General features: G+C 44.8%; 5 protein-coding genes across 6 annotated transcripts; 3 read left to right on the top strand and 2 right to left on the bottom strand.

The window, feature by feature from the left end:
* The first annotated feature begins 11,917 nt into the window (after positions 1-11,917).
* On the top strand, positions 11,918-18,650 carry LOC123055322 (serine/threonine-protein kinase STY8). Its single transcript, XM_044479319.1, has 16 exons — positions 11,918-12,634; positions 12,761-12,875; positions 12,991-13,076; positions 13,266-13,361; positions 13,855-13,927; positions 14,044-14,154; positions 14,830-14,877; positions 15,089-15,222; positions 15,459-15,566; positions 15,653-15,726; positions 16,876-17,051; positions 17,154-17,249; positions 17,643-17,723; positions 17,813-17,863; positions 17,981-18,121; positions 18,255-18,650. The coding sequence occupies exons 1-16, from the start codon at positions 12,417-12,419 to the stop codon at positions 18,321-18,323; spliced, it is 1,677 nt and encodes a 558-aa protein (XP_044335254.1). The 5' UTR covers positions 11,918-12,416; the 3' UTR covers positions 18,324-18,650.
* Positions 18,651-29,098: 10,448 nt separating this feature from the next.
* On the top strand, positions 29,099-31,383 carry LOC123055321 (uncharacterized). The gene is made up of 3 exons (XM_044479318.1): positions 29,099-29,997; positions 30,148-30,395; positions 30,497-31,383. Exons 1-3 carry the CDS (start codon positions 29,199-29,201, stop codon positions 31,184-31,186), a joined length of 1,737 nt encoding a protein of 578 aa, XP_044335253.1. The 5' UTR covers positions 29,099-29,198; the 3' UTR covers positions 31,187-31,383.
* Positions 31,384-47,628: 16,245 nt separating this feature from the next.
* LOC123055316 (putative pentatricopeptide repeat-containing protein At3g15130) lies at positions 47,629-50,474 on the bottom strand. The gene has a single exon (XM_044479313.1). It carries the CDS (start codon positions 50,284-50,286, stop codon positions 48,172-48,174), a length of 2,115 nt encoding a protein of 704 aa, XP_044335248.1. The 5' UTR covers positions 50,287-50,474; the 3' UTR covers positions 47,629-48,171.
* A 954-nt stretch (positions 50,475-51,428) lies between these two features.
* On the top strand, positions 51,429-58,926 carry LOC123055317 (uncharacterized). 2 transcript variants are annotated; one of them, XM_044479315.1, is made up of 5 exons: positions 51,429-54,970; positions 55,075-55,224; positions 55,675-55,831; positions 56,262-56,472; positions 57,650-58,926. In XM_044479315.1, exon 1 carries the CDS (start codon positions 51,820-51,822, stop codon positions 53,743-53,745), a length of 1,926 nt encoding a protein of 641 aa, XP_044335250.1. In that variant the 5' UTR covers positions 51,429-51,819; the 3' UTR covers positions 53,746-54,970; positions 55,075-55,224; positions 55,675-55,831; positions 56,262-56,472; positions 57,650-58,926. The 2 variants fall into 2 exon arrangements, with proteins under 2 accessions (XP_044335250.1, XP_044335249.1); XM_044479314.1 differs by having other exon boundaries at positions 51,429-55,224.
* A 4,703-nt stretch (positions 58,927-63,629) lies between these two features.
* Positions 63,630-65,679, bottom strand: LOC123055320 (serine/threonine-protein kinase ATG1t). Its single transcript, XM_044479317.1, has 8 exons — positions 65,405-65,679; positions 65,209-65,329; positions 65,032-65,090; positions 64,874-64,938; positions 64,472-64,565; positions 64,312-64,392; positions 64,108-64,219; positions 63,630-64,004 (listed from the first exon to the last, which is right to left on the bottom strand). The coding sequence occupies exons 1-8, from the start codon at positions 65,654-65,656 to the stop codon at positions 63,952-63,954; spliced, it is 837 nt and encodes a 278-aa protein (XP_044335252.1). The 5' UTR covers positions 65,657-65,679; the 3' UTR covers positions 63,630-63,951.
* Positions 65,680-70,790: the final 5,111 nt, after the last annotated feature.

Below are 70,790 nucleotides of genomic sequence, written 5' to 3'. Positions count from 1 at the left end.
AGGGTTGAGGGTGGAGACATATAGTAAGGTTAAACGAAGAAGGGATGGGCGACGAACCTTACGTCTTTTTAAGTGAAGAGAGATGAGAGAAGATAAGTAGGAGAGAATAGGGACCTACCCAAATCAATCACCGACCAATCACCTTCACTGCCATGTTGCAGTGAGCAAGTAGCTTCTACATTCAGATAAAAGGAGGCTCTAGCAAGCAAATCCTATATACTTACATGTGTTGGAAATATGCCCTAGAGGCAATAATAAATGGTTATTATTATATTTCTTTGTTCATGATAATTGTCTATTATTCATGCTATAATTGTATTGTCCGGAAATCGTAATACATGTGTGAATACATAGACCACAACGTGTCCCTAGTAAGCCTCTAGTTGACTAGCTCGTTGATCAACTGATAGTCATGGTTTCCTGACTATGGACATTGGATGTCATTGATAACGGGATCACATCATTAGGAGAATGATGTAATGGACAAGACCCAATCCTAAGCATAGCATAAAAGATCGTGTAGTTTCGTTTGCTAGAGCTTTTCCAATGTCAAGTATCTTTTCCTTAGACCATGAGATCGTGCAACTCCCGGATACCGTAGGAGTGCTTTGGGTGTGCCAAACGTCACAACGTAACTGGGTGACTATAAAGGTGCACTACGGGTATCTCCGAAAGTGTCTGTTGGGTTGGCACGGATCGAGACTGGGATTTGTCACTCCATGTGACGGAGAGGTATCTCTGGGCCCACTCGGTAATGCATCATCATAATGAGCTCAATGTGACTAAGGCGTTAGTCACGGGATCATGCATTACGGTACGAGTAAAGAGACTTGCCGGTAACGAGATTGAACAAGGTATTGGGATACCGACGATCGAATCTCGGGCAAGTAACATACCGTTTGACAAAGGGAATTGCATACGTATTGATTGAATCCTCGACACCGTGGTTCATCCGATGAGATCATCGTGGAACATGTGGGAGCCAACATGGGTATCCAGATCCCGCTGTTGGTTATTGACCGGAGAGGCGTCTCGGTCATGTCTGCATGTCTCCCGAACCCGTAGGGTCTACACACTTAAGGTCCGGTGACGCTAGGGTTGTAGAGATATATGTATGCGGAAACCCGAAAGTTGTTCGGAGTCCCGGATGAGATCCCGGACGTCACGAGAGGTTCCGGAATGGTCCGGAGGTGAAGAATAATATATAGGAAGTCAAGTTTCGGCCACCGGGAAAGTTTCGGGGGTTACCGGTATTGTACCGGGACCACCGGAAGGGTCCCGGGGGTCCACCGGGTGGGGCCACCTATCCCGGAGGGCCCCGTGGGCTGAAAGTGGAAGGGAACCAGCCCTTAGTGGGCTGGGGCGCCCCCCTTGGGCCTCCCCCCATGCGCCTAGGGTTGGGAACCCTAGGGGGGGAGCTTCCCCCTTGCCTTGGGGGGCAAGGCACCCCTTCCCCCCCACTTGGCCGCCGCCCCCCTTGGAGATCTGATCTCCCAAGGGCTGGCGCCCCCCCAAGGGTCCTATAAATAGTGGGGGGGGGAGGGAGGGCAGCAAACTACAGCCTTGGGCGCCTCCCTCCTCCCCTGCAACACCTCTCTCTCTCGCAGAAGCTTTGCGAAGCCCTGCCGGAGACCCGCTACATCCACCACCACGCCGTCGTGCTGCTGGATCTCCATCAAACCTCTCCTTCCCCCTTGCTGGATTAAGAAGGAGGAGACGTCGCTGCACCGTACGTGTGTTGAACGCGGAGGTGCCGTCCGTTCGGCACTCGGTCATCGGTGATTTGGATCACGGCGAGTACGACTCCGTCATCCACGTTCATTGGAACGCTTCCGCTCGCGATCTACAAGGGTATGTAGATGCACTCCCTTCCCCCCGTTGCTAGTAGACTCCATAGATGCATCTTGGTGAGCGTAGGAAAATTTGAAATTATGCTACGATTCCCAACAGTGGCATCATGAGCCAGGTCTATGCGTAGTTACTATGCACGAGTAGAACACAAAGGAGTTGTGGGCGTTGAGTTTGCCAATTCTTCTTGCCGCTACTAGTCTTTTCTTGTTTCGGCGGCATTGTAGGATGAAGCGGCCCGGACCGACCTTACACGTACACTTACGTGAGACAGGTTCCACCGACTGACATGCACAAGTTGCATAAGGTGGCTAGCGGGTGTCTGTCTCTCCTACTTTAGTCGGAACGGATTCGATGAAAAGGGTCCTTATGAAGGGTAAATAGAAATTGGCAATGACGTTGTGGTCATACGTAGGTAAGAAACGTTCTTGCTAGAAACCTACAAACCACGTAAAAACTTGCAACAACAATTAGAGGACGTCTAACTTGTTTTTGCAGCAAGTGCTATGTGATGTGATATGGCCAGAAGATGTGATGAATGATATATGTGATGTATGAGATTGATCATATTCTTGTAATAGGAATCACGACTTGCATGTCGATGAGTATGACAACCGGCAGGAGCCATAGGAGTTGTCTTTATTATTTTGCATGACCTGCGTGTCATTGAATAACGCCATGTAAATTACTTTACTTTGTTGCTAAACGCGTTAGCCATAGAAGTAGAAGTAATCGTTGGCGTGACGACTTCATGAAGACACAATGATGGAGATCATGATGATGGAGATCATGGTGTCATGCCGGTGACGAAGATGATCATGGTGCCCCGAAGATGGAGATCAAAGGAGCATGATGATATTGGCCATATCATGTCACTATTTGATTGCATGTGATGTTTATCATGTTTTTGCATCTTATTTGCTTAGAACGACGGTAGTAAGTAAGATGATCCCTTATAATAATTTCAAGAAAGTGTTCACCCTAACTGTGCACCGTTGCGAAGGTTCGTTGTTTCGAAGCACCACGTGATGATCGGGTGTGATAGATTCTAACGTTCGAATACAACGGGTGTTGACGAGCCTAGCATGTACAGACATGGCCTCGGAACACACGCAATACACTTAGGTTGACTTGACGAGCCTAGCATGTACAGACATGGCCTCGGAACGCGGAGGACCGAAAGGTCGAGCATGAGTCGTATAGAAGATACGATCAACATGGAGATGTTCACCGATCTTGGCTAGTCCGTCTCACGTGATGATCGGACATGGCCTAGTTAAACTCGGATCATGTTTCACTTAGATGACTAGAGGGATGTCTATCTGAGTGGGAGTTCATAATCAGATGAACTTCATTATCATGAACATAGTCAAAAAAAGGTATTTGCAAATTATGTCATAGCTTGCGCTTTAGTTCTACTGGTTAAGATATGCTCCTAGAGAAAATTTAGTTGAAAGTTGGTAGTAGCAATTATGCGGACTGGGTCCGTAAACTGAGGATTGTCCTCATTGCTGCACAGAAGGCTTATGTCCTTAATGCACCGCTCGGTGTGCTGAACCTCAGCGTCGTCTGTAGATGTTACGAAACATCTGACATACACGTTTTGATGACTACGTGATAGTTCAGTGCGGTTTAGAATTGTGGCACCAAAGACGTTTTTGAAACGTCGCAGAACATGTGAGATGTTCCGAAGACTGAAATTGGGATTTCAGACTAGTGCCCACGTCAAGAGGTATGAGACCTCTGACAAGTTTCTTAAGCCTGCAAACTAAGGGAGAAAAGCTCAATCGTTGAGCGTGTGCTCAGATTGTCCGAGTGCCACAATCGCTTGAATCGAGTGGGAGTTAATCTCCCAGATGAGATAGTGATAGTTCTCCATAGTCACTGCCACCAAGCTAGTAGAGCTTCATGATGAACTATAACATATCAAGGATAGTTATGATGATCCTTGAGCTATTCGCGATGTTTGACACCGCGAAAGTAGAAATCAAGAAGGAGCATCAATTGTTGATGGTTAGTAAAACCACTAGTTTCTAGAAGGGCAAGGGCAAAAGGGATACTTCATGAAACAACAAATCGTTTGCTGCTCTAGTGAAGAATCCCAAGGTTGAACCCAAACCCGAGACTAAGTGCTTCTGTAATGAGAGGAACGGTCACTGAATCAGTACTACCCTAGATACTTGGTAGATGAGAAGGCAGGCAAGGTCGACAGAAGTATATTGGATATACGTTATATGAATGTGTACTTTACTAGTACTCCTAGCAGCACCAGGGTATTAGATACCGGTTCGGTTGCTAAGTGTTAGTAACTCGAAATAAAAGCTGCGGAATAAATGGAGACTAGCTAAAGGTGAGATGACGATATGTGTTGGAAGTGTTTCCAAGGTTGATGTGATCAAGCATCGCATGCTCCCTTTACCATCGAGATTTGGTGTTTGCGTTGAACATGATTGGATTATGTTTACCGCAAAACGGTTATTCATTTAAGGAGAATAATGGTTACTCTGTTTACTTGAATAATACCTTCAATGGTCTTGCACCTAAAATGAATCTCGATCGTAGTGATACACATGTTCATGCCAAAAGATATAAGATAGTAATGATAGTACCACATACTTGTGGCACTGCAATTTGAGTCATATTGGTATAGAACGCATGAAGAAGCTCCATGTAGATGGATCTTTGGACTCAGTCGTTTTTTGAAAGATTGAGACATGCGAACCATGTCTATTGGTATATATGCATGAAGAAACTCCATGCAGATGGATCGTTTGGACTCACTTGATTTTGAATCACTTGAGACATGCAAATCATACCACATGGGCAAGATGACTGAAAGGCCTCGTTTTCAGTAAAATGGAACAAGAGAGCAACTTATTGGAAGTAATACATTTTGATGTATGCAGTCCAATGAGTGCTGAGGCATGCAGTGGATATCGTTATGTTCTTACTTCACAGATGATTTGAGTAGATGCTAAGTGTATTTACTTGATGAAACACAAGTCTGAATTATTGAAAGGTTCAAGTAATTTCAGAGTGAAGTTGAAGATCGTCGTGACAAGAGGATAAAATGTCTGTGATATGATCATAGAGATGAGTATCTGAGATACGAGTTTGGCACACAATTGAGACATTGTGGAAAGTGTTTCACAATTAATACCGCCTGGAACACCATAGTGTGATGGTGTGTCCGAACATCATAACTGCACCCTATTGGATATGGTGCATACCATGATGTTTCTTATCAAATTACCACTATCATTTATGGGTTAGGCATTAGAGACAACCGCATTCACTTTAAAAGGGGCACCACGCAATTCTGTTGAGACGACACCGTTTATAGAAACCTAAGTTGTCGTTTCTTAAAAGTTTGGGGCTGCAATGCTTATGCGAAAAAGTTTCAGGCTGATAAGCTCGAACCCAAAGCGGCTAAATGCATCTTCATAGAATACCCAAAAACAGTTGGGTATACCTCCTATTTCAGATCTGGAAGCAAAAGTAATTGCTTCTAGAAACGAGTCCTTTCTCGAGGAAAAGTTTCTCTCGAAAGAATTGAGTGGGAGGATGGTGGAGACTTGATAAGGTTATTGAACCGTCGCTTCAACTAGTATGTAGCAGGGCACAGGAAGTTGTTCCTGTGGCACCTACACCAATTGAAGTGGAAGCTTATGATGGTGATCGTGAAACTTCAGATCAAGTCACTACCAAACCTCGTAGGACGACGAGGATGCGCACTACTTCAGAGTAATGCGTGATCCTGCCTTGGAAGTCATGTTGCTAGACAACTATGAACCTACGAGCTATGGAGAAGCGATGGTGGGCCCATATTCCGACGAATGGCTCGAGGCCATGAAATCCGAGATAGAATCCATGTATCAGAACAAAGCATGGACTTTGGTGAACTTGCCCGATGATCGGCAAGCCATTGAGATAAATGGATCTTTAAGAAGAAGACGGACATGGACGGTAATGTTACCGTCTATGAAGCTCGACTTGTGGCAAAGAGTATTTTCACAAGTTCAAGGAGTTGACTACGATGAGTTTTTTCTCATCCGTAGCGATGCTTAGGTCCGTTGGAATCATGTTAGCATTAGCTACATTTATGAAATCTGGCAGATGGATGTCAAAACAAGTTTCCTTACCAGTTTTCGTAAGGAAAGGTTGTATGTGATACAATCAGAAAGGTTTTGTCGATCCTAAGGATGCTAAAAGGTATGCTAGCTCCAGCGATCCTTCCATGGATTAGAGCAAGCATCTCGGAGTCAGAATATACGCTTTGATGGGGTGATCAAAGTTTTTGGGTTTATACAAAGTTTGTTGGAAACTTGTATTTACAATAAAGTGAGTGGGAGCGCTACAACATTTCTGAAGTATATGTGAATGACATATTGTTGATCCGAAATGATGTAAAATTTCTGGAAAGCATAAAGGGTTGTTTGAAAGGAGTTTTTCAAAGGAAGACCTGGATAAAGCTACTTACATATTGGGCATCAAGATCCATAGAGATAGATCAAGACGCCTGATGATACTTTCAAAAGACAGCACACCTTGACATGATTTTGAAAGAGTTCAAAATAGATCAGCAAAGAAGGAGTTCTTGGCTGTGTTACAAGGTGTGAGTATTGAGTGAGACTCAAGACCTGACCACAGCGGAAGATAGAGAAAGGACGAAGGTCGTCCCCTATGCTTTAGACATAGGCTCTATAGTATGCTATGCTGTGTACCGCACATGTAGTGTGCCTTGCCATGAGTTGGTCAAGAGGGTACAATGGTGATCCGGGAAAGGATCTCATAACAGCGGTCGAACTTATCCTTAGTACCTAGTGGATTAAGGAATTTTCTCGATTATGGAGGTGGAAAGGAGTTCGTCGTAAAGGGTTACGTCGATGCGAACTTTGACACTAATCCGGATGACTCTGAGTAGTAAACCGGATTCGTATAGTAGAGCAATTATTTGAAATGGCTCCAAATAGCGCGTGGTAGCATCCACAAGATGACATAGATATTCGTAAAGCACACGGTTCTGAAAGGTTCAGACCCGTTGACTAATAACCTCTCTCACAAGCATAACATGACCAAACCAGAACACATTGAGTGATAATCACATAGTGATGTGAACTAGATTGATGACTCTAGTAAACTCTTTAGATGTTGGTCACATGGTGATGTGACCAGTGAGTGTTAATCACATGGTGATGTGAACTAGATTATTGACTCTAGTGCAAGTGGGAGACTGTTGGAAATATGCCCTAGAGGCAATAATAAATGGTTATTATTATATTTCTTTGTTCATGATAATTGTCTATTATTCATGCTATAATTGTATTGTCCGGAAATCGTAATACATGTGTGAATACATAGACCACAACGTGTCCCTAGTAAGCCTCTAGTTGACTAGCTCGTTGATCAACTGATAGTCATGGTTTCCTGACTATGGACATTGGATGTCATTGATAACGGGATCACATCATTAGGAGAATGATGTGATGGACAAGACCCAATCCTAAGCATAGCATAAAAGATCGTGTAGTTTCGTTTGCTAGAGCTTTTCCAATGTCAAGTATCTTTTCCTTAGACCATGAGATCGTGCAACTCCCGGATACCGTAGGAGTGCTTTGGGTGTGCCAAACGTCACAACGTAACTGGGTGACTATAAAGGTGCACTACGGGTATCTCCGAAAATGTCTATTGGGTTGGCACGGATCGAGACTAGGATTTGTCACTCCGTGTGACGGAGAGGTATCTCTGGGCCCACTCGGTAATGCATCATCATAATGAGATCAATGTGACTAAGGCGTTAGTCACGGGATCATGCATTACGGTACGAGTAAAGAGACTTGCCGGTAACGATTGAACAAGGTATTGGGATACCGACGATCGAATCTCGGGCAAGTAACATACCGTTTGACAAAGGGAATTGCATACGGATTGATTGAATCCTCGACACCGTGGTTCATCCGATGAGATCATCGTGGAACATGTGGGAGCCAACATGGGTATCCAGATCCCGCTGTTGGTTATTGACCGGAGAGGCGTCTCGGTCATGTCTGCATGTCTCCCGAACCCGTAGGGTCTACACACTTAAGGTCCGGTGACGCTAGGGTTGTAGAGATATATGTATGCGGAAACCCGAAAGTTGTTCGGAGTCCCGGATGAGATCCCGGACGTCACGAGAGGTTCCGGAATGGTCCGGAGGTGAAGAATTATATATAGGAAGTCAAGTTTCGGCCACCGGGAAAGTTTCGGGGGTTACTGGTATTGTACCGGGACCACCGGAAGGGTCCCGGGGGTCCACCGGGTGGGGCCACCTATCCCGGAGGGCCCCGTGGGCTGAAAGTGGAAGGGAACCAGCCCTTAGTGGGCTGGGGCGCCCCCCTTGGGCCTCCCCCCATGCGCCTAGGGTTGGGAACCCTAGGGGGGGAGCTTCCCCCTTGCCTTGGGGGGCAAGGCACCCCTTCCCCCCCACTTGGCCGCCGCCCCCCTTGGAGATCTGATCTCCCAAGGGCTGGCGCCCCCCCCCAAGGGTCCTATAAATAGTGGGGGGGAGGGAGGGCAGCAAACTACAGCCTTGGGCGCCTCCCTCCTCCCCTGCAACACCCCTCTCTCTCTCGCAGAAGCTTGGCGAAGCCCTGCCGGAGACCCGCTACATCCACCACCACGCCGTCGTGCTGCTGGATCTCCATCAAACCTCTCCTTCCCCCTTGCTGGATCAAGAAGGAGGAGACGTCGCTGCACCGTACGTGTGTTGAACGCGGAGGTGCCGTCCGTTCGGCACTCGGTCATCGGTGATTTGGATCACGGCGAGTACGACTCCGTCATCCACGTTCATTGGAACGCTTCCGCTCGCGATCTACAAGGGTATGTAGATGCACTCCCTTCCCCCCGTTGCTAGTAGACTCCATAGATGCATCTTGGTGAGCGTAGGAAAATTTTAAATTATGCTACGATTCCCAACAAAATGGTTCATCCCCACTATCTCTATTATCTTAACATGCACATATGCCATCTCATTGAAGGCCAACCACAACACGCATGAGAAAAAGTTTTTCATTATTGGTTGGTCTCATGCATACATCCCACCTCATCACACATGCCACCTCATCAAAGGTACACTCAACATGCATGGGAATTTTATTCCTTATATATTACGTCACTTATATTCAAAATATACTTTGACTTCACAATACTCAAATACAATATATAATATTAACATTTAGTTTTGTTCATATATTATTAATTAAACTATGCATGTTTCATACAATCAAATCACTGAAATATATTTGCAATTGATTCTCGCAGCAACGCGCAGGGTATTTTCTATTTCACTAAAAGGACAGACAGTGGGAACGAAAAGTTGTTTTTCATCTGATGTCCCCCGCATGCTTGTTATGAACCCTTGTTGCGATGTCAGAAGCTCTTCCCTCCGGAGATGGGGGGGGGCTCTACATGAGGGAGTGGAAGCCTTTTCCTTCAAAGGTGGTAAGAGGAGCTCGTCGTAAATGTTGTTGTCTAGCGGCACTCGTGCATCAGCTATGTGCCCTTGGCAGTGACGCCGAAGCACCAAAGGTGTTGGTGCTGCCATGGTGCTACCGAATGGAGTGTGGTTTGTGAGGCATTGCAATTGTTAGATTCGTCTGGATCTGACCCGTGCAGCTCGGGAACGTGTGGATCCGGTTTTGTGCGGCTGTTGCAGCTGGCAACACATAGAAGGATGTCGGGATGACCCCCTAGGTTAGTTATTGTGGTGGCTCTCCTCGCCGGGGCGGTGAGGAAGGTCACATGCTCGACTGGCTATAGGGAAGTCTGTTGCAACACAAATTGAGCCCAGGCTCCTAGATCTGGATGTGGCTGCTAAAAAGATCGAGATGGACCTACGAGTGAATAGGGGCAACTACAAATTTTGTTTTGATTATTAGCTAGTTTAGGCTATGCTGAATCTGAAGTGTTGACCTAAACAATGCTATAATGAGATATACATATATGATGCTTGCAAGGTCAAGTGACATAAGTAAACCACAAAATGATCTAGGGTTAGGGATAACCAAAGACAATGAAGAGGAAGATGTATCCCAGTGTTCACTTTGTTGGAGGAAAACTAGTCACCGTTAGTGGTGTGGGAGTTACCACGAAGGCACACCCTCTTCTCCTTGAGATATCACCACGAAGGTGATTCCCAACCACTAGCAATAGACCTTGAGGCGGCCTCCAAACCTTTACAAGCCATAAGTTAAATCACAAGTTGATTCCTCTCTGGTGACTCCTACCGCCTAAGAGTCTCCAACTTTCAAGAGTAACAAAATCCTCAATGAACTCAAAGGGGAACCTAAATTACTTTCCTGGAAATATAGGTTGGGGGCTCCTCTATCTTTTCCCTCCAAGGAGTAAAATGATTTGATGGAGGGATGTGGAGGTATTTGTGATTTTAAGCTTTTGAGAAATGTAGCAAAGGAGAGAGAAAGCTCAAGTCAAACAATGGGGAAGGGATAGCCCTTGGGGAAAAAGTGGGACTTATATAAGTCCACTTGAAATATTCTCGTTGGGCTCTTCCTACACCTCCCCGAATGTCTTCCCAGAGTCTCCGGGACAAACTTCTAGTACATCTTGGGTTCTGGCCCAAATCTAGAGTATGTAACCTTCGGCAGACACTAGATGCTTTTCATGTTGTCGGATATAACGTCGAATCTAGGCACATCGGATTTTTTCGAGCAGACTCCGGGATGTCTACATTCCGGGAATGACTTCGGAGTTATATCCGGCTGGGCACCAGAAGCTTCAGATGCCAACCGAAGTTAACTTTGGAGTTCGGGCTGGATTCCAGAGCATCCCAGAATGTTGTTCTGAGTCATGGGAAGGACCTTCCCAGCCATGTACAAACAACACGTCTCGAATGTTCTGCGTCATGTTGAACTCTAATTTCACATCATAGTAATTCAAACCTTTTCATTTTTAATAGATACTTGAAAGGAAATGGAATGCATGCGTTCTACTGCACATAATTCTACAACATTTCTAGTTCATTATTATGATAATTTTATATCAAAAAAAATACAACATAAGCTCTAGATGCACCAAAAAATGTCAAAAGAAAACATGAATAAACACCAAATTAGTGTTCATGTAGCTGCCATCGAACGTTGTCAATCTACATGAAAAGGGAAGAAACAATAGCAGTCTATTTCACCAAATACCACATGGGTGGCGGTGGTGGCGGCCGGTAGGAACAATGCAGCGGCCGACTGGCATCGATCCCTGTAGCATGATGGCCATGGTGATCCGCAGGGATTCCTAGTGACGGCGGGGAAGCGACTATGCTATGAGATGCTCGCCGGAGGCGGCGGTGTATGGCAAGAGGCGAGGCGGCGGGTGGTGGCTTGAACAAGTGAAAGTTTTTACCCTCACAAGGTAGGGGAATTTTAGAAGAATGGGCTAGTAGTCCGTAAATACCGGGGCATGCGTGGAAAAAAACACTATACATATAGGGTGTGGTAGTGAGATGTGTTTAGAGTGGAGTGAAGAGTGAGCTGTGACTCCGGTCTAGTGTTCGTTTCGAAGGGATATATGTGGGGCCGGGTCAGGTGAGCTAGTCCGACGTGGCGGCCGCGTCCAGGCCTTCCCGTACCCGTCTTAGATTTAAGCTGAATTTAAGGGGTGCCGGTCAACATGGACGTCCGCTCAGTTTAGGACGACCGGCTGGTTCGCGGTTACGTGACCGGGCACTGATTGGGCCGTCCATCGGATAAAGTTGGGGAGCCGGGCTGTACCTTTTTTTGATTTCCTTGTGTGAATAGTTGCTTCCCGTCCGTTGGTGTGTGTGTGTGTGTGGAGACTCTGGCACTTGGCAAGAACACAAGAGTAGGTACGGAGGAGAGCGACGTGGTTGGCACGTCGGATCGGAGCAACGTGCACGGAATCTCGGGCGGAATCTCCGTCACCGGTAGTACTACACCGGGAGCTTGAGGCCGAAGCCGGACACACCGGGAGTAGATGAGGTCAAAGGCTTGGAATCTCCCACTCCACTGCCACGGAATCTCGAGTACCAGTATCTCCCATCTCCCCCTGCCCCTCTCCCACTGCCGGCTGGGGCCAGCCAGCGGAGCGGATAGCCCAGTCTCGTCTGCCCTCCTCTACTCCCGGAACAGAGGGTGGGCCCAGGCATTCGAACCGGATAAGGACACGTGGGCCCTGCGCCACGCCGGCGCCGGCGCAGAGGATCCGTCCGGCCGGCCTCCTTTTCCGCCATTCCTCCTGGGCTCGGCTCCTCCTCGCCGGCCGGTGGGCGTCCGTCGTCGCGGAGGGCAAAGTACGGGACTGCCCCTCGGGAGCAACTATAAATACCCGGCCGGCGCCGCCCTCTAGAAGATTCTCGCCGGCCGCAACCGCCAAGAGAGCCGCCCCTCGGATTCCCCCCGCCCGCCACCCCACCCCAGCCCAACCCACTGCCGTACGTCGTCGTCAGTTCGTCACCATCCACCCCGTCTTCCCTCACCCCCTCTCCATCTCCCTCCCTCCCGCTCCCATAAAGGGCGCCGCGATGGCCGCCGCGTAGGCCCCCGCGCGCGGGCAGGCGGATGGCCGACGGCAGCGACGGGGAGGGCGCGGGCGAGAGCTGCTGGCCGGTCCCCGCCGCCGCCGCGTCCGCCCACGGCGGCGGCGGCGGCGGGGTGCAGCTGTCCGACGTCAGGAGGGAGATCTACGACCGCCTGCGGGCCGTCGGCAACCAGGAGGCGCTCTCCGACCCCTTCTTCAACCGCGTGCTCGAGGACCACTACGACCGCCTCCCGGCCAGGTCCGTCAGCCCGCCCGCCCGCCGTCCACATCAAAGATCAAACCTTGCTGCCCACGCCGGCCGCGTTTTCAGTTTCTCTGACCGAGCTCTCTGCCTGTCTGTTTGTGTCCGCCGGGTACGGTGCAGCTACTACATCGACCTGGACGTGAACAAGGCGGAGGACGTGCTGCTGCACCGCCGGATCCTCGCCGAGTGCGCCGACCCCGACAACCGCCCCGTCTTCCACGCACGCTTCCTACGGGTAACCACCCACCCATCCATCCATTCAACACACTGTCAATCACTGTGTGTTTCTGAAAGAAGATGTTTGCAGTCTCACTTACTCTGCTATATACATGCTCTGTCTCCATGGGCAGTACCTTCATGACGACAAACCGTCGGATGCCGAGTCTGCTCCGAATCAAAACGGTAATTGTGGGGGCTCTCTGGCTTCCAATCTGAGGTATAGGTTCACTCCACCCACCCACCCACTCTCCAATGCCCTGCCTTACACTTGCTTGATCATCATTTCAAGTTACAGGAAAAATACGCGATCATCTCTTGTCTTCATTTTGGCACCAGACAAAGTTAGTTGGGCTTAATTTAAACAATCTTGCTTGCTAAGACAAGGTATGCATACGTTGATGAACAGCAACGGCGGATTGAAAGGATTTGACGAGAGGCTCATGGAAGACCTCAGCTTGGGGCGAAGAAAAGGCGTGGACGACTTCGAGGCCATTTCCGCACGGTCTTTCTCGAGCCCCAACTTCTGAAATTCAGTTGAAATCCTTGTTTACCCACTGTCTCCCTGCCTGAAATATATAATCATGCTTTCATTCTGATTTGTAAAACCTGGATGATTTCCCCAAAAGATGCAGTGGTGACTTTTCTGGTAGGTCGTGGTGTCGCAGAATTTTTTAATTCAAAAAGCAACCATGTGGCCCAATGGTTCTCATAACTTGACAGAAAGGTTCTAGCATGTTTTCATTTTCAATCTGGAATGATATATTGAACCATAAGACTATCTAGGAGACTGGTGGTGGGCAGCCTATCTTCGTGCAGTTTGCCATAATAATTCATCCAAATCACTTGCCATGTCTTTTCTCCATGCTTTTGTGCGTACTACTTATATCTATGATATCTCATAATAGTTTGGCAAGTGGTGTATTTTGTGCTTCCTTTTCATAAACCTGCATGAGCAACGAACTTTGATCCTCAGTTGCCAATGAAATTTTTCACAGGAGGGATACAGAAATTCCCCTTCTTCATGAAATTATTTTTTCTTCCAATGACAAGCCAAAGCTCCTTAGTCAGGTAAAGGCTTGGGAGTATCAATCCTTCTGCTATGAGTTTTCTATTTAGACTTCCATATCTGCCATCTCATACTACTTAGACCAACTTTAATGAAAAATCGAATTCTTATTTTGTAGCTATCTACGCTGCTGTCGGATCTTGGATTGAACATTCGTGAAGCTCATGTGTTCTCAACAACAGATGGATTGTGTTTGGATGTGTTTGTTGTTGATGGCTGGGAAACAGAGGTAAAGCTCAGAGCATTGTTATACACTTATACTGGAGCACATCTATATGTGTGACTGATTACTTATGATAGCATTACGATTAATCGCATCAGCTTTACATCATGTCGTTTGTGTGGGGTCAGAGCCAAGGAGGTCTCGATCTACAGAGCTCCTCACAAATTCTTGGTGATAACAGTCATTCCGTTTATATTGCTAGTCTGTTTGTCAACACATATCTGGAACTGCATAACTTGCCCTTGGAAACTTCCGATTCTTGTAGGAGAACATCCTGAAAGACACATAATAATTGTTTACATAACAGTGCCAGTTGGCAAAAAAGAAAACCAGTTTATGTGTTTCCCCAAGTTACTGTCAATGAAATATAAAATACCATGGGCACCATCTTAGTTCATACAAGTATGCAGTAGGTATTTACCTTATAACGGAGTTATAAAACCGAGCGCTGTATTTTTACATTACCCATGAATTTGGAGCGCATGCTTCGTAAGATGAAGTAACCGAAGTCATTTTGACTTTACACACTTGACGACAGATAACCTTAATTGCTACACTTATCAACTTGTTATCAATGTGCCCTGTAGATTCTTGTGAGTAGTGAAGCATCTGTAGGTTATATTACACATTGTTGCTTTCAAATGTTTCCTTGAGTAAAATATTGCCTGACGCTGTATGCAGGAGACAGATGGTTTGCTGCAGCAGCTCAAGGAGACAGCAAAACGTAATGTATGATTTCTCTTCTTTTTTTAGTTACATTACATACGTGAATGCTTCACATTCTTAGGTGTCTGCCTGGTCACTTATACATAGGTGCTGGTAATTCAACTTTTCTAACTATGCAGATGCAGTGCTGTAAATGTATGCAGTCAGCATTGCAAGAATGAACAAGTTGTGTCTAACCTTTTCCTAACAACGTTAACTTCCTTGTGGTACACAGCCCTCGTTATCTAATCTAACAAGTTCAGCCTCGGAGAGAATATCAGAGCTGCAAGAAAAGATTGGAGAATCTGAATTTGACAGGGATCTGTTGCAGATTGAAGAAAAGATTGCGTCCGGATCTTCTGGAGACTTGTAAGAACTACATAACACTTGCTTAGAAAACAGAGGAAAGAGTAATTATTTAGAATGACAGCCACCACTTAACTGCTACTCTGCTAGTGTGGGCAGCATGCCTTTTTCTTACATATTTACAGAATGAAATAGGTTCACAAGGGACACTGCCAAGAAACATAGTGAAAGCAGCTGTATTATGATTTGTGGAATCTTCAGGACAGTTCAATAACCAGTCTTCCTTTTTCATTCTGCAGATATCGAGGAACTTACCTTGATGTGGATGTTGCAATAAAGTTCCTTAGAACTGAACATGTTAACGATAATTCAAAAGTGGAGTTTTTGCAAGAAATAATGATTTTAAGGTATGTTTCTTATTTCCGTGAAACATAATCGACTTCACTGAACCATTTAATTCCAGAAGATGCTAACACAATATAGTGATGTACAGGAGCGTTAATCATGAAAATGTCGTTCGCTTTTACGGGGCATGCACAAAGCAGCGAAAGTATCTCATTGTAACAGGCAAGACACTAATATTGCTTGTTGTAGTATGAATAGCAATCAATATCCTTATTGTTGCAGATTCACATGAAAGTTCTGTTATCCATGGGCACATTTACACTATGATTAACATTGGTGACTAAAAATTGGAGCCTGTGCTTAAATAGCTATTAATAACACATTTGATAAGCTTGATTTAGAAACAAGCGAAAGAAAGAAAAAATGAGCTCGAAAGGCAGGGGATAACTCCTGTCTTCTATGTATTTTGGTAGGGACTTCAAGAGCAGATAAGTCTAGAGGGAAGTTGTGATATTTTGCTTATTACACCCATACATAAAGAGTATGTACATTGTGCTGCAACATAGTACAAGTCGACAGAATACAAGAGATGTCTGATTGGTGGAATCTTGTTGCTCTGTTTCTATCAGATCGACAGGTCTCTGCCCATCCTTCAGGCAGCCTATCATGCCTTTCATTTGGCAGCTACTATTTCATGTATGAGATATTAATATTTGTTTCCATAATTACATAAAGTTGCATTTTGAAATTTAATAGGAAATGCTACACCATTTACATATGGACCTAAATACATTTTGCCGAACCGAGTATAATTCATTATTATAGTCACAATGTCATTTATGTGCTAGTATGGGCCAAATGCCAATTTTCAAGTGCTTCTGGTACTGTGGTGCTCTTGTTTCTATCCCAAAAGCACCTTCACATGCATTGGCCGCTTGTGTGTTTTGATGTTTATTTGTTTTTTTTTGTCAGTTCAAAGTAGTTTAGTCTGTAAATTTTGGTATGTAAAGTGAAGTATTTAGCGCATCGAAAGAGCATCCAGTAGTTTGATACTGTGAAGATGTGCTGCTGGACATGCTCATTACCTGAAGCTTGCTTACAATTTGTTCACTTTCATCTCCGCATTCTTCTACGTCTTCGTCTTGTGCGTGCATGTAGATCACTGTTGGGGATCCCTGCACTGGTCAGCTGCTCACGTTTTATCTGTTTGTTTATACAAACTTCTGCTTCTCAGGTTTCTCATAGTGGAAATCGGAGGCCTCTGTCTCCCACTTAAAAAGAAGTCTGTGTAGAGTTTATTTATTTATCATGAATCAGTTTGTAATTTCCTGTTAACTGATATTTTGCTCTTGTATTGTGTGTTTGTTTCAGAGTACATGGCTGGAGGTAATCTGTATGACTTCCTTCACAAGCATAACAATACCTTGGAGCTTTCCTTGATTCTTAGGATTGCTATTGGCATCTCGAAGGGGATGGATTATTTGCACCAGAATAACATCATCCATAGAGACTTGAAGTCTGCCAATTTATTAATTGGCGATGGTCAAGTATGCGTATTGTTTTTTTAGGGTCAAGTATGCGTATTGTTATAAATTGATGTACTTGTCAATTCAATATTAGTAAAATGATAATTTGTTCTTTTGAAACAGGTCGTGAAGATTGCAGATTTTGGTGTCTCTCGTCAACGATCGCAAGAGGGAGATATGACTGCCGAAACTGGCACCTACAGATGGATGGCACCTGAGGTGTGTTGTCGGTTTGTTCATTTGTCCTTTGGCATCCTTTCCCCTTTCTAGAAAATATCCAATATCCTATATTTGCTCGACCACTCTTTTGCTGTTGCAACACACGTATACCAAGACTAAATGCAGACACTATGTGCTATAACTTCGTAACAAATAGCCTTGTTTTTCCTTGGTTATTTATTTTTAGAGAAAAGGCATGCGCCCGACTTTATAAATAAAGCCAGACCTTCGTTATTTATTACTCATCCACATCTTCCCAGCAAGTTTATGCGGAAATGCATATTTCTGTGTAATATCTCTGCTTGAACTTTAGTCAGAGCTCAGAGGACAGGTTTTTTGCAACTGAGTTATGTGCCTACCCGATGTACTTATTAGAAGTTGTTGTCCTACCAGGTGATAAACCATAAGCCTTATGATCACAAGGCAGATGTCTTCAGCTTCGCTATTGTTCTATGGGAGTTGGTCACTTCAAAGGTAAAACTTGGTGTTCTCTGCAGCTTTAAGTCTTATTGAGTTCATCGAACATCGGTACTTTGTTAACCTTGCTTGGTCCTGCTATACAGGTCCCGTATGAGAACCTGACACCCTTGCAAGCGGCACTGTCAGTAAGGCAGGTACGACATTTGATGCCAACGAAGTTAAATTACAGTTTCGGTATTGTGCATCAGCTGTCAATAGCGGGTGACTGGACGTGCAAGTATGAGAAGTCGGCATTGCTCCTTGTTTGTCAGGGACTTCGCTTGGTGATTCCCTCGGGCGTGCATCCAAGAATATCTAAATTGATTCAACGGTGCTGGGGCGAAAACCCCAATACACGACCTGTTTTCTCTGAGATCACCGCGGAACTTGAAGATATCTTGCAGCCTATTCAGGTTAGGTTGCTGCTGGATATGTAGGCCTTAAGGCTCATAAGAAGATGGAATTTTAAAACTAAATGAAGTGAAGTTATTCTGGTTAATATTTGACGGGTTCCTCCGACTGATGAAGAGCAGCATGTTTCTGCAGGCCGCCTCCAGCTCCAAAGGAGGCCATCGACATACCAAACAAAAGATACAGATGAAAACACAGCGATAGAAAGAAGGCGCCTGCTCATGAAGCTGGACCCTCTTTTCACATTGTCGCGCACTAAAAAGTGCGACATGCGCACATCGTCTCCTGTATATATGTCATGTACATAAATTTTGTGCTCGGTTGTTTTGATTCCCCCTAAAATGCTCACAGGACGAACTGGGTTAAGTTAGCACACCCGTGCTACATAACCTGAGTGATATAGTTTATGTTTTATCTGGTTATTTGTTTTTCGAGTGGCTTATAGTTTGGTGTGTTTGAATTTTGGTTCATGTACGATTATGAGTTCGTCTTGTAAGGAACATGAGATGAAAATGCCATTATCACACGTTCCATTTTGGTTATTATTTAACATATTTTCTTCTCTGGAACACGATAAATTAACTAGTTTTTGCAGCTTCGTTTGGCATCATATTTTTGCAGGAAACAATAACAATTCGGTGGCCGCAGGAATCGAGGGAAAAAATGATCCTGTATGTGGTTGGGCTTGGCCCAGTAATTATTACCACGTGACCATCTCGGCTCTCGGGTAATGGATCTCTTGGCCCAAATGACATATTTACTATTTCCATTCCAAGAGAAAAAAAGTTAGATCTTAAAAAAGAAAAAAGTGGAAAAAAAATCTTGCTGGTATGCTCCTATTCCAATGCTTTCTAGATGGCAGGGAGGAGCACAGAGGAGCATGTGTTGTGTCGGTTTGTTCATTGTCCTTTAGCATCCTTTCCCCTTTCTAGAAAATATCTAATATCCTATATTTTTGCAGGAAACAATAACAACTCTCAGTGGCGGTAGAAATCAAAGGAAAAAAAACCCGTATGGGGTTGGGCTAGGCTCATTTGTTATGAACATACTTCATCTCGGGTAAGGATCTCTTGGCCCAATTGGCGTATTTGTTATTTCCTTTCCAAGAGAAAAAAAGGTAGATCTAAAAAATATATATAAAAAAGGTCTCGCTGGCATGCTCCTATTCTAGTGCTTTCTAGATGCAGGGAGGAGCACGGTCGGCTGTCGGTTTTCCCATTATCCTTTAGTGTCCTATCCCCTTTCTAGAAAATATCAAATGCCCTATATTAGCTCAACCACTCTTTTATTGTCGCAGCATGCATATACACACGACTAAATCGCTGAACCTCATGCAGAAACTATGTGCTATAACTTGGTAACCAACGGCATTGCTTTCCTTCATTTTTTATTACTCATCGACATCTTCACAGCAAGTTTATGAAAAAATGCATATTTCTGTGTACTAGGGGAGGTGGCACCCCCCATGGGGAGTCCGAATTGGACTAGGGGAGGGGGCGCCCCCCCTTTCCCTCCCCCTCTCCCTCTCTTTCCCTCTTCCCCCTCCGTTGGAAAGGAAGGGGGGCGACTAGGACTAGGAGTCCTAGTGGGACTCCCCTCACATGGTGCGCCCCTAGGGCCAGCCTCCTCCCCTCTCCTCCTTTATATACGGGGGCAGGGGGCACCCCAAAGCACAACAATTGTTTCTTAGCCGTGTGCGGTGCCCCCCTTCACCGTTTACTCCTCCGGTCATATTGTCGTAGTGCTTAGGCGAAGTCCTGCACGAATCACATCACCATCACCGTCACCACGCCGTCGTGCTGACGGAACTCATCGACTCCTTCGTACCTCTACTAGATCAAGAGTTCAAGGGACGTCATCAAGCTGAACGTGTGCAGAACTCGGAGGTGTCGTACGTTTGGTACTTGATCGGTTGATTCGAGAAGACGTCCGACTACATCAACCGCGTTAAGTTAACGCTTCCGCTTTCGGTCTACGAGGGTACGTGGACACAGTCTTGCCCTCTCGTTGCTATGCATATCCTAGATAGATCTTGCGCGAGCGTAGGATTTTTTTTTGAAATTTCATGCTACGTTTCCCAACACAAATGAGCAAAAAGTGCGCTTGCGATTTTTCAGAAAATGGAAGCTTTATTACGCAGCCTCTGCATCATAATTGCTCAATCCGCAACATGTGGGCGTGGCGCTCTCATAGCTCCCAGCCACCCACTTTCGCCAGTGCCGTGAAGCAGTGGGAGAGAGCATACCATTTATTTTCATATTTTTTAGGGAATTCATATTTTTTGGGAAATAGCAAATGTGCCAATTGGGCCAAGAAGTGCATTATCATATACTCCCTACGATCCAAGATAAGTATCGTGGTTTTAGTTCAAAATTAAGCTAAAACCATGACACAGGGAGCATTAGAAATGTGTGCCAACAACTCTGCCAACTGGGCCCAGCCCAACCTCATACTGGATTTTTCTTCTATGCCTATCGCCATTGAATTTTTATCTTCTCTATTGTTAAAGGAGAACTGCCATCATCGTGATGGTTCGGCCTCCTACATGTTTATTTTTCTTACTATTTGATTGAGGGTAAAAATATGTGATGGAAAACCTATGGGTTTCTTTTTCTTTCCATTTGTTTGAGGGTAAAAAGTGAAGTCTTCTTTTGAGAGAAAAAAGTGAAGGTTGGGAGCAAAGCAATACTACTCACTATCCTCTAGTTTTTTTAGGGGTAAGAACAAGCTTTATTCTTCAAAATCCACATGTAGTGGGATACAATGATGGTCATGGGGTTGCCCAAACCAAACGTGGCGCCCCAGACCTCGAGAAAGCGTGAACTTTAGCTAAGCTATGTGCTTCATAATTGGCAGCACGACCTTCGAACTAGAAATTACAATGAAAATTTAAAGCTGTAAGGTTGATCTCAGTAATAATAGCACCATATCTGCCTCGAGCACCCTTGGATATATCAGAGACTACTTGTTTGCCTCTAGTGGAGCCGATGGATTTTTTTAGTGCAAACACACTTTTATTTATTGCTCATGTCCAAATATATTGGGATACAACTTAGGTCTAAAGTAGCAAGGAGCCATAAAACGGCGTCTAAAAAAAGTCCTAAATTATCTTTAGTGAGGCAATGTGCCTCGATATTAGAATCGCGTCCTTGGAAGATGAAGGAGCTAGTGGAGCCGATGGATGTGACACGATTTTGTGGATCAGGCCGGTGTGAGTGTGAGAAAGAATACTAGTAAAACGCCCGTGCGTTGCCACGAGCTTTTGAAAAAATTTAAGATGCTACTCATGGAGCTAAAATAACCAAGAATAAGGCCGTCTCAACTAACTCACATTTTTTTCTTGACAATCAGCTAACACACATCATACTATCATACTATCGAAGCCTTCCCCACCTTCGGCCATCAGTTGGCCATTCACAAGAGGGCGGCGGGCGCGGGCACGGGCGCTAGACTTGGTCATCTACGGCGTTGCGGCAGCCGAAGATCGAGTTGGACGTGGGGGTGTAAGGAGGGAAACAAGCACGCAAGGAGCAGCGGCATTGCGACGGGCAGTCGTGCCACGGCCTTTGCCTTTTCCAGGGCAACAGCCAGAGGCCACCACGCTCCTCGGCTCTCCCTCCTCTCTTCCATGCCAGGCAACAAAATGGGCGAGATAGAGAAGAGGCAACCAAGATGTTTTTCTATATGGCGACCAAGATGGTTTTGTTTACTCATGCCACAGATTCCTTACAGCCCCACCCTCGAGCGAAAAATTATCCCTTCTTTCCAAATTTATCTTCTTTTGCTGCTTGGTTTTCATTATTCTCGTCAAACAAGAATTGCCTTGCTATATAACCTCGTCAAACTAATATCATACACTTTTATGGATCCACTAATATGAGCTCGTCATTATTTTGTTACTAAAAAGGATGGAACTCTAAAATGTTAAACAGCATGCTACACCAAATAATGTGAACTGATTGTATAATCAAACAATTTAATTCAAAATTATAAGATCTTAGGCATTTATTTACAAAACCAATGTGTTTGTGTTGAATGTTATGTTTGATCACTTTTGCAACCAAGTTCTTCTTGATATATGTACACCGATTTTAAAGCAAATGTAGAGTAGCAGAAACAACCATTTCTCCCTTTTTCCTTCTTCTAGAAATCCAGTAATAGACTAATGATATAGACTGCTCTGTTTCCTCTAGATGTAGGGTCCTCCTTGATTATGATGTAGGGTCTCGTCGGGCCATCGAAGCCCCTCCGTCGTCACTCCCTCCCCCATAACTACATCCTCCTCCTTGACTCACCGCGCCAACCCCATCCCGCGTCAATCTGAGCGCCCGGTAGTTCCCGAGCGTTACTCACCCGGCCTCATGATGCGCGACTCCGTCACCAGCATGCCCTTGCACCACCTCATGCATGCCTCCTTCACCGACCAACAGCGGCCACGGACGAGGTCAACAGGCACTAAGCCCTTGACCACCGCTGCGTGCACTGCTCTCCCTGCAATAGTGTATCAATTGTCAAAATGGTGTATCGATTAGCTCTGGTGTTCTACTTATGGCTGAAAAAAATTGTCTATGATTTTTTTATTTTGACCCGATTGAAATTAAGTGGTTGCAATGAAAAAGGAAATTGAATTAGATTACTTCACTATATCATACCACTAATCTATTCTAAGTAGATTCAAAGATAATATAATAGAAAACTCTAAAATACCAAATTCTTCGAAAACACACATAAGAGAAACTTAGATAACTGTGAACTCCAAATGCCTGAACAACGAATCAAAATTATAGAATATGCACAAGCATCAGCACAAAAACACAATTTATGGAGCCCAGGAAAGGTTTCATGGAGCAAAAATATTCTATTCTACATAATGATCTTTGCTCCTTGGGACTCATTTATACGGGTTTTTGCTTTGCTCTGACCTAGCATGTTGACCAGTCCCCCATATTTTTGTTTTAGCTCTTTATCTAGTTGTTTTTATCAGTTCGATGAAAATATATCGTCCTGCGTGTAATATTACAAACCGGTGGGGTGCTACCCCCCAGTTATTCTTCAACAAAAATGGCTTTATTAATTCTTTTCCAAAAAAAAAATCGTTGACAACAACAAGTAACAGTCATGGATACATTTCCACTTCAAACATCAAAGGGTATAGATGTTTTCTACTTCAGAAACCATATGAGCAATGAGCTTGTTATTATACTTCTGAAACCATATGTAATGTAGTATTTATACTTTCCAATACTCATTGCCAGTTGGAACGGTCCTTTCTTAGTTCTACGGATACTGCAATTGCAAATGCCATGTCGAACTGGACATATCCAATTAGGATTGCCCTTAGTTTCTAACACACTCTCAACATACTTGCAATAATTTATAAAGTCTCAGCCCAAAGATGGTAATCAAGTGAAAAGGAAAAAAACTTCACACACATATAATAACCCAGTTGTAGGGTACATGCATAAAAAAACATATTCATGGATAATATGAAACAAAATGTATATGAAAATTAGTCACCATGTACAGGACAGCAAACACAAAAGTACATGGATGGTATTAATATTACCTTGTATTAAAAGAAAGACTGCAACATGATATACAAAATGACCAAGCAGTAGAACTGATGGCCAAACTTCTCAAAATTCTAGTAAGAAAATTTTGGGCAATCATAAAACAAATAAACAAGGCAGTAGCTAGTCCTTTGCAATGCTTGATTGTATACATGATACCTTGCCCTCTTACAATATTATTCTTATCTGAATCCACGAAGACGCTATCCTCTGTAGTCCCCAGCTCTGAGGTAAACCATGTCTTCTTCTCATCGTGTGCTGTCAATCTTGCAAAAGATACATATAAATCTCTCTTTTACGGTGTGTGTGTGGTGTGGACCTGATATTTAAAGGTAACAAATTAGCCTTGTTCAAAAGAGTATTGTTCTCTTGTCAAGTTCCTTTGCATGTACCTACTATGGATAAGTTCATGCCATCAGACATGAAAAGGTTAAAGAATCCGCAATAGTACCATCTGTTCACATACTAAACTTTTCTGCTAAATGTGAAATATATAAAGATCTATCCAAACGAAATAGTATGCACTTGTTATGGATCAGTAGAAGTTAGAAGCAGCAACACCACTGACATTACGGATCACCAGAAGCAAACCATGCATGAACAGAGAGAAGAAGAAAACCCATAATTTGAGAAAAAACTATATGTTGAGGCCAGCCAAGATGTATACTGCAAAAAGGGTCCAACAGTTAAGTGATACTTCCAAATAGTGCCAATTCTAATATCTATATATAAAAAGCCTGTAACAAAAAAGTATATCAATGGATTTAAGATGGAGGAGGTATTTTAGATGGTTGGCCTCACCGGAAATAGAGGCGTCGGCTTGTGCTTGACACGGATATGACAGTAAGATCAAGATCTAGCTATAGCTTCAGCTCCATAGATTACATCGTACTATTTGACATAGCAAGATCAAAATACCAACATCCATCAGTTCAGCCTGTGAGGTAGGTACTCGTGACATGGTGTCTAGGAAAATATGGGCATCGAGGTCAGCAGAGCACATGGTCGAGTGTAGTGGCCAAACCGCTGTCAGCCCGATCACGACCTAAGATACGGTGTGGACCTGCTGGAGGGAAGCCCAAGCGCAACTTGGACGATGGCGTACTTGGAGCCGGCGCCGGCTCTCCCGTCCCTGCGGCAGCGCACGACCTGCTCCTCGGCAAACTTACACAAAAAAGAGCATCACGCCTTATCAAAGTACAACCTTGTGGAGCAAAGATCATATGCTTGTGGTCAAATCTGACACCAATTTATCCTTTCTGGACAGAAGACGTACTTGCATCTCCTGTGAACCTTATCATCACAATCTGGAATGTTGAGGAACCGGTTCATTAAGTTTGCAACCAAACTATAGAAAATCCGTTCATGATCTTAGGAAGAATTTGATTTCCTATTTGACTATTAAACTGGCAAGCTAATGATGTATGCAATCAAAAGAAAAATCAGGCTCTTCTAGGATGAAGGCATGTACCTTTAGCAATGGCAAAATATAAATATATGTGGAGGGTAGGAGGAGCCACCAATAGATCTGCACATGAAGAAGCAGAAGGAGGAGCCACCACCAGATGTGCACAGGGAGGACCCGAGTAGGTTGCTGGCAACATACTTCTTTAATATAGGAAATTAAGAATAATAATACCATTCTCTTCTACTCCCTCCGTTCCGATTTACTCGTCGTGGTTTTAGTTCTAAATTGAACTAAAACCACGACGAGTAAATCGGAACGGAGGGAGTAGTTAGCTAACTGAAAATAGATTGCTAGATGGACCCTTACTTCTACAAACCATGCATGTAAGATGTAACCACAAAACAAGAAACAATTCGAGCGAACTGAAGATAGATTGCTAGATCGGTTAAACGATGAACACAACTGCCATAAATCACATCAGAGCATGTAACATACTATGAGAAATCATTCATAGATTGGCTGCTGGTACTTCATTCAGACTTCACAAGCACCAAGAGTCAAATCACGGGCGTTGGTAAGGTTCAAAGCTTCAGACTAATCTAAAATATCAGCTCCATATCTTTTGTGAATGTGTGATGCGTGCCTTAGGACTTCCTGCTGTCCTGTAGGTATGCCCTTGGTCAGAAAGTTTGTGTTTCTGTCAGAGAGGTAGAACTGTCATCTGCATCATCTACTTACTCTACTAAAAAATGAAGCTCATGTGTCAGCAGTTGTCACTGAATTTTCAGATGACTGGCAATAAAGTTTGCTGCTTAATTTTGGACTGCTAAGTTTAAGTTTTCCATGTGTGTAGGTGTAGCAGGTAATAGCTCTGAACCCTGAAAAAAAGATTCAAAAATCGAATCCTTTCTCCATGCCCTCACAATGCCTATGAATTTCACATGTGATCGTTTAAACAGCACACACGTTGTCCATTCAAAATGAGGTGGAATAAAATTAAATCTAAATTGAACATTACAAAATTTTAAAATCAGAACCTTTGTATAACTGACAATGGATCATCGTATACAACAAGATCTATTAAGTAATGCAAGAGCACACACGTACATAAGAGTCAAAAGACTGATCAGAAGGCATGACCTACATGGATAGACTAAGGTCTCTGTAGTGCAAGAATTAGAAAAATGGCAGCAACACACCAAAGACAACGACAGTCAAGGATGGCATCTCCTTCTTCCATACGGTGGTCCATGCTCTCTGCAATCCCTGAAGAAGAACATACCTTAAAAGGCTGAAATTAAGAGTAAGGAACATATCAAAAGGGTTCGGAAATAGAAAGCAGAAAATTCAAGAGTAAGTACAAAAACAAAATAGGTCTAAATAGATCTGAGACTTGAGGAGAGAAGAACTATCATACTGACTATTTTAAATTTATTTACTTACCAATTAGTACACCGTAACTTTTTTTATGTAACGAAGATATCCGTATATAGAAGTAAATAATTGCGTATACACATCAATAGTTAAATACATAGTAGGTTATTTAAGTCGTACATGGACCAAAACAATTTTGCGACTGGTTTTAAGGTTGCAATTGAGCACTTGCAGAAGACGGCTCAAGTCAACCTAGCTCATCAATAAACAGCCAATTTGAAGATATGGAGAAGAATCTAACTTTCTTGTGAGGCTTCATGAAGAAACATGTGGCACCACTTAGATCACAAACACATGAGCTAGACTATCCACGAAACTTGATTAAACGGTCTACCACATCAGATGCTAAAGAATGAAATCGCAGAGACTAATAACAAATGAAGAGAGAGATAAACACTGCAATTTGGGACCCCAGATAAATGGCGGGTTTACCTTGTGGGGGCAGTATGACGCCGGTAGCTGATCTATGAAGGTTGATCCCTCATAGTGGGACTCAGATCCTGCTGCCCCACAGTATGGAAACAAACCCTTAAAGGATCTGAGTCCATACTTCCTCAACTTCCTCAACTTTGCAGAATCACATCTTCCAAGCAGTATTCAGTCACACGTCTGGTTCCAATCCCTAGAACAATTGGACTGCAATGCCTGCGGATTTTCACTTGATGAGATTCTGTTTTCTAAGATTAAATACAAGCAAGAAAACAGACATTCACCTCCAATTACATCGATCGGGCTTTGCGTTGGTCTTCAAATTTAAAATGCAGAACTGTAATATGTATGTATGCTGTTGGTATGGTTCTTCCTATTCTGGAAATTGAACATACATGAGGAATCTGCAGACTTTATATTTCAGCCTGCATTCTCTTTTTACAAGAAGAAAAATGAAGTAAATACTCGTAAGCAATAAGTGTTACCTTGGATTCCTACTCGTAGATCTGGGCGTATTTCGTGTAGCTAGCAATTTGAATGCATGAGATTATGTGGCTGTGCCAGCGAGCCTGTCAGCCAGAATGCAGAAGTCTGGGTCGTGAAAATGCATTGTTGATTAGTTGTGTACTTACTGCTGGAGCTAAAATGGTCGTAGTTCTTGTGCCTTAACTCATCACATGCAGTCCTCCTGCATAGTTCGAAAAAAGAAATAATTCACAAATCAATACTGAGGAAGACATATAATAGTAAGATAAGAACAGCTAGCTAGCCAGCGGCCGAAGGACTCTTTCGGTTACCTGGCTTGTAATCATCATCACCCAGTCGCTCACAAAATTATTCAGTACAGGGCCAAAATCACAATCGTCAGTCTCATGAAAATCTTTAATCTCCCATGCCGTTGGATACACATCAGGCCTAAAAAAATTATGCAAAAAAAATTTCAAGTATGAGATGTAAGATTCAGAGTACAGTCTTTAGAAAGATAAAGTTTTCTTTCACAACAAAAGCCATCTAAACCAAGTCTGACGCCCACTAAAAACCATCTAAAGAGGCAATGTAATTGACCAATGGATTGTTATCTTACTTCATTCATGGAGTCCACAAGTGGGATCAGATGAGAAACTGAAGGTGGTGTTCCACTCTCTGTCCGTGCAAGAATGCAATCTTGCATTCAATATATTAATTACTCAGTAAAAAAACTTGGTGGTGCTTTCCGAACGGTTTGAGGCATTAGACATGGGAAGGGGATCTCACCAGATGAGGAGGTCCTGCCGAAGGAGGGGATCCCACGGGTCTCCGCGCCTTGATCCGGCCAGAAGGAGCCGCCGTTGCCGCCGATGGATCAGGACGTCGGTGACAAGGCGGCGGCAGCGCGCTCACCGTGCGTCGGAGCGGACAGATCGCGTGCGATGGGGAAGGTGCTGGCGCGCGGAGGGCCCTGGCTCGAGGAGATCCAGGTGACGCTGCCGGCGCTTGACGCCGCCGCCATACAGAGCAACCCCTCCTCTGAATCCAGATCAAGTGAGGGTGGGAAAAGGAAAGGAAGATACAGATACCTACGAACGAAAAATCTGGACGTGGGTAGGCCTCACCGGTGGAGGAAGGTCGGGCGAAGGGGCGGCAGCAGGCGGGCGAAGACGGTGGGCGGCGCAGGCGGGCAAAGACGGTGGGCTGCAGATCCGCGACGTATCCGAAGCGCCGGCGGGGGCGGCGGTTGCGGCTGCGCCTCGTCCGCATGGTGGCAGACGCGAGAGCCGGATGGCGTTGGCCAGAATCAAAGGAGGGGCGGCGGAGATTTAGAAGAGAGAGAGAGAGTGGAGGCGAGGAGCGACGAGAGGAAGGATGCGAACAACTGCGGGTCGGGTTTTTTTCGGGTGAAACAGGTGGTGAAAGCAAACGAAAAAAAACCTACGAAAAAAACCGGACGAAAAAAACCGAACGAAAGTGGTGGGACGAAAATAAACCCGGAACGCGGACTACCAACTGAGACATTAGGAGTAGAGATAAGCGAAGCGGTCGGGCCCAAACTTGGCCTAACAGCCGTGCTTCGTGGGCCGGCCCAGACACGGCACATGAATGTCTGGACGGGCCCGAGGCAAGCGCGTCTTATACAAGCCTAACATACGCGGAACCCGGCCGTTCCGTAGATCGAAACCCTAACGCGGAGAGAGAGCGGCGGCGGTGAGTGTAGCAAACTCAGCAGTCAACACCCCTATCCCCACCACCACAAGAACTGCGATGGATGGCGGCGGCGGCGGCGGCGAGTATGGCAATCTCAACGACCCCATCCCTTCCCCCACAAGATCTGCGAATGCGGATGGCGGCGGGGAAGACGTCGTGGAGGGGAGCCCCCCGCCGTTCAAAATCCGCAAGCTGGGCGCTCCGGGTACGAGTTCAATTCTCGCTGAGGATCCGAGTGACGGCAAGATCGGCGAGCAGATGGATTCGATGCCTGCCAGAGGCGGGCATGTGGATACAGAGATGTCCGAATTCAAGTGTGGCGAGGTTGCAGATGAAGATCTTCGCAAGGACAAGATGAACGGAGGCAAATCAAGTCAGCAGATCAAGAATCCAGGGGAGGTCGAGATGGACCTAGGCAAACCAAATTCCATCATCTCTGAGCAGGAGATCAAGGAGCTCTGTGCGCAGATGGACGAGATGGTCGCTTTTATGAATTACAGGATCGTACCTTCAGCCCCACTCATCTGCAGCAGCAGCAGCAGAAGCAGCAAGGAGACGAAAGATGAACATGACAAGGCACCACAGTCGGGGATTGACGGCATCTTACAGCGGCTAGCTGATGTGCGCCGTGACATGTCCAAGCTCAAATTGGAACTGACCCCTTTCCGGCACAAGTATCCTTATGAGAAGGTGCTGACTTCTTCAGAGGAGAGGGAGAAGAGGCTCAAGTCCAGGCAGGAGTATGAGAAGATGGATAATAAGGAGAAGGCCAGGAGGCAGATGGAGTTCGACGCGAGTGACTTCGAGGGCTACTGTCAAGGCTTGACATCTTTTGTTGAACACTTTGAATTCATAAGTAAGATATGGCCAACACTCCTAGTTAATCACACAGCAGTGTTCGTTCTCTAATTGCCAACCAGCAAATTCCTTCCTTGTAGCAAGTACCGATTCATGGTTTATTAGGATCGATGTACACTAACTTATTTCTGTTGGCAAAACTCTGCAGCCCTAGTGAGCCCCATGCACTTTACACACTACACGCCCAGACAGATCCCACACCATCTTGCTACCTACGGGACCACCTTGCAGATCTTGTCTTTTAAAATTGCCAACATCGATTTGGACCTCAAATGGCCACTCCTGGAATGGCCACTCCAAGTGTATGGTGTCGTCGCCGCACGAGACAATGTGGATCGTAGACGCAATATTCTCTTCTTGAGGGGAAGGGGGAACTTCCAAGAGATCACCCAAGAAGTAAGCGCCTGCCGTATTCTATTAAATATCCTTCTATCTCCTCATCGTCTCATACGTCTTAGTTTGTTGCAATTAAGCATGTGTAATTATGATGCCTGCAGAAACCCTTCTTGTGCTTGACTGGCCCATCTCGTGCAATTTTGGCCAAGGACCATGTTGACCTCGAAGTCCAACTAAAACTTAAAGGCCCAACAGAGTCTGAAGACAGAGTGTTGATCACTAAAAGATGCCAGTACAGTGGCTATCATACCGATAACGGTTTATATACTCTTACCTTGAATAACCGTCTTTGCACAACAGAGTTAAGCCTGCAGCAACTGTACTGTCAATCGGTCCAAGCAACTTTCTTGCGTGTCGGTGGCTTTGTTAAAGGCAATACATCCCCTTTCATTCATGGAGGCCGAGTTGCCTGCTCCTCACCACCTCATGGAGGCCAAGAAACTGCCCCGCCCACCCAAGTTGTGTTGCTTGATTCTCGTTATTGTGATGGTGGGAAGATGCCAATAGGCGAAGAAGATGGTTACCTTGATCTGTCAAGGCATGTTGTTTCTGTTGAATTAAGGAGAGTTAGAGACGTTTCTGAAGAATTGGAAGAAACCTTGAATGTTTTCATAGAAGCCTACTCAGACTCTCCTCCAGACTCTCCTCCTAAAGTTTCTGCGAAAGCTGATTTCATGGTCAAGCCTCAGTATTGCGGCATAAGTGAACATGAATGTGTCCTTGCCGGCTCTACGGTGAAGATTACCATTGCTTGGTCACCTATTCTTCGAACCAACAAGGTTATTCTATGAGAGGGATATATGTTTGACAGTGCTCGGGCGTGAATGTTATGAAGTATACCTGTTATATCTATCTATTTCTCTGGTTTGCAAGTAGTATTTTGTCTGTTCAAGTATTTGATCAGCTATGTAAGATGTTGACCTATTGTTGTATCGATCTGCTATGTAAGATTTCGACCATGTGCGTATCGACTCTGTTTTACAAGTCATCTCTTGATGTGTTTCTACTTTCATTACTGCTTTAACGTGTAAGTCATGCTGTGGGAAGTATTTCTGATTTGACTGTTAAGCAGGCACATTATGCAAATAGTCTGGAATATTTTGTTAATATGCCATGTTACTCTCCCTAGTCTAGAATAATATTTGCTTTCATTCTGTTACGACTAGATTCAGATGGATAAGCTCTGCTGGGAACTTGAGTTGCTGCAAAACACTCAGTTTTCTTTTTTGTCTTGCTTAAAACCTCTGCCCGGTCAATGGGAATATGGAATGTGTGTCACTGGTGACGTGGCTTCAGTTGTACACAGTATGAAGCCATGTTAAGTTGCTCATGAACTACTTATCAGTCCTGTTTAACATGTGATCAACTTGGTGCACAGCTATTTTGCAGAATGTTGTGACAGAAGAATGCTATGAAGTATGGTATGATACCCTTTGCCCAGCTATATCCATCTACTTCTGTTTTGTCAGTAGATGGTTTGTTTGTTCATGGCACGGTTTGATGATGCTACCTTTCATGAGGTCGGTTGAGATTTTCTCCAAAATATCGATTGATTGATAGCAAAGTCAAACGATCAATGACCATGAAAGTTACTCTGTTCCATTACATCTTATTCATGTGATACTTTCTTGCTTTTCCTTGCCAGATTAATCAGAAATCAGAAAAATGTCGATGCATATCGAAGAAAACAAGACAAGGTCGTTACCACAAATTGCATCTGTGAGAGGTCTCATTCTATACATTTAGTTTTGAATGCTTGGAAGCCATTGGATTTTTATAGATGAAGTTGAGCTATTAGGAATCCGTATATGAGCTCTGTTTAGAGAGAGCCGCGACAAGGATGACTTGAACGTTTTTCACGCTCGGTTTTGAGTTTTTCATGCTCGGTTTTGTTAGACACAGATGACTTGGAACATTTTTCATGCTCTGTTTTGTTAGACGGAGATGACTTGAACGTTTCATGGAAATTTGAATGTGAAATCTCAAACAATTTTCAAGAAGAAAGATTAATGGCATGGTTTGATGCCGCGTGATTGTGAGATCCTGTCGAGAAGATCAAAAGAACGCACACAGAAAACAACCTGCCGAAACTATGTACCTTTCATGAGGTAAGTTGAGATTTTCTCCAGAAGATTGATAGAATGGTAGCAAAGTCAAACCATCAATGACCATGAAATTATTCTGTTCCATTACATCTTGTTCACGTGATGTTTTCTTGCTTTTCCCTGCCAGATTCTTCCGAAATCAGAAATGTCGATGCTGATCAAAGGGAAGAAGACAAGGTGGTTACCACAGATTGCATCTGTGAGAGCTCTCATTCTCCACTTTTAGTTACTTAATACTTGAAAGGCATTGGATTTTTATAAATATAGTTGAGCTTTTAGGAATCCGTATATGAGCTCTGCTTAGAGAGAGCCACAACCTAGGTTAGAGCCCTGATGTTGGATAGTACTGAGCCAATTGGCAGTTTTGTAATGTGTGAGCAAATGCCAACAAATGATACTGTGATAGGGCCAATTTCCCTTACCTGATTCTATTTATAATCTGAATAAATAGGTAGGGGCAATACATTACCCAACCCTCTATCGATCTGATATGGTATCCAACTTAGTGCGTATTTGCACATTACCCAACCCTCTATCGATCTGATATGGTATCCTACTCCTGTGTTAGGGACACTTGGATGCAGACCTGAATGAGACTGGGAGAGTCAGCCAGCTGTTGTGGGATTGTATGGCTCCCTTGTATTACTACAAGACATTTAGAGTAGCATTTTTTATGTGGAACTTGTTTGACTTCATTGTCAAGGTTGCTCGTTGGCTGTCTAAAGAAACCAAACCAGCTGCCATATACTCATCCGAGTTGAAGCGGACACCAGACACTGCAAGAACAATAGCAAAAATCTGCAATTTGCCCAATGTTCATTCACCTTGACCCTTTTTGCTATTCAAACATTACAGCCATACACCATGTTGTTTCCATGTAATTTGTGCTAAAAATTTGTTGGATATAATATTAATGAACAAATGAGCAAGCAATTTGCATTGTAGGTTGTGTTTGATCCTGCACTTAGAGAAAGGCACATAGGAGATGTGCAGGGCCTGACGTTTCAAGATGCTGCCAAAGAAAGACCAGAGGCTTACAAAGCTTTTATGACCCATAAGAGAAGCGTGAGCATTCATATTTTTCTACTTCTGAGAAAATGTTTTATCAGTTGATTTCTTTAGTTGAAAGTTGATATTAGTTCACTGACCAGTGGAGAATACTGTACTTGGAAATGTTGCAAATGCATGGTTGTTTGTAATCGTAATCTTAAGATGTCACAAGTAGATATGCATAGATGCTACATCATTCAATGGCCTAGAGTCAACCATTATGTAGGCTTGAATATGTTGAACATGGATTGATCTTCCAGTGGAAAAATAATGTTCACTTAATATGACGTGCTCCTAGTCCTAATGAAATGAGGTATCAATGCAAGTCACTGTTTTGGTACCCTGCCAAATACGTGCAGCTGCTTCTGAGGGAGACTTGACAGACAACCAGCTCTGCCAAATCATACTATCACTTGTTATTATGAACTTACACACGCAATAGGTTCATAGGTTTGTACGTGAAAGACCAATTTTTATTCTAGGCCGATTATTATCATACAGGATGCCCATACAGCTTCTCTCTAACGGTCTAACCTGCTGTATGCCTGCATCAGTGCTTTGATGCTAACAACTGCTGTTTTTCTCAAGACATACCTGCATGCATTAGCTTGTCTTGAAATATTTGTTTTCTGAATTGGCTTGTCCTTTCAGGGTGGTGGAGAGAGTCTTGATCAACTATCAGAGCGATGTGTCTCGTGCCTGTATAACAATATAATAACATAGTCGAGAAACATAAAGGTAAGCTCCAGGCTTCAGACTTTTCCCCGCAAAAAGCAAAACAAAACAAAACTGTGGGCTTCATTTTTACTTCGACCTATAACTGGTGAATCAGACTATTACTTTGTAAACTTGACAATCTCAAAAAAAAAAAAAAAAACCTTGAGTGCTTGCTCAGCACTTATCAAAAGGAATGCTATTCAAAGGAGGAGGTGGCTTAACCTGGCACCTTTTGGTTACCTGCATGATATTTGCTTACTTGCCTATGACCTTGTGAGGATTATTTTTGAACTTAAATATCTCCTGCACCAACAGGAGAGCGAGTTAACCTGGTCTCCCATGGCGGAACCATCAGAGAGCTCTACAGGCATGCCAATCCCACGAGACCGCTCCATCGCAAAGAAGATGTTGACTCTAAAGGTGACATGGAGTTGAGTGTGAAGAAGAATGCCCAAAGTATGCGGCAGATGGCGGCTGCACCACGCTGACTATCACCGGCACAACACCTTGTTAGAGGATGCTGCTTCTGGCGGCGCACCAACTTTAACTTGGTGCCTGCAGAATGCTGTGACAGAAGAATGGTATGAAGTATGATTATGATACCTTTTTACCCAGTCATATCTATCTATTTCTGTTTGGCCATAACTTATACTACTAGCTAGCATGCTGTGGCGTACAGCCGCGTACAGCACTGGTGGGTTTCTGTGGAGTGTTGTGCATCTGGTTGGGTTCATCTTTCTTTGTATTTGCTCCATAGTGTTCTTCTTTCGGATTTTGTTGCTAGGCTGACTTGTTGTGTGAAGCTCTGTTGAGTTGGTGTTACATGACATGTTAGAACAGATGGTGATGCGATCATGCTTTCTGTTAGATGACATGTTAGAACACTAGTGTCAAGAAACGTCTTACATTATGGGACAGAGGGAGTAATATTTTGCATGATGACAAAACGTGTTTTATCCATCTCTGGAATTGGTATATTGATATTACCATTTTGTAAGTGAAGTCCCTATAAATGCTTACATGCCTGCAGCACTTAGAGGTTTTCTATTGGTGCTGCTATCTCAAGAAACGTCTTATATTTTGATAAGGAGGGAGTTCACTTAGAGGTTTTCTATTGGTACTGCTATTTCAAGAAACGTCTTATATTTTGATAAGGAGGGAGTACTTCCTTGGGAGCTCCACAGCATATGCTCCTATGATATAGAAAATCGATACTAATTTGGACCAGTATCTTGGTCGACCTGAAGACTTGCTAACATGCCAACAAACAGAGTGAATTGCAAAAAACCACCACATTTCAAGTTTATGTTTGGATTTGCCACCACATTTCTTGTGCGCCCCAAAAATCTACCGATTTTCTTGCTAATTTTCTCAATAAACACTGATGGTCGATTTGGGTCGAAGTAATTCAATTTCTGACATATCGGGCCCACTGGTTAGGTCCACATGGCGCTAAATGGTCAACACCGTCGGTTGACCGTTAAGTTGAACAGAGGGCCCACCCGCCAGCATCGTCATCTTGCTCAAACCTTGTCCTCCTTGTGGCATTCCAACAAACACCTCGCGTGCATGGGCAGAGATGGACGGGAGGGCAGAGGTGATGGTCTGCGGATCAGCCGTGCTGCCTGGGTCAACGCCGGAAGCAACAGGAGGCGAGTAGCCCGGTGACGCGGTCTTCCCTGGCTAGAGAAGGCCGAAACGGTGGCGTGAGCCGGCATGGCGAGGCTGTGAGACGTGACGCATGCTGCTGTGGTGTTGCCGAGCTGTGGCCAACGGGAACTCCATGGCGCGGCTGGCGAGCATCTTCGATGTGCGGTGTGACCGTGGGCTCCGGTGCCAGCGGCATGCCCTGGCCATGCCGGTGGCGCGCGGCGTCGACGACGCGCTCTGGCTCTTCTATGCCGAGGACGTGCTCGCGTTCCTCATGCGTAGTTGCCGTCGTGGTTGGTCGTCCTCGTTCGTGAGTCCGGCCGGCCGTCCCATGCATCAGGCTCGCCGCGCGCCAGAGGTGGGGGCGGAGCTCACCGATGCAGGGCAGGGGAAGGAGCTGCGTCGTGGGATCCACCTGATCTAGTGTGAGACGGCTCGGAACGGGACGCAGTGTTGCGGATCTCGCCGGCACTGGGAGGGAGAGGAGATGGAGGAAGGTGGAGGGGTCACGGGAGAGAGAGGCGGCGGAGCCGCGCCGGCCATGAGCGAGAGCGAGAGGAGGTGGGACAATGGTTGCGGTGGGATTTGTTTTAGCAGTCAAAACAAACAACGTTGACCATTTAGTGTCATCTGGACCTGACCAGTGGGCCCGATATATCGGAAATGGAATTAATTCGTCCTAAATAGATCATCAGTGTTTATTGAGAAAATTAGCAAGAAAATCGGTAGATTTTTGGGGCGCACAAGAAATGTGGTGGCAAATCCAAACATAAACTTAAAATGTGGTGGTTTTTTGCAATTCACTCCAACAAACATGGCAATGGTAGGTTTCTTAGTGGAGGCCGAGTGCAGCCTTGGGCGTCAAATACATCATCCGGGCGTTCGGTAAAAGCTATCCCCATCCCGAACGATGCTTTTCCTCCCCAGCCAAACGCTCTCTGTTCCTCTGCTTATCCTTTCATCTCACACACACTGACCCAGCCCACATAGGGTGAGCCAAGCCGCGGAGGCCGACCGGCGCAGCTCGCTGTCATACTCGCCGGTGCCGAGAACCAGGCCGGCGTGCTCCGGGTCCGAGCCGAGCGTCTCCATCTGCCGTCATGGGCGGGGGGCTAGGGGCGAGGGAGGCGACGGCCGTCGAGGCCGCCTCCATCTGCGTGCTCCTCGCCGTCGCCGAGCTGACCGACGCCATCATAGTCCGCCGTCACGCGGAGCTGCGTCTCCTCCGCCGCGCACCCGTCGCGACGGTGCGGCTGGAGGCGACGGCCGTCCTAGCCCCTCGGCGCCCTCCTCCTCGTGAGCGACGGAATCATCCTCGTCGTCTTCTCAAGCTTATCGGGACGCTGGGAACTTGTCCGTTGCGCGGCCGCCCGGAGGCGACGGCGCGATCCTGCGCCGCGACACCCTCCACCGTCACGTCTTCTCCTAGCCCGGTGACCAGGGCGCTGCCCATGGGTGACGGGACCCTCCTCCTTGTCTTGTACGGGCGCTGGGGTTGCCAGGAAGTCCAGGCCAGAGGCCATCATGCGCTATTTTTTGCTATCGCTGCTGTGTGTCGCTACTGTCAGGTAGTGAGATGCCTGCAGGGTGTCTTCCTGTTCCCCCTCTTCTCTACACTTTTTTTCTGTGAAGGGCTATGTTAGGCGCAGATGATGGCATTTTTAGTTGATGTTCATGTTCATTATGGTCTATTTTAGGTGCAGACGATGACAGGGCTATTTTTAGGCGCAGATGATGACAGAGCTATTTTAGGTGCAGATGATGGCAAATTTGAGTAGAACATGTCATTTTTTGTGCAAAACATAGCAAATTGTCGGACAACTTTTAGTAGATTTTCCGTTCCTACTATTTAGTGTACTTAGAATTCTTGATTCACTTGAGTTGATGTTGAGTAGAACATGGCAATTTTGTTAAAAATGTCAGAGGTGGCAAATTGAGTACGACATGACATTTGTTTTCATTCTCTACGATGGATCATGGCAATTCACACACCATGGCAATTTTTTTACTCTTTTTTTGCTGTGGCAAATTTCACACTATTATTGCCATGTCAATTTCACTTTTAGTGTCATGGCAAACTTTTAATTTATTTCGCCATGGTCCATGTGATATATTTGCCATATCAATATAGTTAAATTTGCCATGGCAAGTTTCACGTGTTTTTGCCATGAGAAATTAAGATATGTTGTTTTGCCGTTAAAAATAAACAATTTTTTTGAAAGTTTTCAAGACATGGCAATCTTGCGGTCTTAAAATAGTTTGCCACCATTTTCTTCAAATTTATGCTATATTTTATTTCTTCTAACGACAAACTTATTATATGGACCATGGCAAATATAATATGGACCATGGCAAGTTTACTATAGCCTGATCCATTAAATGAATCCGTAGATGCACTTGTGCTAGTTGCCATGGTAACATGGCAATTTTGTAGACAATGTCGAAGATGGCAAATTTGAGTAGAACATGACATTTTGTGCGCAGAACATGGCAATCTTCAAACAACTTTTTGTAGTTTTCCCATTCCTACTATTTATTGTACTTAGATTCTCGACTCACTTGAGTAGATGTTGAGTAGAACATGACAATTTTGTTAAAAATGTCATAGGTCGCAAATTGAGTAAGACGTGACATTTGTTTTCATTCTCTACCATGGCAAATTTATTTTGATCGATCGTGGCAATTCACACATCATGGCAAATTTTTAACTGTTTTTTTGCCATGACAAATTTCACTATTATTTGCCACGGCAATTTCACATCATTTTTGCCATGTTCCATGTGATATATTTGCCATGTCAATATAGTTAAATTTGCCACGGCAAGTTCCATGTATTTTTGCCATGGCAAATTAAGATGTGTTCTTACGGGGTGTTTTGCCATTAAAAACTAGCAAAAATTCTGAAAGTCTTTAAAACATGGCAATCTTGCCATCTTTCAAATAATTTGCCACCATTTTCTTCAAATGTATGTTAGTTTTTATTTCTCTAACACGGCAAACTTACTATATGAACCATGGCAAAATTAATTGATTGACCATGGCAAGTTTTTAAATCATGGCAAACCTGCCATCTTTCAAATAGTTACCACTATTTTTTTCTTGAAATGTGTATTACTATGATTCATATGGATATGGCAAATTTGCCATATTTTATTTATCTCTTTTGACATGGCAAACTTTTTTATGGACAATGGCAAAATTAATTTATGGATCGTGGCAAGTTTAATCCAAGTACCATGGCAAATTCATACTTGATAACATGGCAAAAAACAATTACAAGTGTAAACCTTTTGGTAGCTAAGTTTTCCATGATAGATAGAGCATTTTCCATCAAACATTGCTATGGCCCATGGGAAAAACTTTTAAACCTGCACGGTTTCTCATTTAATATCATGCCATTTTCTCGTGTATATGTCGTTTTTCTGTTTTTACTTCCTGTTGGTTGTGTGCAAGGAAAATGCAAGTACATTTGTGTATTGAAATATGATGAAGTTAAGGATTTTGTATCCATTGACATGGCATTGCTCAGAATATTTGTGTACATGCCCGATGACAATTTTTGTACAAATCTTTTTTGTTCTATCTTATATGGCCATTTTTTTTCCATTATATCATGGCAAATTTTCCACACTCATTTTTGTCATGAAGTGTGCATGAACATCACAGCAAATCATGAAAGTTTCTATAATATACCTTTTTTCATGATTATATGGTAGTTTTGTTCACTGAAGGATGGCAACCTTTTGTTCCTAGATTTTTTTCAGGTACTCCCCCCGTTTTTATTTACTCTGCATATTAGATTTGACTGAAGTCAAACTTCATAAAGTTTGACCAAGTTCATAGAAAAAAATATGAACATTTACAATAATAAATCTATATGTTGTGAAAGTATATTCAATAATGAATCTAATTGTATCGATTTGTTATCGTATATGTTAACATTTTTGTCTATAAACTTTGTTAAAGTTTACAAAGTTTGACTTTGACCAAAGCTAATATGCGGAGTAAATAACAATGGAGGGAGTATTGTTTTTCTTGGTCAGTGCATTTTTAGGCCGTTTTTGTGTTCTCTACAAAAATTTGGGACATAAGCAGTTTTGGGCCTTCAATATTGTAATTCTTTGTTTTTTTATATTCTTGGAGCAAATGGCGTTTCTGGGCTTTGTCCCATTTTGGGCTGGTCCGCTGGAGGGGAGAGGAGCCAAATCTTTGTGCTAGCGACAATATTATGCGACATGGGATTGTTCGGGCTGGAGGGGTCCTTCCACCTAACGAGTTCGTTCGTTCCAGCGACCCTCCCAGCACGAACAATTCTTTCGGGCTGGGGTGTCTCCCGGCTGAACGTACGCGCGTTATCAATGTCCAAAGTAAGTGCGATGTATGCAAACATAGGAAAGTCTTCTTGTTGGGTAAAGCAATATTTGTCTTGCAAGTTTTCTGCTTTATAAATCTTTTTGGTGCTCTGGAAAACAGAGGCGTGTCATCTGTGTCTGGAGTTCTGCTCCCTCTGTGAAACAACAGTAAATTTCAGTAAGGAATATGAGTGCTTTGTACATACTTTCTGTTAATTGTTGTTGAATTTTCATGCAACTTAATAGAACGAATAAACAGTGTATGCACTTTGCAAGCAAGAAGGTGACAATAAACCTTCAATTGGATATATGCATTTACACCTCTTAACTTATCCAAGTAGATATCATCTTCAATTATATCGGTGATGTTGATGGTTCATGGTTTAAAGAATGGGAGAAGATGGAAACTATCAAAAAGTCCTCGTCTCAGCTCGAGCTCAAATGCTCTTCGCGTTAGCAGTAAATTTGAAAAAAAAATCATAACTAATTCAAAGAATTCTTATTTGTTTTGTGGCGAACAAGAAATGTTTCACGTGTTACAAATTTTCATCATCATATCACATTTGTGAAAGTCGTGCCAAAAAAGAAAATTAGCACTTCAAAATGCTTTGGAAGTAGCATCTCGGAGCATCCAATTTTTCTCCACAGCTTCCACGATAAAAATTTGGAAGCACTCAAAAACTATCTTAATGTTAAAAGAATCAGAATTTTTTTAAAAACATTTTTTCCTGATTTTATTGTCCAGCTAAGCTCATTTGAGCCCGAGCTAAGAAACTCCATGTCTGAAACTATCTATTTTTCTTGCCTCAGTTGTAGATGAGCCTTCTATTGGTATACTATAGCCGTGTTTGGTTACCTATACCTTTTTTGCCTCCTTGCATGTGTCTTGATTCGGTTTATATTCGACTTTTGTTTAGATGTTTACAGGTTTGATCCTTCTGATATATGACTTTCTTCATCGGTGATGGTTGCTACTCTGGTGCGCTGGTCCTACGGGGCCTTAGCATGATGACTTTTTGACTGTCTACTACAGCAAGGTTTGTCCGGACCGGTGAGAAGGGGGTGATGGCGGCGCGTTTTCGGCTTGCTCCAGTGCGTGTAGTCGTTTAGGTGGTCCACGAACATGGTTATAATTTTTATTACCTCTGTTGTTCTTTGTACTGCCATGATTGAAGATTGGAAGCTTCTAAAGAAAAATAGTTGTACTCCCTCCGGTCCTTTTTTGTTTGCATATAAAATTTGTCTGAAGTCAAAGCTTGTAAACTTTGACCAAGTTTATAAAAAAGAATACCAACATTCAAAATGTGAAATCAACAACATTAGATGTGTGATGATTTTAGTTTTCGTATTGTATAAATGTAGCATTGCAGATGTTAATATTTTTCATACAAATATGGTTAAACTTTACGAAGTTTGACTTTAGACAATTCTTATATGCAGAGTAAAAAGGACCGGAGTAAGTACTACTACCTTCATTCTGATTTATTAGTCATCTTTGTAATTTGTGCTAAATTTTGACAAAAGATTTAACTGACAAAATATTAATTCATGTCAACAAAAATTATATCGTTGGATTCATATTTAAACATAATTTTCAATGATATAATTTTTGTGACATACATGAATTTTTATTAATTAAATCTATGATTAAAATTTGACACACATTACAATGAAGACTAATAAACCAGGACGAAAGTAGTAGTATTTAGGAATTGAGGTAGTAAAAGAAATCCAAGTCGAAACGTGAGTTGGTAGTCCACCGCAACCAATAAGGACAATGCACACGGATCGTGTGCTTCCTCCTACGACTTGTGAGCCGTCTGATCAGACGAGGACCCATCCAACGGGAAAGTGGGGTCCTCCAAATTAGTGACTTGCCTCTTCGGGGAGTGAAGCGGCAGGCGCCGGGTGCGGCAGAGAGCCATGCAGCGTCAAGGGGGTAACGTGCCTGTCAGGGTCCTCCGCCGCCGCCACGCTCTTTAGGTAAATTCCGTTCACGCACCGCGAGATATCAGAAGTGAATTGTACCCGGGTACTCGGGCGTGTTTACCCGAAAAAAGACTGGAGCACCTTCATTTTCCTTTTGCGGACTAATCATGTGCGTTGAGTTTTTTCAGAGATTCATCCTTTGGCACGAGACGATTCCATCCCCTCGGAGTTTGAAGCGAAGACGGTGTAGTCCTTTCGACTCAGTTTGGTGGACTAGTTTCGTAGGAGTCACCTTACTATCAAAAAGGGGTCCGCTTTGATAAGGCTAGGGTGGAATCAACACGTACACATCCCTTGCACACCCTCCGAGCCTTTCCGCTTCAATGGAGAGCTCTTTTCCCTTCTTGTGTGTGCTTCTTCTGGTCCCAGCGGTAGTACCGCGGGCCACAGCGGTAGTACCGCTTGGAGCTCTCTGCCGTAGTACCGCTGCGGCTACGTGCTACTACCGCCTCGACTCGAGGGTTCTTTTTCTCGTGTCGGGTTTTGCGGTACTAGTTGCGGCAGTAGAGGCGGTAGTACCGCCCTTACCACCGCGGTAGTACTGCTCTGGGTCCAGCGGCAGTACCGCGAGGGGGAGCGGTACACTACTAGGAAAATGGTTTTTAACGACGATATATGTGGTCGTTAAAAGTCAGATTGTAGTCGTTAAAGGTCATTAACGACCACAATGTGCTAGTCGTAGTAGGCTCCGTCGTTAAAAGTCTAACGACCACATTTTGTGGTCGTTATTCTTGTAACGACAGGATGGCGTGTCATCGTTAATCCCAAGGCAATAGCAACCACAATCTAGTATTAGCAACCACTTTTGTCTTCACTAATAGTGTTCTCATGGCAACCACTCTGTTCACAACTTTGATATCCATCAGAACCACTTATATTAATTAGTAGAAGTATCCGTTCAGCAATCACTTTATGCAGTATCCAACATTTCAATATTAACATCGACACAAATATAGAAACAAAATAATATGAATAGAAAAGATTGTAACCTCTTTTATTAATAGAAATACCAAAATTACAACATATAATTCTTAAATTAAAATATCATTTAAGAAATTTGATTCAAAAGCACTCCTTAGATGACCAATCTACTTGCTCATATCTATTCGGAAAACGAGAGAACTAGAAAAGATAATATTTTTAATCTTCAGTCGAGGGACAACATAGTTCTTTTAATGGATATCATTCTTCATCGGTGAATACAATGCCTCCTGATGCTTCTATATCTTACGGTGGACCATCAGTCCTACAAAATGTTGAGTAGTTTATGAAAGTCAGTCCTTGTAAAAAAATTGGCACAAAGTATAACAACATATAAAACCAATGTATGAGAACAACCTACTTGATCATGTTGGATTTCATGAGAACTATCACTTAGAGATCTAGCAAACATAAGACGTTTAATTGCTAATTCTTCTTGCACCACGCCATTGAACTTTTCATCAAGTACTTGTTTCGCGTGCTCAGAAGCTTGAAGTTTGGAAACCTATTCAGCCTTCCTTAATGTTAGTCCTCGCAAATTTCTTGCTCTAATTCTACCACCAAAGCCAACTACGCGATCACACCACTTAGATGAGTCACATTTCTGCATTAGTTCATCAATTGAAAGATCAGAATTCAAGTGAACTATGGTCTTAATTTGTGCATGAAGGGCCAACAGTAAGTTATTTGCATCAACTTCTATCTGTAAGTAGGTATTACGCACTTCCAAATCATCATAGTAGTAGGTGCATATAAATTATGTCTTACATGTTTGGCGGAGGCTGTAGAATCAATGAAGGTTGTACCCTTTTTGTCAGTCTTAGAAAATTGTTTGTCCATAGTCGGGGCTTGTTTTCCTTTCTCCCTGTTCCAACAAAGGCAAGTAGCTATTACTAGTTGAAATAAATGACAAGACAAGTCACACTGGGCTTATATCATGGGAAATGAAAAATGCCAAGTCCTAATAGCTGTTCATAAAAACAGAATATCATAAGTACAGCAGTACAAAAATCCAGATTATGATGTTAGAGCCAATGACCAAAGTTACTTTAATTGAATCAAAAATATGTTTCAGAGCAGCTCTAGTAATATTGGACCATGCCTTTACCCTCGTCGGGGGTTATTATTGAACTACAGAGGATTCTACCCAAGTGATGTAGAAAACTTTTGGAAAAAGCACGGGGATTCAGTTGCATGTTTCCATTTCCCGGTGTTCCTCTAGGCAAAGTTGCCATTTCTGTTACAATTGATTCAGTTCAAGAAACGGGGAAAATGCTACATGAAGGTATAAAGCATACAACTGATGCTTGTAATTCACAGGAAGTGCTATGTAATACAAAAATTAATCTTGTCAATTCTATTGAATAAAAATTGCACTTTCCAGTGTTGTTGCATTGTTGATCCATCTAATTAAACTTATCTACTAGAACCCAGCATGCCAAGTTCTACCAGATTATATACATGAAATAATTCTGAGATGGTTAGAAACATTATGTATCAGTGTCCTGTTTTTTTAGATAACAAAACTTATTGCATAGAAATAAAAACACAAAGGAAAAAATGACGATCAAGTACATAGCCTTGCAAAATCTGTTTGCAGAATTCTAAAAAAATGGAACAATTGAAGCAGCACAAAGTAGTCTACAGGAAGATATGGACACACGTAACGACCATACTCTGCATTTACATTTTACTCTGAACTTCAAGTTTTCTCATGCGGTGGGTGCCAGGATGTCAGCGTAGGAGACCAAAACGAAGATGGTGGCTGCTCCCCAGGATGAATTCTTAGGTTCAATTAGTACGAGGACTCGGCACATGGTAAACAAGAGAGATGCGTGTGGTGTAGCAATGTTGGGGCGATCCGCACCTAAAAATGGTCGGAGACTGGGAGCGAGCACACTGGGCGGAGAGGTAGTATGATACAGAGTCCCCAGTCTCCGCCGAGCCAGCTGCGTCGATGGCGCGATCCAACCAACAAGCTGCCGCGCCAGGCAGGGGAAGGCTGATGCCATGGCACAGATGGCCGCGGCCGCCGACATCGATATGAGCAGAGTACGGTCCACCCCACGGGAACCGCTGCAGAGGATGCCGACGGGAACTGCAACCTCGTCGACATCACCTCCAGCTCGGACCGAATCCGCTGCTGCGCTCGAGGTCGGGAGGGAGATGGAAGATCAGGAGTGAGGAACGAGTAGGAGGAGGAGGCGGTGGCGGTGGCGGCTGGAGGGCCCGGCGGCCGCTGACGATGATGGAACGAGGAGAGAGAGGCGGCGGGGAGAGATCTGTGGAGGGTTGTCTGTTTGCCCATTTTCCTTTAGTGTCCTTTCCCCATTCTACTCCCTCCGTTCCTAAATACTTGTCTTTCTAGGCATTTCAACATATCGACCACTCTTTTATTGTCGCAACATGCATATACACACGACTAAATCCCTGAACCTCATGCAGAAACTATGTGCTACAACTTGGTAACCAACGGCATTGTTTTCCTTCATTTTTATTTACTCATCGACAACTTCACAGCAAGTTTATGAAGAAATGCATATTTCTGTGTACTATCTCTGCTTGAACCTCCGTCAGAGCTCAGAAGACAGGTTCTATGCCACTGAGAGGTATTGTGCCTATGCAATGTGCTTATTAGAATTCCTTGTCTTGGCAGGTGATAAACCGTAAGCCTTATGATCACAAGGCAACTTTATGAAGGTAAACCTTGGTGTGTTCTCTCGAACTTTTAGTCTTACTGAGTTTTTCAAACATCGAGTACTTTGGTTGAAAGTAATAGCCTTGCTTGGTCCTGCTATACAGGTCCTGCACAAAAATCTAACACCATTGCAAGTTGCACTGTCAATAAGACATAGGTACGTGTTCAGTACCAACAAAGTTAAATTACAGTTTCGGTATTACGCAGTGAGCTGGGCGTACACGTATGAAAAGTGAGTATTGAAAAGTGAGTATTGTTCCTTGTTAATCAGGGACTTCGCTTGGTCATCCCCTCGAGCGTTCATCCGAGATTGTCTAAATTGATTCAACGGCATTGGGGCAAAAACCTACATATGCGCCCGTTTTCTCCAAGATCACTGGGGAACTGGAAGATATATTGCGGCCTATTCAGGTATGTTTGCTGGAATTTGTTGGCCACAAGGCTCATGAGAAGATGGAATCTGACAAATAAATTGAAGTATTCTTCTGGGTTTTTTTTTTGCCTGCAGGCCTCCTCCAGCTCCAAAGGAGTATGGCCACATTCCAACCAAAGATAATTAAATCGCGTCGGCAGAACACCCTCTATTTTCACATTGTCGCGTTGAATAATCGTGTGTATGTCGACTGTGCCCCCTGTATGTATGTCATGCATATTGAATTTTGTGCTCGGTCTCCTAAAATACATGTCATGTGGTTGTCGCATGCTCGTGCAACATAACCTAGGTGATATAGTTTTATGTGTTGCACGGTTTTTTGTTTTGCAAGTGGCTAATACGTAGTTATGTACCCTTTGCATTGTGGTTCATGTAGAATGATGAGTTGGTCTTGTAAGAAAGAAGAGATGAAAATGCCATCACATTTTCCTTTTCAGTATTATTCAATATATTTTTCTTGCCTGGAATCTGACAGTTTAACATGTTTTTGCAGTTTCTTTGGCATCAGATGTTTTTGCAGTTTCTTTGGCATCAGATTTTTTTGGTAGGAATTGATAACAATCCGATAGCAGCAGGAATCGAGGAAAAATCCTCTGTAGGGTCTCTTATCTAACTGGTAGCCCTTATCTAAAATCTCTGATAATGGATCTCTTTGCCCAGTTGGCATATTTGGTTACTGTACATTTCTATTATTTTTGCTAGAGAACAGTTCTGTAGCCACAACAGGATGGCCGTGACTATGTCTTGGTCGACGAAAAGCAGTAATTTTTTTTTTTGAGAAGTTGACGTAAAGCAGTAGCATGTCTCGCCTCAAACAGCCGCCGGAATGGGCCTGCGCAGCACGGACCACAAGGGATTAGAAGGATGATAATAACGGTGAGTCAATTTCCAGCCCCCTTTGCACCGTAAACAGATTCATTCAGACAAGGACGCATATATAAAAGGAAAAAAAAATCGAAAGGTTTACAGGGGGTCAAGCTGCCCACCTGAACATTTCGTTAACGGTGGCAACACAGTAGGTAGGGGGTAGTGTCAGCACTCAGCACACAGGTAAACCGCGAGTTGCTGGCAGTGGCAGGTCAGCCAGCACAACTCAAAGATTACAAGGCCTAAGAAGCCAGATAGAGATAGAGACACAACATATCATTCAACATTCTCCAAGTAAATTCAGCAATGTATGTTATGTTACGTACCTGTCTGATCTATATATATATATATATATATATATATATATATATATATATATATATATGCTCAAGTTGCTCATGAGGCTCAGTAACTGACATTCACTTTGCTGCAGCCCGACAGGCCACCAAGGCCAAAGAAAAGCACAAAATTTCAGGGCCATGCGATGCGAGGTCCTTGGTAGCTGAGGAGCCGGCAATTCAAAAGCAACCTCGCACATTCCTTACTCCAGAATCAGAAGCTTATTACACTTGGAAAACAAGTGATCTGCATGCATCCACCCCTGTTTAGTCTTGTACAGAAACAACACAAAGGGCCGGGGCTTCCTCCTCCTTATCTTCACACGGGATCGAGCTGCCAGGAATCAGGATACTGTGACCAAATCAAATGCTCAACTTCACTTGGGCATATGGCAATTTCCAAATCTTCTTCTCCTTTCCCAAAAGGGCCATCATCACAACAGATTGTATGTATGTTTGCCTGTAGCCTGCACAACTCCGGGCAGAGCGGATATCTTGATGACACGCCAATGGACATCCTTGTTGCTTAGCATTTCGGTGGTGTTCTTTGCAACCCAGCCTATGAGGTGTGTGAGTTCAGTCACACAAGTCACAAGTCACCAGTAGTCTTTGCATGAGCAGGCGCCGTCCTGGAACCTGTGGAACCGGTTGGCGTCCCTGACCACCATCGCCCTCCCCACCACCCGCGACAGCCCCTTGAAGAACTCGTGGCAGTCGCCACACACCCGAAGGTTCTTGTACACTCTCATCACCTCCCTCCTCCCCCCCTCCTCTTCCTCCCCATCGCCATGGTGGTGCTCACCGTGGTGTAGCAGCCACAGCCCCACAGCCAGCCGCTCGCTGTGCGCCCGCAGTCCCTCGGCGCGCGACTCCTCGTCCACGTCGTGCAGAGCCACCGCATGCGCCGACGACCCAGCACTGTACCCGAGCTGCTCCCTCATCCGGCTCTCCACGTCGCGGAGCACGCGGCGGATGTCGGTGGCGCGTGGGTGGGTGGTGTCGCCGCCACCGTAGAAGAAGTGCGCCTCCTTGCCGACCTCCACCCAGCTGCACCCACCCTGCTTCCGCAGGCCCCGGCGCCGCATGGCGTCGCGCACCTGCTGGTGCTCTCGCCACTCGCCAGCCTCGGCGAAGATGTTCGACAGCATCACGTAGTTAGCCGGGTTGTCGCCGTCCATGGCCAGGAGGGCCTCGCCCGCCTCCCTGGCTGTGGTGACGTCCTTGTGCACCCTGCAGGCGCTCAGCAGAGTCTGCCACATGCCGACGGTGGGCTCCATCGGCATCGTCGCAACAAGGTCCCTGGCCTCCGTGAGCTCCCCGGCGCGGCCGAGGAGGTCTACCATGCACGCATAGTGCTCAGCCCTCGGCCTCAGCCGCTTGTCCTGACGGATCATCGAGAAATACCGGCGACACTCCTCAACAAGGCCAGAGTGGCTGCACGCCGACAGGAGGGCCAGGTAGCTCACCTCGTCAGGCTCGACGCCTTCCATTTGCATTTTCTCGAACATGTCAATGGCCTCTCGGCCATTGCCGTGCTTCCCGAGGCCATTGATCATCGCTGTCCATGACACGACGTTCCTCATTGGCGTCTCCCAGAACCGCTGTTCCGCCTCGTCGGTCAACCCACACTTGTGGTACATGTCGACCAGGGAGTTGGACACTGACACGTCGAGCCCGGCCGGGTTCTTGACTGTGTAGCAGTGCACTTGTCTCCCCTGCTCGACAAGAGCAAAGTCTGCAAACACGCCAACGATGCTGGAGAGGACATGTCCATCAGCACGGACGCCAGAGCTCCAGAACCGCCGGAACAGCTCCAATGCTTCCTTCACCTGCCCCTCCTGTGCGTGACCGACGATCACCGTCGTCCACTGGATGGCATTCTTCCTTTCCAACCGATCGAACACCTGCATTGCCGCCGGCAGGCACCGGCATTTGAAATACACATCAAGCAGCGCGCCGGCGAGGATGGCACTGGATGCCGTGGAGACCCCTCTGGTCACCATGGCCGCGTGAGCCTGCATGCCCTCTCGAGCCGCGCCTAGCCCGCTGCAGGCTTTCAGCAAGCTGGCGAAGGTGAACTCATCGGGCTGACAATCCTCATCTCCTCGCCGCTGCATCTCCCGGAAGACGAGCAGCGAGTCCCTGCCACGCCCGGCATGCGCGTAGCCAGAGATCATGGCGTTCCAGGTGACGAGGTCCCTGAACGCAGCAGCGCCATCAAACACCTGCCGCGCATCGCCGATCCTCCTGCCCTTGGAGTACACGAGCACCAGCGAGTTGGCGACGACGCCGTGCCCCTCGAACCCCATCCTGACGCAGGCCCCGTGGACCCGGACGGCCGCGCCCGTGTCGCCGACGACGCCGCACGCCTTGAGGGTGGCCGAGAGCGTGAACTCGTTCGGCGGGACCTCCGAGAGCCGCCGCATCGCCCCGAACAGCCGGAGGCACTCCCCGGCGCGCCCCTGCTGCAGGAAGCCCACCATGAGGGCCGTCCACGACACCACGTTCCTCTCGGGCATTCCGCCGAACACCTGGCCGGCCGTGTCGAGTTTCCCGCACTTGGCGTACATGTCGATGAGGTTGTTGCCCAGCATGGTGTCCGACCCGAAGCCGAGCTTGGTGAGCGAGCCGTGGAGCTGCGCGCCGCCGCGGAGGTCCGGGCCCCTCGCGCTCGCCCGGAGGAGGTCGGCGAGCATCCTCCGCCGCTCCATTGGATTGGCCGGGAGAGTTGGAAGGGAGATGGCGCCTCCGGACAATGAGAGATCGCGGCGAGGTCAGCATGTAGAGGGGCGCCGGCCGCGCTCGGCGCCGGTCGTGGGCGCGTCCAGTGCGCGCTGGGAGTGGCGTCGGACGGGGAAAGAGAAGAGGGAGAGGGACAAGTGTGGTATTTTTTTTCTGTAATTTCTTTCAAGGTTCAGTACAAATTTGCCTCAAAATCATCCATTTATCATATGGAAATTTTGAACTGGGTGGCATGCTTTTATTTTCAAAGTAGTTGGTGCTGGCTACGATTTGACTCTCCCTCCGTTCACAAAATATTAGATGTTCTAACTTTTATATGGATTTTTATGAATCAGACGTATGTAGACACGTTTTACGGTATTTGTTCACTCATTTCAGACCGTATTATAGGTCCACATTGAAATATCCAAAACATTTTATATTAGTAGAACACCCGTGCGTTGCTACGGGCTACAATGCATATATTTGAGTGACTCAACAACAATCTCTACTCCTAATGTCTCAGTTGGTAGTCTCCGCCGGTTATTTTTCGTCCCACCATTTTTGTCCGGTTTTTTTCGTAGGTTTTTTTCCTCGGTTTTTTTGGTCCCGCCCCCCTCCCCAGCTCACGCACAGAGTCAAAAAACATCCCGAAAAAAAAAACAATCTTATCGATCCCCTCAAGGAGACCGCGCCGCCGTCTTGCGATCGAGAAGACGCTACCGGATCTCGTGTGATCTCGCTGGCGCATACGTACGGGATCGCCGCAGCGGACGTAGGGGTCACGTCATATCTCGTCGCCGACGAGGTACGGGATCGCCGCCGCCGACCTTCCTCAATCTTTTGTCTAGGGTTCCCCGCCTCCTTAGCCGCCGCCGCACGCCCGCAGCCCTCCTCCGCTCCGCCCCGACCATCCACATCCTGCTCCTCCTCACGCCCACGCCGTCCTCCTTCTCAAGCCATCACCGTCGCCTCCCCTCCTTCGTGACCGGCCTGCGTGATTGTTGGAGTTAAACACGTCTCCGTCTCCTAGCCGGCTCGGACTAGGAGTCAGTCACCTAATAGGTTTATGTATAGGCTAGCTATACTAGTATATATATGGAACCATCCCTTGTAATCTTTGTACCGATCAAGATCAAATCAATACAAAGAAAGTTCAGGACCGATACGGTCCTGTGGCCATCCAAATCGATCAAGTGTTCGTGTACGTAGCCTGCGCCGAGTCGATCAAAGTACAGATCGATCAAGTGTGCGTACGTGCTCGTATTGTGTCCCGGCTAGAGGTGCTAGTGCTTAGTACTAGTACACGTCAGGAAGAATCGATTGGAGATAAACTAGCAGGAGGCTAGCTTTGTGTTGCGGTGCACCTCGAGCGTAAAAGCACTTCGTCGAGTTCGTCAGTGAGCTTCGTTCGTCATCGTCGTTCGTCGTCAGTCATATTGCCGTCACCGGAAGTACTCGGCGTCGGGACTGGGCCAACAATTGGTATCAGAGCAAGGTTGATCTTCTAGTAACGGAGGATCATGGCGGACGACAAGAAGAACAAGCAGCTGGCGGAGTACTCCGGCGCGGCTAAAGTATTTGCTGCTCCGGCGAGTTCGTCGTACCCACGATTTGATCGCGAGAACTTCGGGGTGTGGAAGGCCCTCATGGAGTGTGGTCTCCGCGCCAACGAGCTATGGGACGCGGTCGACCCAGGAGGCGACGCCTTCAAGAAGGAGGGAGCCGAGCACCGGAAGGATCGGCAGGCGGCGTCGGCGATTTACTCGGTGATGCCGATGGATGTCCTCCAGCACCTAATCGCCAAAGCAACGGCGAAGGAGGTGTGGGATACGCTGAAGCTCATGTTTGAGGGACACACCCGCGTCAAGCAAGCCAATCTCCAAACTCTCCTAAGGAACTACGAGACTTTGGTCATGGGCGACGATGAGTCCGTGGATGCGTTTGCTTCACGGGTGGCTACTCTCGTCAATCGGATCCGCGCGCTTGGAGAAAACCTCACGGAGGCCTCGGTTGTCCGGCGGTTCTTGCGCGCAGCCCCTCCCCGGTACCTGCAAATTGTCACGGCGATCGAGCAGTGCGTCGATCTCGCGACTCTCTCCATCGACGATCTTGTCGGACGGTACAAGGCTCACGATGAGCGGATGCGGTACAGTCTTGGGGACGGGAGGAACGACGAGCTTGTGATGCTCACAAAGGCGCAGTGGATCGCCCTCAAAAAGCAAGGCGGATCCACGAGCAGCAGCAAGAAGAAGGGAAAGCAGCGCTCGGCGAGAAAGAACTTCGCCGACTCGGACGACGACTCAGACGATGAGGCTGCACCACCACCGAGGAGAAAGTTTGACATCAGGAAAGTGAGGTGTTATAACTGTGGCCTCCTTGGCCACTTCAAGGCTGACTGCGAGGAAGCACCGAAGCAGAAGGCGCTCATAGCCCAGCAAGAAGATGATAGTGACATGATGTTGATGTGCGAACTCGTGGATACGAAGGATCCAGTTCTTCAAGCGTCGGCTAAAGAAACAGTCGTGCTCCGTGAAGAAAAAGTTTGCTCTCAAGATTATGGTTCGGAAACTCGTGTCGACGCTACGGACATGGGTGGTGATTTCAAAGATTATGTCGAAATTACGGGCTTAAGTGCTAACTTCGCTGGATCGGATGCAGCGATCGCTGCATGTGCACGACCATGGAGAGGTAGTCTTTGTGTGGTGCGTCCAAAAGAGGTTAGCTGCGACCGAAAGAGCAGTTCAAAAGATTGCCAGGCGAGGCGAGACGCAGGACGAACTACGCTCGGACCAGGAGAGCATTGCGCGCACATGGCGGCAGACACGACAAGGAGCGGCGTCGTGTACACCGTGTCAGATAGCGTGGTGAGCGTAGGCATCGTGTCACACACCGCGTCACTCTCAGCAAGCACGCATGGCAGCCCAGTTGCTGGCGATGGTAGTAGCACAACAGCAACCCAAGGCAGGAACACCACGTACAAGACATGTACAACAGCTCTACCAGGAGGAAAGTCACTACTATGTGAAAGTCTAATATGTGGGCTAGAAAGTGGGCACGGTCCAGAAAGAAAAGATGGACCAAAAGTGGAGTCTTCAGATGGGAGAGAAGCGAACCAGGGAGCTAGTCTATCTAGCAGTATTGTGGACACAGACCTATGTGACGGGTCAGAAGAGGAGCTGGACCAGGACAGAAGCCAAAACGCGGGTGGTGATGGGCAAGGCCCATTGCCTGGTGGCCTGCATGGGGTTTCGCCTGGTGGCCTGTGTGTGGGCAAGAGCTCATTTACAGCTGCGGTGTTGCCGAACAGTCCAGCAGGGACGTCGACAACGCATGTGGAGGAAAGGACACCACCTACACCCAAACATCTACAGCCGGTGTTACACCCATATCTGAGGAATACTCTTCGGACGATTGACCCGGTAATGATGAACGGGAGTGGGCGATAGTGTCATGCTATGAAAGAAGAGTTGGGGTCGATCCATGACAATAATACATGGGAGCTTGTGGATCTTTCCAACAATGAAAAGGCGATAGAGCTCAAGTGGCAATTTAAGGTCAGGAAAGATGTTGAAGGGTGCATGAAGCACAAAGTGAGGTTTGTGGCCAAAGAGTATGTGCAAGAGGAAAGTATGGACTTCAAAGAAGTGTTCGTTCTCATTGCAAAGATGGAGTCGGTGAGATTACTCATCGCTCTCGCGGCTCAGGAATCATGGAAGATACATCACATGGATGTAAACTCCGCGTTTTTGAATGGCGAGATAGAAGGAGATGTGTATGTGAATCAACCGCCGGGTTTCATCAAAGAGGGAGAAGAGCACAAGGTACTGAAGTTACACAAAATCTTGTATGGGCTATGGCAAGGACATCGGGAGTGGAACATCAAACTTGATCGGACATTGATTTCTCTTGGATTTGAGAAAGCCCCACTAGAGCATGCAATGTACAAGAGAGGTGAAGGAAGGGATCGTCTACTAGTTGGCATCTACGTCGACGACCTATTGATTATTGGAGCAGATGAAGAGGTGATTGCAAAGTTCAAGTTACAAATGAAGGAGATTTTCAAGAGGGATGATCTAGGTCTCTTGAGCTTCTACCCCAGGATAGAAGTACATCAAAAGACAGAGGAGATCACACCATTTTTGTCCGGTTTTTTTCGTAGGTTTTTTTTCTAGGTTTTTTTTGGTCCCGCCCCCTCCCCAGCTCACGCACAGAGTCAAAAAACATCCCGAAAAAAAACAGTCTTATCGATCCCCTCAAGGAGACCGCGCCGCCGTCTTGCGATCGAGAAGACGCTACCGGATCTCGTGTGATCTCGCTGGCGCATACGTCGAGGGGACGACGTCGACCATGGAGCGGAGCCTGTGGGACGAGGTGGAGAATGCCGCGGCGGTGACGGGCACCGCGTACGTGGTACCACCACACACCATGGTGGGGACGAGAGGTGTTGCAGCCCTTCCCTCGAGCTTGACTCCGGCGGTCCAGCCCGGCGACGACGATGACATGATCCCTACCGGTAATGACCACGACGTGCTCCGGCCCAACAGCCTCGACCTCAACAAGCCCCGTCGAGATTCATCAGCCCATCCATCTCTTCTTTTACCACCAGGGGTTGAGGAGGAGCACCATCAACTCACTTGATTGGTTGTCTACTCAGATAGAATCGAAGATGAAGTACGTGACCATCATAGCTACTGTTGGATTCATGTATATACATTGATTCTTCATCCAATTTTGTCTACTGTTTTTTAAATGACGGATGAGTGGATCTGATGAAGGAGAGAGGGTGAGAAGAAGAGACGTTGTGGGGCTGGTAGCGGGTGAGAATAGTCTAGCTAGACGGCAATCAAGGATTTCCAGAAAAGGCGGCAGACTGAAATCCATGACGACATGAACACTACCACGACATCATCACGGATGTGACGGAGGTACCTATGTTTCCTCAGTCCTACTAGGAAAGTTTTCATATTATCCCGGTTCCATGTTAAGATTGTTTGTAGAGTAATCCAAAGCAATATTGTGTGTGCATTCTGTATAAAATGCGTAGGCTTAGTTTTTCTTAATCGGCCTGCTGCACATTCTTGTATCGATGCATAAGGTCAAAATTATTGGTTCCAGCTGAAATATCTTTCCCCTGCATTTTACACCAAGGGAGATTCAGTACAGAAGTGAGGTGCATAAGTATAACAAAAATGTAGGCAAGATACCGGAGTGCAGGCTTCAACATTCAGTCATTGTGGCCATCATGCACTCCTATTTCATAATCTACCTTGCATGTTTTATATTTCAGAATGCATTTGATTTAGCATAGCCGTCCCATCCATCCTAGATGCTAATAAATTGTGTAACTCTACCTACGTTCTTTTTTGAATGTGCAGAAATAGCGTTCGGCTGCAAAGATGGGGTATGTTTTTTTACATGTTAACCATAGACTCGACAAAAGAAGCTATTTTGCCAAAGAACTGCTTGTCAACTATGGTATTTAAGCTCGGGGATGCTAACTCAACGAGGTGTATTGAGGCTTTAAATTTGGAGGTACTATTTTTTTCCATATACAGAAATGTATACCTCTGAGCATCTAGAAAATCTTACATTAGGTAGATAACATTTGCCTTCCGAAAAATTCCCTAGAACATGAGATTGTGACTCTTAAGATAAGTTGTTTAATAGTGAGTGTTGTTATATTTATGCAAGCTAGATGATATTAAAAAATATATTTCCCTTTCGGGGAACGAATTGTACTTTATACTAGCTGTTACAGAAATATTGGAACAAAGTGTGCATGATAGTTCTTTTTAGAATACGGAAAAAACTTTGTGTCCCGATGAATTCACAGAAAAAGATATTTGAATTTATGTGCAAGTCTAATAAAGGGCCACTTCTAAAATAGAATACCACACCTTTTTTCAAAATAACCGACGGGCTGATGCTGTTGCAACTTGTGGCGGGGATGGCCATGTGGCAGTCGTGTGTGCGCTGCTTGTGCTGGGCACCGATGTGGAGGCCCCTGATTGGAAGGGACGCCATTGGAGATACTGCAGGAGATGGTTGTGGCATGCTGATGGAGCTAGGAGCAGAAGCGGAGGCGCTGGACCCGACTCTCTTCGTAGCGACGCTAACCTGCTGGTCCTTGATGGTGTTGGTACATACATGCTTTGAGAAAGAAAATCACTTAGGTATGATTCCCAGCTCTCACTACCTCTGCGTGATGCAATTAAAATTTCAAATCTTTATTGTTATTTGCAACTAATTTTTGTGGCTGATTGGACAATATCCGTTACTAACTTACTTTCTTCAAATGACTTGGCAATGATCTGATACAATTTCATAGTGTTTTACTTTATTTCTGTAACGGTTATCTTGTAAATTCAGTTTGTTTTAAAGGTTTGCCATGTTTCTTTAAAATTTACCCAGTTAATTTGTATATCTGCTCCACTGGGAAGCTGCTGCAACCTTTCAAGTTTGGCTCTTGCACCATTGTTTCATATTTGTGTGATCTATTAGTATATCTTACATAGATCATTATATGAAAATCTTAACCCTTATGCGGTCGCGGTCATGTTACGTGTTGACTGTATAGTTTGTACTACAAATCATGGCGTTGAACTTGCAAAATCAGGTTAATGTTGCTCTGATATAATTATGTACGAAGTGATATGAAGGTGTGCTCATGTCTTGCAAGATTTCATGCAAGACGTCCTGCTTCCGTATCAGGTAAAGGTGCACATCATTGACACCATTGATGCACGAGCACTGATTTTGTTTTCATCTTTGGATGTTATTTTTATTGACCATTTTTATACATAACTTTCTTTACCGATAATTAGGTGAATTCATTATAGTTTTAAATTATCTATATGGAGGTCACATTGGTTTTTAGATATTTAATCCCCGGTGAAGTGTTGGGCATTATCAATGCTGCTGATATTTAATCCCCAGTGAAGTGTTGGGCATTATCAATACTGTTGCATTACAAATTGTGAGGAGCAGATCGTAGTTTTCGGTAATTACTATAGAAATTCGTGGTATTATCCTGGCTAAGACAGTGATGTCTTTGTTGTGTTGCATAAATTCATGGAGTGATTCATATTTTCTTAACTCCTTTCTCATGTATTCTTACTGCAACAATAACACAACTACTCTTTCATCTATGGTGTTAAAAATAACGATGAGTAACATACAGAAAGGCAGGACTTTCAGTTTCTTATTTAGATTTTGCAACTTAGCCATGAATGTGAATGTGTAGGAATAATGCCAAAATTACCTAAATGAATTGCAATAAGGTTTTTATGTTTATTATTCAAGTCAAACCTTGCCACTTGGATCCCTTCTAATTGATTGGCTTCCATGCAGGATGATGTGGTGCTTACGGGAGGTAGATGGCGTAGAGAGAACATTCTATTTGAATAATTGCCATTGTGAGATTTGTAACTAATATCAAAGTTAAGTATTTCGCACCATATACAGAAGGTGTAGATGGAACTGTACAATGGTTTATTTTACTGGAATACATCTATTCTTAACATGTTTGAGCAATTAAATGTTGTGGAAACTTGTGGCAGTCAAAGTTGAATGAACAATCAGATAGTGCACCTACAAGATGACATCCCTATATCTCCTAGAATAACTACTCATACATGGGACTTTATAGCATATCTCGCGAATGGATGTTGACACACCTACAAGGATGTACTAGATCGATGGCCAAGAGAGCTCACATTTAGTGATGTTTCTGTGCCGAAATTTCTATAGCCTTTAGTGATGCTTAATTCTGACGTGGGATGCAAAACAAGATAATTCAGTTCATGTGCACTATTACTAGCACGAGTAGTTCGGTTCTTGGTGAAAGCAATTGCCCTTTATCTCAGATTTTGCCACTCAAATTTCATTATTAGTTTATTATGTTACATTTCATTTCTGGCATGAGTATACAATATGCAATAAATTTATTTTCTACCCTTTTTTATTCAAATTAGAGTGATTGATGGTCCTGAATCCGTTGGTTTTAAAGTGTGCAATAATGAATCAAAATTATGTTTCTTGTGTACAATAATGAATCAATTTTGACCCACTCTATTTTTTGGTTTCCGGGGACTCGTCTCTTTGGAATATGGTGAAGCAATGGGGCATTGCTTATATCCAAGTTGTTTCAAGTTGCCTTTCCTCCTCAATTATAAATTCAATGAATATAGATGTAACCCACATGATGGAATGAGATGAGAACTATACATCCTGATTGCGGTTCATCCATTATGCAGCCATGAAAATACTGTAATTCTGCGGACCTTGTTTGGATAATATATCTGACTCTCAATTGCACGTGTAAAAAAAGGAAGTGCTAATTCTACCTATCCTCTTGTGGTATTCAGGGAAGATTATAAGCGAGCAACTGGTTGAAGTTAGTTTCCAATGATAGCGCGGGACAACCGGTCTACTCCTGGAAAAGGGAATGGTGTGTGTCATGGGGTAACGGTCTTTCTGTTGGCCTCGCGTGTTGGAGATAACATGAAAGATAGTCCAAACAACCATATTTCTCCCCCATATATGGTCTGGATTTAGGGGAGGCCGGACTGTCCAAACAGTTGAATTTTGGGGAGCTCGATGGGCATCCGTACACGTCTGGATGTATGTGGGAGGAATGAGCTTCGACCTTGAAGACGAACTTAGTCAGTTTTTTGATTTATTTATATGCACTATAGCCCGTAGCAACGCACAGGCATTCTACTAGTCATCCTATAATAACCTTCTCTCTCCACACTTCCCAGTCTCTCCCTTCCTCCACTCACCCTTCCTCCACTCACACTTGATAGAAGAGCATATAAGTCATGAATATTTTGTAAAATAAAACTAACGTCTCTCGGAATCCAACGTTGACAATCAGACATGTACCATCCACATGCAGATCGGTCCTGTGGCCTCGAGCACCATTTTAAACATGTACCCCCTCTGTTTCAAATTACTTGTCGCTGAAATGGATGTATCTAGAACTAAAATACATCTAGATACATCTATACGTGCGACAAGTAATTCGGAACGGAGGAAGTATGTGTGTGCGCTGTTGTCCTTGTTCCGATGGATACCCGTCGCTGCCGCGCAGAGGGCACGCACACGACCGTGTTACTTTACAGTGTCGCTGCCTTGATCGTCGTAATTTTTCTCGATGCCATCACCGGCCTTTACCCCGCCTCCAAATCTGCATTGCCACGATGGTACAGCACCAGCTCGTGCCAACAGTCACCCATGGGCACCATGCATCCGAACAAGATTTATTCCTTGTCCATTGGGACATCCCGTCGTAACCTACAAGTTTTGGTAGTATGGATCTTAATATAACTGTAGAAATTCAATACATTCAAATAACCTACACGCAACTCAAAGACACAGTTTACACTCTGATGATAACCGGGTTGGGAAATGAGATGTAAATAATTAACTGAGATTCTTTCATCATCTTCAGAAACTAAAGTCGAAGTCTTGCTCTCTCTATGTTAGCTGACCAAATTTATGAGCATTGCGTCGCCGCCGCGCAACCTAGAGGGATGCCTCCGCGCGGGCTGCGGTCGTTTCAGCGGAGCCGAGCGGGCGCCGCCACGCTGCTCGTCGGTCCGGACCCGGATGTTGATTGTGGCGGCAACATGATCAGGGGCTTGGGCTAGGGAATTTGAAAACCCGGGTGTAGTACACTCGAGTAGAATATGCACCCTCAAATGACAGCATGTGCTCTGTAATGAGCATATCTAGCACGACTAAAATTTGCAGGATAAAAGCAGAATTACTCTGCAGTACATAGGAGACGACACAGTTTTGCCCAATTTACACTCATAGTCAAATATGGGAATTCTAAGGTTCTCAACTCCCATTCAATCCATCCCCATGATATATGGACAATCACCTCATGTCACTCAAATTTAGTTACTTGCAGCACATGTTGTATTAGGCGTCTTAACTGAAACTTGTATTGTTTTAATTCATAGATGAAATATATGAAAACCTAATTAACAAAATACAATTATTTATAAGAGATGTGCATCAGTGTGAGGCATTGCTAGGCATTGCTATGGATAGTGGCGGAGCTAGCATTTGAGAACAGGGTGGTCTATCCCCTAAAAAAATTCATAAGAAGTATGACACATCAATGTTCTAACTAATTACCAATATCACATAGAAATAACTCAATATTGTCTTACAAACACACTAAGATTCTCAATTAATGCTATTTGGGCCAAAAATGATGTGCAAAATTATGCATGTGTTCGGTTCATCTACTGGATAGCATAGCACATAAAAAACCCTAAATCAGAAATTGGGTAGTTCATACCTTAAGTCATAAATTGGGAAGTACAGAAAAGACTATGTTGCTTCCGCCTGACTTGGGCACTCGGGGGCAGGGGGACAACGCTACAGTCGTGCAGGACAGGGGCGCACGCGCACGCAGCTCGCATGGGGGCGGGAAAGGGAGAATGGATCCTCCTCGGTGGCTGGGCTCCGGCAGGTGACCGGCAAGGGCGGCGAGCCGGCGATGGTGAGGCCGTCCGGCGTTGGGACTCAGGAGTCAGGACAAGGCGGGTGATTGCCTGGCTCGATCTGGACGAGGGCGTGCTGTGTCTGCGCTCGGGCCAATAAGTAAGTGTTATTGGGTCAATTTTTCATTCTGGACCAGTAACAGATCCATAGGCTGATTCAATATCTCAGGGTGGGCCGAGGTCCACCTTGGCCACCCTGTAATGCTTCTGGTGTTCCGCATAGCTACAAAACCTATGAATTCTAAAAAAAAAGCTACAAAGCCTATGTTACGCCGATCCCACAATTCCGCCTCTTCTCGCGTGGTAACTTCAGCGGGCATTTGTCTCTTGCCTGTGTGCTCTTCCTCAGACTTCATATTTTGTGTTTGTTTAGCTAGCTTATTTTTAGTGGCAGCCCTTCCAAGGGCGTGTTAATCTCCTTCTTTCATCCGGTTGCCAGTTTTCGCTCAATTAAAGGTGTGCAAGAGATTTTCAAGAGCAGGGACTTTTCCATGGAGATCAATCAAGTTGGGTATTAAAGTGAAGAAAACATGAAGGACACGAGACATGGGAGTTGATGGAATTCATTGTTTCACTCTAAAAAAACTTTATTCTTTATAGTGTCTTCTTCTGCATGTGCTCTTTCAAGAAGGCCTTCCACACATTCTTCTCTCGATAAGAGATGTAACGGATGATGTAATGCCAGCTATCGAAATAGTTGGCCAAAATAATTCAAGTTCATTGTCATCAATAAATCCATTGGATTTCTTTTCATTCTGAATCACCGACTTCACTTCCATAGCAACTTGCTTTTCAACCTGATCTAAAGAAGAAGAAAAAAACGAGTTCTCCAGCACATGTGCAATCTCTAGATCTAAAAGTTTCCAACGATGGATAACAAGGGTTTCTCTAAAAAAATCCAAAGAAAAGGCAAAAAAAAATCATGAGGAATTGATTATTTGCAAATATCATAAAATTCATAATGTACTATCAGAACAATCTGTGTATGCGTAGTCTGATAAGCTTTTACTTCTCCAAGATGGAAACAACGAGCATATTCACACATAAGAAAATTATACACTCAGAGCTATACCAAAGTAGATTAGGCTTTATCAATAGCTAAGAGCAAGGAGCTCAATGACAGAAGTCCAGAAGGTCTTGTAGTCTCAAGGGCAGGGGTGACATTCAAAACTTCATGAACTATAGTGTGAAGTTTCTTACTTAGTTCACTATGTAGCTGCACAAATTTGTACATTCTCTAAGCTTCATGAGATCTAACTAATTTCTCTCACGCTACTCTATTGCGTCGAGCAGGTGTTTAATTGATATTTTGATAGACAAGAGTCTTATCAGTTACAGCACAAACTGGTGGTGCTATTTATTGGATATGATTTTTTATTTTCTAATAAGGGAGTGCTTTTACACATAACTACATAAGCATCACAAGGCACCTGAAGTAGAGCCATGATCAAAATCTGTGTTCGGTGTATTCCAATATCTAAAGAGAGCAACAAGAATAACAAGATTCCAATCTCACTATCATCATTGAATTAATAGCTTTTAGTGCAATGAGGGGATCAACCGGATTACCTTCACATTGCCAGTAACTGCAAAGTTCGTGTCAACTTCTTGCTTAAATTTGTAGATTGATTGCATTGGCTGCCAATATATAATACAAGATTCAAATCTCCCTCCATAAGTCAGTACAACAAACTTAAATGCAAGATAAAAAAAACTTGTATCATAAAAAAATAGAAAATGAAGATGCATATACGAATGATGTCAATTTTCAATGCTAAGCTAGAATATTATCAGATCAGCAAAACAAAACTTGGACATATTCATTCGGAAACTCAGGTAGGGGACAACGTCTAAATATTTTATCAACTTGAACAAGATTGAAAACAAATAACAAGAAATATATGCACAATACAAAAGTGTCTCTTACCATGACAAGACCCAATATACGTTATCCTCTTTCTCATTATATCAGTGCAGAAAAATATCACAAATTTCTGATCAAAACAACATTGTTCTCCTTGCTTAGGGTTACCGTGTGGGGCAGGGCAATGGAGAGGAAGATGTGCAGTTCAATCACGGCCGAGGGAACTGTGGCGGCGCCTGGTCAGATCCGGAAGAACCTCGTCATCTATGCCTGTTTGCACTACCTACATGCCGCTACTGCATGCCGCTAGGCCGAGGGACACACTCGGCGGCGTGCAGCGGATAGATAGGAGGCAAAGGCACGTGGGAAGGTTGACCGAGAGAGATTGTTCGGGTGAGAGAAAGAGAATCTGACGAATCATGGGGACCGCGAGATCAAGCTCTTAGTATATTCCTGATTTTGGGGCTGATTTGTTTCCGTGTGAGTTGGGCTTGACTCTGCGTTGACCAAATCAGCGGAGGGTGGGGCTGGCTATTCCTTCCATTGATCGATGGGTATCATCAAAAGTAGAGATAAATGATTTTTTATGGGAGAGATTATTGATGTTTTTTTTTTTTAGAATCTGATTGAGTTAATGCACGTGTCAAATGGGCCGGCCCAAGTAGGCCGCTGTGACGGGACGTGAAAGGTGGGCCACAGATAGAAGTGGTTGGATGAGCTAGGAGTGAGGCAAGACTACCAACTCAGACATTAAGAGTAGAGAAGATTTGTGTGGAGGGAGTATTGCTTTTCTTATTTCATGATTATGAAAAAAAAAGTCAGGAAAGATCAAAACTAGCAGTGAATTCTCCTGTCAGGGTTAATCCGCAAGAATAATCCTCCTCCTCACCGAAGGAAGTTGCTTCTTCTGTCAGGCCATCTCAACAGGCAACTGCTTGCAAACCAGAACCATGCAAAATGCTAACTGGCATGTTCCTTTCTACTGGTAGACTTGCATCCACAGTTTTCTTACATTATATTCACATTCGCATTTTCCATACAGTAAATCAAGTACAGTAAACTAATCAGCCAGTCCTAAGCTTCAGATATTGAGCAGTCCTACAGGCTACAGTTAAATGGCACGAAACTGCATATGGATAATTCTGTAAAGTACAAACATTCAGATCTATATTCGCACTATCTGAAGCCATCACAAACAAGCAAACAGATCCCATGCTTCAGATGATACTCGGCCAGCACCAAAATCCTCTTCAGTTTCAGCGTGGCATCTACGGTCTGAGGAAGCCGTGGTTGATGAATTCTTGCAAGGACAGCCGCTTCACTGAAAACAAAACAGGCGCCCAGACGTCAGCTATGCATAACCATCCGGAGTTTCAGCATTTTGGTTGGCGGAAGAGGCGGCATGACCAGCGTCCAAGACAGACCTGGATTCGTGCATAGTAGTCTGGTGCATATGTCGATGCAATCAGGATGCAGGCTGGGTACCACGAGTTGCGAGAACGGAAGGGAGCCAGTTCTGTTTATACATTGAAGCATCTGAAGAGACCAACATGTGAGCCAAGGACCGTTCCAAAATCTAAGTCTCTGAAATCATGATTAAACAAAGTTGGCGAGTGAAAGCGCATGACCTGCACATTGCTTCTACCACGGAATGGTGGGTAGCCGTTCAAGAGCTCAAAGAGGATCGCGCCGATACTCCACAAGTCTACCTGCACACAGGAGATGTTCAGATTTGTGCCATTCGTTGTGGCAAAAAAAATGTTGGGCACGTGAGCATATACAGCATACCTTGTCATCGTACTTCTGAAATAGCATGACTTCAGGGGCCATGTACAAGCGGGTGCCACAGGCTGTCTCCGCATACTCCCCAGGATGAAGAACCCTAGTAAAGAGCAACAAATGTGACTGTATTTTTGTTTGTCCAGAAACTTGATTGCGTAACTAACGAGCCTTATTTATCACGCAGAACCACTCCACCATGTTTAGCATCATTACATATATTTTTGGTTTCTGCTACTCTGATGTGGTTCAGTAGCTAATAGATGTTGAAAGAACGTCCAATGATTGATTTCAAAGTTGACCAAAAGAACAGCAGCGGTTGCTACGATGAATGGCATATTTTTCCTGCAACTACTCATACATGATAAAATGAGTACTTGTCAACACAAGAACTGCCATTTCAGAACTAACCTGGACAGACCAAAATCGGATATCTTGAGTATCGCATCGCTGCCAAGACAAGAGAGTAGGATATTCTGCAACAATTCATTCAACAGCTCTATCAATTCAAAATTGACAGTTAGAAAGCACTAAACAAATAATTTAATAAGGGATTTCAGTCCCTGGACCTCAGGTTTCAAGTCCCGGTGGACGACGTGGTGCCGGCGGAGCACTTGCAAACCAGCTCCTGCCAGCCACAAGGGGGCAAGCTCCAGTTTTTACACATCACATCGAATCGAAATCGATGGTGGAAACAAGAATTCCGCGAACAATTGGGGAATACAGTAGATGATAGGGTGAATTACCGATCTGTCTCATGAAATTCCTGGCGACGCTCTCCTCCACCCTGCCGCCGCTCCGCTCGATGTAGGTCGCCAGGTCTCCCCCCTCGCAGAGCTCCATGACGAGGTAGATGCAGCCTGGGGTCTGTCTGAGACAGAGCAGAATAAGCGACTCGATTGGTACAAGAAGACGAGAAGGGGGGCTTGGGGACGTACGTACCCGGACGACGTCGAGGAGGCGGATGATGTTGGGGTGGCTGACGGCGGCGAGGAAGCGGAGCTCGCAGTCGAGGCTGTCGCGGAGGCGGCCGGGGAGGCCGGCCAGCCGCACCTGCTTCACCGCCGCGGGGGCGCCGGTCGACAGCCGCACCGCGCGCCACACCGACGTGGCCGGGGGCCGCCCGCCGAGGCGCTCGCGCAGCTCGTAGCCGCCCACCACCGTCGGCGGCGTCTCCGTGCTCCTCCCTGCCATCGAGAACGGACTGGAAGCCCGTACCCAAGCGAGACAAAAAAAAATATCGGAATGAAAATAGCAATTCTGATTGGGCCAAGAGCCCCATTATCCGACAGGCCGTGAGCCCAAGATGTGAAAGCTCAAACTATTACCCAAAGCCCATCGGTTATTCTTCTAGTCCTGCGCCTACCGAACTGTTCTATGAGACCGCATTGTGGTTGCCACGGAGCTGTAGCAGAGATAAAGAATGGATCGAAAGAAAGGCACAGTGCTATTATCAACGAAATTTGTGCTCGAGCGAGAGACTTTACTAGCTGTGATTTTATTTTTGAAGGTAGTATGAACTTTGATTCTCATAATTTAGTCAAGTTTCTTCTTTAGATGTCGATCGCCACTTGTGGATGGGATCTCCCCACGACCCGTTTGTAATACCTGTAAACCGCACTCTAAACACTGAACTAAGTGTGGTTTACCACTAAAAACACTAAAATTACCCCCCCCCCCCCACCCCCCCACACACACACACAAAAATGAGAGCAACTAAATGAAGGTTATCCTTGCACGGACCGGCAGGGTCATTTTTTATGTCCTCGGAGCACGTCAACCGGTGCGTCTAGCCATCGTCACGTATCACGTGCTGAGTGCTCCTTATGAATTTCATATTTTATTTTTCTGTAATTGTTTTCGGGTTTTACATGATTTTTTTCTAGGTTTTTTGGTTTTCGCCTGTTTTTTCTTAGGTTTTGTAGAGAGAAAAATTGTGGATCTTTTTTTTTGTGAGAAATGTTTTTTGTCCTTCCACGAAAAGTACAAATTTGCTTTTCCTGGAGACACAAATTTGTTTTCGCGAGAAGAAGAAAAATTGTGCTTCCAGATTTGTTTCTCATGTAGGCACATGTTTGCTTATCTGAGAAACACAGATTTACTTCTCGTGGAGGCATATATTTTCTTATGTGAGCTTCTTGGAAAAAAATATGCTTCCATGAGAAGTACGAATTTGCTTCTCATGAAGGCATAGATTTCCTTTTGCGAGAAGCACATTGAAATGGGGGAAAATGTGTGCTTCCACGAGAAGCAAATATGTGCTTCTTGCTTCTGCGAGAAGAACATATATTCTTCTCTAAAAGAGAAAAGAACCATGCTTCCATCTATTTTTTTTCTTTCGGTTTTTTTCTATTTTTCTGTAAATAAAATTTCATCGAAACCTATTAATATGGGATAGTTTTGAAAATCTCGACACGAGAAATCAAACGATGAAAACCGTCCGGCGTTTGGTCGCACGGTTCAAGAGATAAAACATTTTGAATAAATGAACCTATGAAAAAAAACTCCATGTTGCGGCAAGTGGCTCACATATAGTGCGCCACTTGTCAGCTCCTGAGAAGGTGGGTGTGATCTTTCCAAGAGGTAAAACTAGTGATTTGATATTCTCTACATAGTGTGAAGCCCTAAAAAATGTTCTCTGCATACACAAAAAACTATAAAATTGCCCTGCTTTATTTTTACATAATTGTCCTATTCCAGACAAGTCAGTTGGCCAAATGAACAATAACAAAACGACCATAAGGGGCATGCTAAAAAAACGACCATAAAGGGCACATGCGATTTTTCAGAAAATGGAAGCTCTATTGCCCAGCCTCTGCATCGTAGTCTCTCATCTTGCAACACGTGGGTGTGGCGCTCTCGCAGCTCCCAGCCACCCACTTTTGCCGGTGCCGTGAAGCAGTGGGAGAGAGAGTACCATTTATTTTCCATATCTTTTGAGGGAATTCATTTTTTTAATGGAATGAAAATAGTAAATATGCCAATAGGGCCAAAGAGGTGTATTATCATATACTCCCTACGACCCATGATAAGTATTGTGGTTTTAGTTCAAATTTTGAGCTAAAACCATGACACAGGGAGTATTTGAAAGGTGTGCCAACAACTCTGCCAACTGGGTGTAGCCCAACCTTATACTAGATTTTCCTTCTATGTGTGTCGTCATTGAATTGTTATCTTCTCTTCTATTAAAAGGGATCTGTCGTCGTCGTGATGGTTCGACCTCCTACATGTTTGATTTTCTTTCTATTTGTTTGAGGGTAAAAATAGGTGATGGAAAACCTCCAGGTTCTTTTTCTTTCCATTTGTTTGAGGGTAAAAAGTGAAGTCTTCTTTTCAGAGAAAAAGTGAAGGTCGGAAGCAAAGCAATACTACTCACTATCCTCTAGTTTTTTTAGGGAACACTATCCTCTAGTGAAGCCGATTGACGTGACCCGATTTTGTGGATCGGGTCGGCATGAGTGTGAGAAAGAATATAAGCGAAGACATTCTACGGTCGGGCCCAAACCTGGCCTAACAACCGTGCGTCGTGGACCGGACCAGGAGCACCCGTGCCTGACAGTCACTTGCCTAGCCCGAGACGCGGGTAAATGGTTTGTGCCAGGCCCGTGACACACCTGGGCCGCTAGGTGAGGCCAGTTGAGGAAGAGAGGGGAGGCTTGGGGGCGTTCGTACCCGGACGACGTCGAGGAGGCGGATGATGTTGGGGTGGCTGACGGCGGCGAGGAAGCGGATCTCGCAGTCGAGGCTGTCGCGGAGGCGGCCGGCCAGCCGCACCTGCTTCACGGCCGCGGGGGCGCCGGTCGAGAGCCGCACCGCGCGCCACACCGACGTGGCCGGGGGGCGCCCCCCAGGCGCTCGCGCAGCTCGTAGCCGCCCACCACCGGCGGTGGCGCCTCCGTGCTCCTCCCTGCCATCGTGAACCAACTGGAAGGCCGTACCAAGCGAGACAAAATAAAACTTCCTGGAATGAAAATAGCAATTCTGATTGGGCCAAGAGCCCCACTATCCGACAGGCCGTGAGCCCAGGATGAGAAAGCTCAAACTATTAGCAAAAGCCCATTATTTACTCATTTTTTATTAAAAGACCATTGGTTTCTAAAAAAAGCCCATTGATTATTCCCCTAAAAAAATGAGAGCAGCTAAATGGAGGTTATCCTTGCGGGGATCGGCAGGTCCTGGGAGCATGCCAAGTGGTGCATCTAGCCGCCGTCACATGTCACATGCTGGGTGCTCCCTCTTAATTTTGTATTTTATTTTTCTATATATGTGTTCGGGTTTATATGGTTTATTTCTGGTTTTTCGGTTTTCGACTGGTTTTTCTTAGGTTTCGTAGAGAGAATATGGTGGATCTTTTTCAGCGCGAAAAAAATAAATTGTGCTCCCATGAAAAAGCATAGATTACTTCTCGTGGCAACACAAAATTGTTTTCATGAGAAGAAGAAAAATTGTGCTTCCAGATTTGTTTCTCATGTAGGCACATATTTGCTTTTCTGAAAAACACATATGTGCTTCTTGTGGAGGCACGTATTTGCTTACGGGAGCTTCTAAAAAATATTGTTCTTCCATTATAAGCATGAATTTGCTCCTCGTGGAGGCACATATTTTCTTACGCGAGTTTCTAAAAAAAGTTGTCCATTATAAGCATGAATTTGCGAGGCACAGATTTCCTTTCGCGAAGCACATTAAACAGGAAAATAATATGTGCTTTTGCAAGAAGCACATATATTCTTCTCTAAAAAATAAAATAAAGTGAAAAAAACATGCTTTCAACCCCTTTTTTCTTTCGGCTTTTTCTCCTTTTCTATAAATAAAAGTTGATCAAAACCTATTAACAGGAGATAGTTTTGAAAATCTCAACGTTAGAAATCAAATGATGAAAACCGTTCAGGGTTTGGACGCATGATTCAAGAGATTAAAGATTTTGAATAAATGAACCTACGGAAAAAAGAAAAACTCCATGTTGCGACAAGTGGCACACTAACTTGTCAGTGCCTGAGAAGGTGCGAGTGACCTTTGCAAAAGGTAAAACTAGTGATTTGCTGTTCTCTACATAGTGTGAAGCCATAAAAAATGTTCTCTGCATGCATAAAAAACCATAAAATTCCCTGCTTTATTTTTACATAGAGTTAAATGCACTGGAGGTCCTAAAAGTTCGGTCGTTGTGTCACTTTAGTCCTATTTCTTTGAAAATGCACCTTTAGGTCCCAATTCTTTCATAAGTGGTTCACCCGAGGTCCTTTTCTTCACTACCGCTCGCTGACCTGCCCTCGTGGCGCATTGACCCACGCCACATCGACACAAGGCCCATCCGCCAGGTGAGAAACTTTGCAATAAGCCCCCCGATCTATTCCCCTCTTAGTGGCACCCAATCTCCTCTTTCGGGGCTACTCTGGCAACACTGGAGGGGATCGGTGGTGGCGCCGGCGATGATTTCCTGCACGCGGTGGCGATTTCCTTCGTGCGGCGACGACCTGAGGTGATCTGGAGGGCAATCTGAGCGAGTGCCCGTCAAGATGCCCCCTCTGCGACGACCAGTGGGCGATCCTCCTCCATCTTACGGTAATAACCCTAATCTTGTCGTTCCTCTGCTCCTGTAGTGCTTCTAATCTGCAAGGATTGTGCCATAGTCATAGATTTACTTCGATTTGCACTGTCACATTTAGGATTCCGAAACCGCATGCTCTGATTTGAGGTTAGCGTTAGGGTTTCAGTTCTAAATTCCAAAAGACCACTTCTTTTGTATTTTTTTCGCTACAATACATCAATTGAAATTTGACAAATTGTTTCCATTGTAATGATAGGACCAAATGAAGAAGTGTTTTCTATTGAAATCAATTATGGTGGGCTGTTTTGTGGATTTGGGTCGAACAAGTCTTATATTGATGGAAAAATTGAGTATTTTGATGGATGTGAAGTTGAGACATGGTCTCCACTTTGGATCAAGGACTTTCTGCTGCAGCTAGGATATGATATGGCCCAGTGTAATGTTTATTGGCTTCTCCCTAGTATGAATTTGGATACATGACTGCGAATTGTTGACAGGGATACAAACACACTTAGCATGTCTGCTGTTGTTCCTAAGTTTCAACATTTTCAGCTATATGTTGATCACAAAGAATTAACTGGTAACATAGGCTTTGATGATGTGTGCATCACTAGATCTACAGAGCTTCCACCAGTTCTTAGTCCAACAAAGCATGGTGTTAATTTGCATATCAGGAATAGTCCTAGACTAAAGACCAAAGCTGTGAAGGGCATGCTAAATGAAGCACATGTGGCTAGCAACAGTGGGACAAGGGGGCTGAGACAGATGTACAAAAGGAGAGAA

The sequence above is a fragment of the Triticum aestivum genome, chromosome 2D (genome assembly GCF_018294505.1).
Source record: "Triticum aestivum cultivar Chinese Spring chromosome 2D, IWGSC CS RefSeq v2.1, whole genome shotgun sequence".
Taxonomy (NCBI): Eukaryota; Viridiplantae; Streptophyta; class Magnoliopsida; order Poales; family Poaceae; genus Triticum; species Triticum aestivum.
This window is presented reverse-complemented; position numbering and strand designations above follow the sequence as displayed.

Excerpts from the sequence above, each read along its gene's own strand:
- LOC123055322 (XM_044479319.1), top strand. The coding sequence starts at position 12,417 with ATGGCCGACGGCAGCGACGGGGAGGGCGCGGGCGAGAGCTGCTGGCCG. Across the intron at positions 17,864-17,980 it reads CGGCACTGTCAGTAAGGCAG|GGACTTCGCTTGGTGATTCC; the intron begins GTACGACATTTG and ends CTTGTTTGTCAG. Across the intron at positions 18,122-18,254 it reads ATATCTTGCAGCCTATTCAG|GCCGCCTCCAGCTCCAAAGG; the intron begins GTTAGGTTGCTG and ends ATGTTTCTGCAG.
- LOC123055321 (XM_044479318.1), top strand. The coding sequence starts at position 29,199 with ATGGATGGCGGCGGCGGCGGCGGCGAGTATGGCAATCTCAACGACCCC. Across the intron at positions 29,998-30,147 it reads TGAACACTTTGAATTCATAA|CCCTAGTGAGCCCCATGCAC; the intron begins GTAAGATATGGC and ends AAAACTCTGCAG. Across the intron at positions 30,396-30,496 it reads TCCAAGAGATCACCCAAGAA|AAACCCTTCTTGTGCTTGAC; the intron begins GTAAGCGCCTGC and ends TGATGCCTGCAG.
- LOC123055316 (XM_044479313.1), bottom strand. The coding sequence starts at position 50,286 with ATGGAGCGGCGGAGGATGCTCGCCGACCTCCTCCGGGCGAGCGCGAGG.
- LOC123055317 (XM_044479315.1), top strand. The coding sequence starts at position 51,820 with ATGGCGGACGACAAGAAGAACAAGCAGCTGGCGGAGTACTCCGGCGCG.
- LOC123055320 (XM_044479317.1), bottom strand. The coding sequence starts at position 65,656 with ATGGCAGGGAGGAGCACGGAGACGCCGCCGACGGTGGTGGGCGGCTAC. Across the intron at positions 65,330-65,404 it reads GCCTCCTCGACGTCGTCCGG|ACCCCAGGCTGCATCTACCT; the intron begins GTACGTACGTCC and ends TGTCTCAGACAG. Across the intron at positions 64,939-65,031 it reads ACCGGGACTTGAAACCTGAG|AATATCCTACTCTCTTGTCT; the intron begins GTCCAGGGACTG and ends GAATTGTTGCAG.